The following is a 72,089-nucleotide window of genomic DNA, read 5'->3' as shown; positions in this document are numbered from 1 at the left end:
ATGGGAGGAAAATAGATATAGAAAGAATATAGAGAGAAAAGATTTCGAGGGAAAGAGAAAGAACAAGAATTAAGAAGATAAGGATAGAGAGAAATAACACGATGCTATTTTGGGAAAGAGCTTGAGAAAGCAAATAAAATAATAAATTGATTCTGAGGGCGCTGGACCTCTATCTCAGCATGCCTCCTTAATTATTTATAGAATAAAATGTTAACAAACTCCTATGCATAAGCATTATAAATAAATCAAACTTTATCAAATAACTAATTACTAATTTCAAATAAAATTTAATCCTATTGATAACCTAACTAACTATAAGTTTAAAATAAACTAATTCTAAAGATAAACATAAATATTTAACTTACATCAACTAAAAGATAAATACTAAAATAAAAATCCCTATCCATTAAATGTTTCAATCTCCTTTGCCTCTGAATGTAGTTCTGTAACCTTTTCCACGTGTCAATTTATACTGAAATTGGTTGCCATGTCATTAATAGAAAATTTACCAAAAAGGGTGTCAACAGTGCCCCCCAATTTTAAATGTCTTATTGACTGTCGGCCGCCCAAGCCGATAAGATATTTGAAATTTAAAGTACATTGGAAGGAAATTTTGAACAAAGGCTCCACTAGTCACTTGGAATCAGATTGCAAATCAACGAGCTCCAAGCTTATTTCTTCTGAATCACCTCTAAGATGATCTTTATTTCATATTAGCCAAATCTGCCGATTTAGGTTTCTTCCTAGATTTTCAAATAATTTGCCGATATTGCCGGCTCATAAACCCAAATAGGACTTGCCCCCCATGCATTTTCTAACTTCACTAGCAAATCATAATCATGATCGGCAGGAATTAAATTATTGTGAAACGTCATTCTAGCTGATCTGTCTATTATTTTTACTAGATAAATGACATTGTGCCAGCAAGGAGTTGTCTTAGCTGATTTCCTCCCAGCCGATTTCATTTCAGCCGATTGTCTTTCAACCGATTTTGCCTTAGCCGATTTTACCTTTAACTTAATCGGCAGGACTGCATTATGCCCAAAACTCCATTGATCGACAAACATGACCTTATTATAATCGGCAGGCTGAAGTAGAGAGTATGAATCAACTAAATTTTGTTGGGGGTTTACAATCACGTGCCCCCCAGCAGCCGTTGGTAGTGCTGGTGGACCTTGTTGAACTACCTCAGCTTGGATTAAGGCTAAAGCCTGAGCCATCATTGCTTTAATCTCCTGATTCTCCTATCGATAATCTGCAAATGCCTCATTAAATTCTCCCATTTAGAGATTTAGTTGGGATCTTATTTCTCCCATTTGTTGATTTACCACCTGCCGATAATCGACAAGTGCCTCTTTAAATTCTCCCATTTGGAGATTTAGTTGGGATCTTATTTCTCCCATTTGTTGATTTACCACCTGCCGATAATTAACTGCTAGAACATGTCTATAATCAGCGGCTGTTTCATGCCGATAATCGATTGTTGGAACATGCCAATAATCGGAGGCTGTTGGACCATGCCGATAATCAGTTGCTGGAACATGCCGATAATCTGCTGCTAGAAGATGCCTATAATCAGCAGTTGTTGGTGTAATACCCCTAATTTTAAAAGGATAGTCTCGGTATTTTAATTATTATTTTCTTGCAGTTTTGTGTGACTATTTGCTTATTTGTTTAAGTGTTTAGTTGTTTTCATTATTTATTTGATTTAATTGTGATTTAATTGCATTAATTGATTTCTTGTTTTCTGTAATTGAATTGTGTATTTAATTGTTATATTGATTTTCTTTATTTGGGTTAATTTAGTAATTTAGTATTATTCCTTTTAATGGGTAAATTGGTTTAATTAAATGTTTTAATGGGATTAAATTAGTGTAATAATTATAATGTTAAATTTGTGTTAAATTAAGTTATGGTTATAGCTTTACAGTAAAATTCACGTATATGTAGCTGACGTATATATAACATAGGTTGTTTTAGGGGCCGACTAAGATTTACATTAGGGCTCTGTCTCTAATTATACAAGGATTAGGGTTTTAGTGTTAAGCCTATAAATATAATATCACGTTGTTTAGGGTTTTGGAAAAATAGAGAGTTAGTTCATAACACAGAGGGTTGAGAATGGAGGCACCATAAGGGCTGTCAATAAGAAGAATAGAGAGGACCAAGGGAGTGTTGTGGTGGATTAAACCAGAACCATAGGAGGCTTGAATGGATTCAGTGGTTGCCGGAAATTTAGAAGCGACGCCGAGATTTCATAACTGAAATCACAGGCAAGTTTTTTTCTTCCTCTTTCCCGTTGGCTTGTGTTTTGTGCATACCTAGATGATCTCTAGGACTTTAATTGAGCATTAAATAAATCTTACATGTGTAATATATGATAGATTATTGGACTGTGTGTGTTTAATTTTAATCTGTTTAGTTCTTGCAAAGTTAGGTTGCAGTTTTTGATTTTAAAACATGTGGGATCGGTAATTATTTTTATAGTTCTTTCTTTTACAAACTATTTAAAAAAAAAAAAAAAAGACTGGATGATACTGGATGTAGTTAAAACTCTTAAGTTCAATATTAAGGAGGAACAGAAGGGTTAGAAGTGGCTGGAGACGAAGCAGACGGTCGGAAACGGATCAGAAACGAAGCAGGGCTCTCAGAAAAGGAGAGAGCTGGCTCCATGGAGGAGGGAACCGGCTCCCCGCAAGTGTAGAGCCGGCTTTAGGAGGTGTAGAGCCAGCTCTACCCATCTAGAGGTGGCTCCAATAAAGATTGGAGCCTGCTTTACAAGTTTAAGAGCAGGCTCCTTTATTTTCGTAAAATCTGGACTTTTGGGCACTGTTTGGGACTAGTTTGGTATTCTGAAATGATTTTGGAAGCGTAATGAGGGTTTTAAATATAATTTCATGAATTATTAAAACCTCTTATGGCATAAATTATACCCATAGGCTAATGGATGGAACAGTAGAAAAGTATACAACTTTTTATGCTATTAACGGATGGAAGACAAATTGATTGCTTAACTAAATTTTAGCAATTTAATGGGATATAGTATGATTATAAAACAAAATTTTAATGCATGATAGGGTCATCTATTTGTTGGTTTTGATCTATGCATGCTCTGGATGTTAATTGTTGAAATATTAAATTCTTTTCTACAATTACATGGATTGCCGTCTAGATTTTAATTGCTGAAATATTAAACATTCTTTTGCAAATATTTGGATAATGGTTTTGGATAGTAAATTGCTAAACTATTATTTATGTGTTATAATTTACATGGATATGGAGGATTGTATGCACCGGCATGGGACGGTGGCATAATAGGAATAGTTTAGCTCAAAACGCTAAGACCTAACCTATTGGATTAAAGGAAAGGATTGTAAAATATTGAATCCTAATTTTATGTAAGTCGGATCGACTAAGTAAGTTGAGTGACTATTTGGATTAATTGTGGTTTGTGGTTAAGTCAGATCGACTGAGTAAGTTGAATGACAACCTGGATTTATTGTTATTCGCGGTCAAGTCAGATCGAATAAGTAAGTTGAGTGGCTAACCGGATTAGGAGTCGTATGTCAGATCAACAAAGAATTGAATGACATACTTTAGTTTTGGACGGACTTTATATATATGATTATGGTACCATGATATGAGCTTGAGTCTCAGAGTCAATAGTTAGGGTGCGTATATGCAGTGGATGTGTAGCTGGCTATGATAGGCTGAGGTATACCCTGTTAGGCTTAAGTACTCATGCCCACTTAGGTGCATTTTGCATGTTGCCTCTATTCAGGTTGAAACCCTTCTATATAGTCCATTGAATGTCCTTTAGTATGGATATATATATGTATGGACTAGATAGCTATTGTTGAGATATATAGTGTGTATCTGCGTATTGGGTCACTGCATGGATTGTAATTATATTAGAACTTATTCGTGGGCCTGACCCACTCTCATATTTTTTAGGTAACGGACGGTACTAGTCTTAAGGCTTGTTCAACTGAGCAGAGGTGGTCATTCACTCTACTGACGACGTAAGATTTCATTCCATGTTTTAGACTTGGTTTTTATTTCTGGTTTTTCAGTTTCAGTTGGGATTTTATTTAGGGGTCCATTAGATGGATTCCTGAGTTGTACTCTTGGAGATTTTGGAAGGATTGGATTATTTAATCTTTATTATTTGAGAATTATATATTTTAGAATTCTTTCAGCTTTATTAATTATTTCTTAAATCTTTTTGTCATCTGTGTTCGTTTGAAAAATACTTTAATTGTTTGATATTCTGTAATACCCTTAATTTTAAAAAGGATAGTCCTGACATTTATTTTAATTATGTATGTGTGTTTTTACTAAATTTATTGTTTAAATTGTATTTTGTTTGTTTAAATAAATTGTTTACTGGATTAATTGCATTACTTGAATTAAATTGTTTTAAATATTTGGTTAATAAATTATTTGCTTGATTATTTATATTTCGTGAATTAATTGTTTAAATAAAACTGTTTTAGGTTAATTGGTTATTTAATTGTGTTTCTTAAGTTTTCTTAATTACGTGCTTATGTAAAATTAACTGTTTTATAATTTACGGTTTAGTTTATTTAGCTGACTATTTGGCCGACACAGGTTTTAATTATGTTTTATGGGCCGGTTAGGATTTAGTTAGGGCTTGAATTAATTTAGGGTTTGGTATAACTCTATAAATATATGGGTATACATCTGCCTAGGATTTTTGATAAACCCTACTCACCACCTTCAATAACAGAGTCGTACAGAGTTGTGAGGGCAGAGAAACAGAGAGGGAGCTTGTGTGGTTTACTGAGAGAAACTTTAGGAGATTAAGGGAGGGATTCAAGGAGGAATTCTGGTCCTAACTAGGAGTGGCAGAGGTTGATAACAACAAGTTGACGTTGCCGGAATTTATAGAGACGGTGAATTATAGTTTCAAATCTGAAACTGCAGGCAAGTCTTGTTCTTCTCTATCTCTTTAATCTGTGTTCTGTGCATGTTTAGGAAGACTCCAGGGATTAATCAAAGATTAAAATAGATGAAATGAATGTATGATTCATCTAATATGCAGGTTTAAATCAGTTTTTAGTTCCATTGAATTAAACTGTTTAGTATTGATTTAAAGTGCTAACTAAAATCTTGTTGCGGATTGTTTTTAAACCTGGTGTTAAATTCTTGTTGTGAATATATATTTATGTTTGAGGATTGGTCTGAGACATTAAACAAACCCTTGAATACGTAATTAACACAGTATTGAATTTTCACCAAATTAATCTGTTGTGGGTTGCTTAAAGTTTCAGACTAAGGTTCTATGATCGTTGCTTCAAAACTTATGTTCCATGCAGGTTATCATTGAATATCAGTGGTTTAATATGTACCTAGGACTGAGATTGAACCTAGAATAAGAATTAAAACATACTACAGAGGCTCTGGTAATCACCGGAATTGGAGAAGATAAAGCTGGAATGGACAACGGCTGCTAGGGGAAAAGAGAGCAGGCTCTCAAATACCTTAGAGCCGGCTCCAAACTTATTTGGAGGCGGCTCCAAGTGTCTTTGAGCCGGCTCTAAGTGGTTTAGAGCCGGCTCCAAAAGAAAAATAGAGCAGGCTCCAAATTTTAGAGCCTGCTCTATCTTAAAACACACAGAATTGAAGTTTTAGGGACTTTTGGCTGAAATTGAATTTTCTAAAATTATTTAAAGGCTACTGGATGTTGTAATTTAATGTTTAAGACTTGTAAGAATGTTGGGAAGCATGATTACAAGTAGGAATTGAGGACGGGGTTAATCTAAGATTACACAGTGAACCCGTGGGTGGATGATTTGAAAAATAATTTCTATTGTCTACTATTTTTGGAATTTTATTTCTCTGCATGACTTGGATTTATAAATCATGTTTTGCAGCTGTGTTATAAGCATACTGTTGTATAGTTATATGTATGCTTAGTTGGGATCAACTAGTGTTAAAATCTGTTTTACATTGCATCAGTTATGGTACTGTTTGGAGAGGTAGATTCTGTAATTCTACTTAATAAATTTAACGGACTGTAATTGGGATTCTAGATCTTATATTGAATGCATAAGTTGGTTATATACATGTTAAACTATATTTATGCTAATTTTGGAGTATGGTTGATGAATACTTATTCCTGTTTTTGTCAACTTCGTTAATTGGAGGATTATATGTACCGGTATGGGACGGTGACATACTAGGTATGGATTAGTTCAAAACACTAAGTTCTACCAAATTTGGATTAAGGTATGGATTAACTATAAATGTTAAGTCCATCACCTACTTGTTTCATGTCAATCAAATAAATTGAATGACCTATTGTGGTTTCAGGATGGATTTGTTATACATATATCAGACCACTATACAGATGGATGATATTTTGTATTAGGAGTACGGACTTTATATATTTATTTTATGTGCCATGGTATGAGCTTGAGTCTCAGGACCATGGTTAGGGCGCGTATATCGCCTAGGATGGATAACTGGACATAGGTGTTGTTCCCTGGTAGGTCTAGATACTCATGCCCACCTTCGGGTGCGTATTCGCATGTTGCCTTCTATTCAGGCTGAGACAAACCTACTGGACTAGCGAACGTCCTATAGTGTGTACTATATACATATATTGACTACTCTAGATATTGTTGAGTCTTCTTAGGATGTATCTGCGTATCGGATTACTGTTTGGATTGTAATAAATCAGGACTTGCATGTGGGCCTGACCCACTTCTTTATTTTTCAGGTGCTCGTCAGTTCCAGGGTTAGAGTTTGGACGTGCAGAGCAGATACAGCTATTCACTCTTCCGATTATGTAGGAATTTTCTCTATGTTAGCTTTGGATTTTGTTTTTATTATTTCAATATCGTTTAGAGAATTTACATAAGGGGTCCAATGGATGGATTCCCGAGTTGTAAACTGATGGAGTTTTGGAGTTTGGATTATCAGATTTGATTAATTATGATTCAAGGATTTCCTTTTAGTTTCTTTCAGTTCTTAAATTTTAATTCTTACTCAATTTGTATTCTGTGTTCATTTTAAAATATTAATTGTTTGATATCCCTCGGGTTTGGGCCTGGGCCTGATAAACCCGTGTCTCGGATCCGAGGGGTATCACATATTCCCTCGGGTTAGGCTTGGGCCTGATCAACCCGTGTTTCGGATCCGAGGGGTATCACAGTTGGCGTCTGCTGATAATCGGTTGCTGGAACATGCCGATAATCAGCTGCTATTGGCGCATGCCGATTATCGACTGCTGAAACATGCCGATAATCAGCGGCTGCTGGAACATGCCGATAATTGACTGTTGTTAGCATCTGCCGATAATTATCTAGCCAACCATACAGCTGATTAGAATTCTGGTACATCGGCTGAGAAGTCGACTGCATATTTTTTTACTATAAATTACTCACGTAATGAAGTCCCACTGGGCTTACCAAGAATGTTGATGCTAAAATCGGCTCCTTAGATTTGATTCGGAATTGATGTCCCACAGGGCGTGCCAAAAATGTTGACGCTATGGTTCAATTGTGGATAGTCAACTTGTAGTCGCTTTGAGAAATTGACTTTTAGGCGAATATAGGAGAAAGAGAACAAAAATACTCCTTGATGAGTTTTAATTGCCTTAGTTAAAAGGACTTTTCAAGGAATAAATTATAGTAACTATCAAGAGAATAGAAAGGGGAGGAAAATAGATATAGAAAGAATATAGAGAGAAAAGATTTGAAGGGAAAGAGAGAGAACGAGAATTAAGAAGATAGGGATAGAGAGAAATAACAAAGATGCTATTTTGGGAAAGAGCTTGAGAAAGCAAATAAAATAATAAATTGATTCTGAGGGTGCTGGACCTCTATCTCAGCACACCTCATTAATTATTTATAGAATAAAATGTTAATAAACTCCTATGCATAAGTATTCTAAATACATCAAACTTTATCAAATAACTAATTACTAATTTCAAATAAAATCTAATCATATTGATAACCCAACTAACTATAAGTTTAAAATAAACTAATCCTAAAGATAAATATAAATATTTAACTTACATCAACTAAAAGATAAATACTAAAATTATAATCCATATCCATTAAATAATTCAAATGCTTCAATCTCCTTTGCCTCTGAATGTAGTTCTGTAACCTTTTTCACGTGTCAATTTATACCCAAATTGGTTGCCATGTCATTAATACAAAATTTACCAAAAAGGGTGTCAACAGATCTATAAATGGTGTTCACACCCCATTCTTATGAGGTGATCTCTATTCTTTCCAAGTATAATATTCGATTGTCCCTTGCATAAATGTTGTACAAGAACTAGTTCAAAATGATAAAAATTATTCCCTCCGTTCCATTTTAAGTATCGCTTATGGGAAGTAATAATTTTTAAGGGGACATGTGGGACATGCGTTATCTCGTTGGACTAACTTGCCCTTTTAAGTTTTAAATATTAAAGTTTGAAATTTTAAACTTAAATGACATATATATGAAAAAATGTGAAATATATTGTTTCAAAAAAGAAAGTGAACTATTATTTTGGAATAGATAAAAAAGAAAAGAAAAAAGTATGACATTTATTTTAGGACAGAGAAGTATCATAAAGGGTTGAATATGTATGTCTGTTGTGTTCTTATTGAGGTTGGATGCGATCGAGATAAAAAGGTAAACATATTACCTAAATGTTAATATTAAAATGTTAATCAAGTTCAATTAATTTAAAATTTATCGAAAATAGGATGTGAAAATTGATAGGTTAATGATTACATGTGCTCTTTAGATATGATAATATGAGTTCTCTTCCTGCGAGGACAAAAATGCAAAAATGAGTGGATCTAAATGGTACAAGCTATCCTTCTCTCTCTTTTTTGGAAAAATTGAGTATTTAAGTATGTGTCTACTTGAATTAAAAATAATAATAATAATAATAATTATTATATTGTAGCTATTGATATGATGTTATGTAATAATTTGTAATTATACCTTAGCTATTAAGATATGGTAAGATCGTTACTTGTTTAACTTACACATGTATATTAGATACTACTTCATGTAATAATATTTAATTTTACCGTAGTTATTGAGGTATGGAAAGATTTTTACTTGTTATTTGTTAAACTTTTTTCTTATGAGTTCCACTATTCATATTTTTTTAAGTAAGAGCAGTGTTGAAAAATATTTTTTTAATGTAGCATTTAAGATTGAAAAAAAAAACATTTTGCTAATATGTTAATAAATAATTAATTAAATATTCAACACAAATACTTAATTAAATATGAAAATAAAAGTAATAAATTATCAATGAATTAAAATAAAATAAAGGACTGAAACTAGTATTTGATATTATGTTCTTAAGACAAAGGGTTAAATACACTGACCTCTCTTGAGGTTTAACCTAATTGCACTCGGATGAAACTTTTTCAAAAATTTACGCTGTGTTCCCTTGACATTTGCTCACTTGTTACTTGATCAGACCAATACCCCCTCCATCCAAAAAAATTACGTGATCTGACTAAAATGCCCCTATCTCCATCTAAAAAGACTTTATTACCCTTACAATGATATTTAATTAGATAAGAATTGAGTTAAAAATTATTAGACCAAAATCTGAAAATTAATAGTTTAATGATTATTCATGTTCATTAGATATGATGCTATGACATAACATAATACTTAAGGAACTATGATGTTAGTAAAGCTTGAGCTCACTCCTCCATATTTTTTAGGTACTCGTTAATTAGCACGTAACAGAGAACACATGTGACAAATTTAAGCTGCTTCTATTGATATTCTCTCTTTTTCATAAAAATTTTTTCCTATTTTTTTTTTGGGCAAGGATGATATTGTTATGTTAGTTAATTAGAATTTGTTTGAGTGGACTTTACAGTGAAGATAGTTTAATAAAATTTTAATTGGATGTAGTTGGTTAAAGTCAGTTTATGTTTAGACGTGATTTACTACAATGATGTTATTAATTTATGACATCATCATTTGGAGTTATTTTTAGGGAAATTTACATAAAAGTTGTAGTAGAAAAAGTATATTACCAACTCATGAACGTAGTTTGCATATTTACTACATCATGAACCATAAGTGAAGACTTTCTATTTGAACCCCTTTTACAAGATAAAATTATATTTTCACCCCTAAAGTTTATTTTTATGCACAATTTACCTAAAGAACAACTTTTAGAAATTCTACAATTCCTTCAAATAGCACTTAGAAACTGTTACACTTCACTAGAAACCGGTAATACAACACCTAGCCTTCAACTAAGAATAGAAAAACTTAGATCTAGAATTATTCTAATACAGAATATTCTGGAAGCTAGACAGCAAAGATTTTAGTTAGGTTTATGAGTAGAATAGAATTTAATAACTTAGATAACTCTATAAAATGACTAGGAGAAAATTTAGATTATATTAAAACTCAAATAGACCAGAATTCTAGTCCAAATAATCTAAACAACAAAATAATATTAGTCGTTATTAAAGACATAAATAGTGATATTAAAAATATTTTAGAAAATCAAAAAATAATTATAGACTATTTAAAATCTTTGAAAACAGATATCCAAAGATTATTAGAATAGTTTTATGAGCACTAGTAATCCTAATTATCTAGCAGCTTTAGCCGAACTTTATAAAATTGACAAAGACCCTGTAAGATTTACAAGTTTTAAGACCGACGTACAATCAACCAATATAAATATTAGACAAAACAACTTTTTAATCCAGTTATTACTCTAGTTTTCTGAAAAAGTTAACAAGCTTGAAGAAAAATTAGAAGTAATACAAGAAAGTATTCCTAGAGAATCCATAAGAGAATTATCCGAACTATTAGATAAAATAAAAGATTTAAAGTTATCAACCAATTCCTTCCCGACTAAAACCAAGCGTGTAAACCTTTTACAACCACATAGAAAATGGCCATTGTCCTTAGAAAAGCCAAAGAAATAATGAGGGTAGATGATTTATATGATAATAAGCACGATGCTAAAAAATATATTGAAAAATGAATGAAGAAAGTATCCAATAAAGTTAATCTTTATTCTAATAATTTATTAAATTTTCAGAGCAAGATATACAATCATCTTAGCCAGCGAAGGATAATTGTAATAAATAACCAGGTAATTTTAGATCTCATAACACCAGAGGCTTAACAAGAGCTAGAAAAAAGTAATTTAGAGCTTATGCATTTAGGTGTAATAATGATTGGAATAGTAAGATTAAATAGATCAGAAGTAGGAACCAGAGCACTCTTATATATCTATGATGATCGATGGAATAACCATCAACAAGCACAAATAGGTAGCGCTAAAATAGATCTAGCAGCTAACACAGCTATTGCAGGATGTATTCCTAATTTCACAATGACCACTAAAGAATTTAGTAAACATATAAAAATAGCTATATCCACAAAAGGATATAATAAGACCGGACAATATGAAAACTTATTAATTAATACTTTATTCATGGGAAAAACAGTTAATCAGTATAATTTAAAGTTCAAAGCTCAATTCAATTAAATAGTTAAACCTTTTAATAACAAATATGTCCAAATAATAGAGGCTAGAAAAGTAAGTAGTATAACCCATGAAGGAACAGAATGAGAATTGCCAAATTTTACTAAAATAACCAAAAAAGCTCCCGAAAATAATATGATATATGTAAAATATAGTGGAGAAGCTAATATAAGGTTTAGTAACTATAAACGACAAGATAATTTAATAGATGATATCGAAGAAGAATTCTTAACTACTTTAGTAGAAATAGAATCCCCCGAAGAAATAAATGTCCTTTATGATAAATTAGAGGATGAAATTATAGATAAAATAATGTACGATTTTGACAATTTAGAATTAGAAGACTCACAAGATAAGTATCCAGAACCTAAATACAAACTTATAAAAAGTATTTACCTAGGACAAGGAACTAACGATGATATTAAGAAAAATATTCTAAACGTAGGATTTAAATCCTTTTATACAGTATCTGAGTTAAACACATTAAAAAAAGAGTTAAATGTAGTAGAACATAAAGAAGGAAAAGAACCAAAAGGATTAACGTCTCAGTCAGTTGACCAAGAAATGACTGACCAACAAAATACTAATGCCACAGGTAGTACTAATACCATAAATGATGACTATACCACTGGACAAAGGTTAAATCCAACACAAGAAGCCTATGTAGAAAATATAAATATACCAGATATGTACACATGGATACAAAATCGTAGACGTTACGATAATATACTAGCGCAACAAGCAGGAACAATATTAGATGTAGCACGACATGATCCCCAAGATTGGGTGAAAGTAATCAAAAATTGGGAACAAACATGTATTAGGCAATCCATTCTAACCAATTTTGATAATAAAACTCAGGCCCTAACTTATTGTGAAACTTTATTAAGGGGAACCATCCATGACTTATCTCAATGATTATGCCCTCTTACGTGATAATTTTACAATTCAAGGTTTTATCAGCCTAATAAAAAAGGTGTTAGTTGGCGATGATAGATTATTAGATGAAACCTTTATAAAACAAAATGAAGCTTTACGTAATCTAAAATTACTACAGATCTGTGATTTTCGATATATAAGAGATTATACTAATAAAATTTTCAAGTATTTTGCAGACACTAGTAAAACAGGAGACAGAACATTACTCGATAGGTATCTTCAGAAATTACCAGGAAGTGTAGGAACTAGGATATGAGAAAAATAGTTAGAAAATCCAGAAGAGTTAGGTTAATCATAGGAGATAGAGTTAATCATGTTTATACTATTTTAAAAGCATAATATAGACAACGTAAAGAATATAAGCAAATCAAAAAATAATTTTATTATACTTGTAGGCAAATAGACTTTCTACCACGTATGGTTGTATGCCTCAAAAAAATTATAATTATAAACGTAATTGTTGAGGCTGAAATTCGCGCAGTTCGATACGATACCGGTTTCCTGTAAGGAAGAGAGGAGAAGATCGATGAACCTTGACGGCACCGGTGTGGTGCCTGCCAAGAGCTCTCCGACGATCAAATTAGTCACGGAGGTCTAAAAAGAAGGCAGGGATTAATAATAGTTTTCACGTCGTACCTTCTTTAATGGCTTGGTGCCCTATTTATGGCTGTCGATTGGAATCAAAATCGTTCCTCCGATGTCAATGGTTGATCTTATCTTCCACTTGTGTGAAATCATAGGAGATTTGTCGCCAGATTTGTCGGGGATATGATTTAATCCTTTTGACCTCCTCCAGTTATAATAGGATTATTCTTACCTGTTGAACCACGTCAGATTTGATTTCATTATCCTTGATAATGAAATCTAATCAATCTTATCGAGGGTATGGTAGGTTTATATTTTTCCCTATCAATTGCTCCCCATTCCCAAGCTTGTACGTCTAGCTTTGGGAATGTAATAAATAATAATAATTTTTTTTTTCAACCCTTGTGAACAGTACCTGCGGGTACTATTCATGTGAATAGTAACTCAGGGAAAATTTTTTTTTTTAATACCCCAGTGAATAGTACCCACGGGTACTATTCCCGCGGGCACTATTCACATGAATAGTAACTCAAGAAATTTTTATTTTTATTTTTATTTTTTTTTTTGCACCCGAGGGAACAGTACTCTTCCTTTAATAAGGGAATAAATTGTATGAGTTTCACTCCTTAATAAGGGAATTGAATTTTACGAGTTTTACTCAGCTTGTCCGTTTAGTAAGGGAATAAAATTTTACGAGTTTTACTTAGCTCACCTCTTTAATAAAAGATTTTTATTTACTATCCCTTATTGTAAGAGGATATTAATTACGGGATTCATCCAACCCGGGTCCTTGTAGTACAGGACATTCATTTATTATCTCTTATATTACGGGGATATGGATTATGGGATTCATTTAACCCGGGTCCTGATAATACAGGATACTTATCCCCTATAGTCCGGGGATATGGATGACGGGATTCATTCAGCCTAGGTCCTTGTAATACAGGATACTCATTTACTATTCCCTTATAGTACGGGGATACGGATTACGGGATTCACTCAGCCCGGGTCCTTGTAATATAGGACACTCATTTACTATCCCTTATAGTACGGGGATACGGATTACAGGATTCACTCAGCCCGGGTCCTTGTAATATAGGAACTATATCATGCTGGTGTGAGGTTCTTTTGATAAGGAGAACAAGAATCTGGAGGTTTGGAGTCCTCATATGAAAGCGGTCAAAGCTACCTTATCGTCCACCTCTTCTACCTACAACATCTCTGCGTTGAATCGGGTGATGTATTCTAGAATAGACTCTTCCTTTTGTTGCTCCACGGTAAACAGGTAGGTAGCCGGCCTCCTATGCCTCTGGCTTGCAATGAAGTGGGTCACAAACTGCTTACTCAATTCTTTGAAGGTGTTGATGGTTCCTGGCTTCAACTTGTTGAACCAAACTCTCGCTGATCCCTTAAGTGTAGTGGGAAAAGCTCGGCACATGATTTCATCTGGCACAGCGTGTAAATGCATAAGAGCTTGAAAAGTTTCCATGTGATCGAGGGGATCTTTAGTTCCATCGAAGCTTTCGAACGAAGGTATCCTGAACTTGATAGGTAGTGGACATTTCATAACAGCGGGGCTGAAAGGCAGGTTGGTCCTTTGTACCAGGTCATCTACGGCGGCAGGACCTTTCCTTTTCATAGCCTGCATTACATCTTCCATTTTCCCCTTGAGATCCTTGATCTGCAAGTCGAGATGGGTAACTTTCTTTATCTTTTCCTTAAGACAGAAGGCTATGCTTTCAGGAGGTCGAGAACTCCGTGGGAGAGATGGGTGAACCACCTCTCTATGTCGGGTTCCCACCTGGCTTTGTTCCACTTTAGTCTCATTTTGGGGGGGATGATTATCCTTCTCTTCAAGATTCCCATTACCTCTGTTTGGACTTGAAAGATCTTGTCTTGGAAAGTTTTGTTGAACCGGTGGAACAAGGTGTTGCAAGAGCGTTGCATTTTGCTGGATCAACTAGTTCATACCCTGACTCAGAGTTTGAACCTGCAGTTCCAACGCTACAAGCTGTGCCTGGTCGTTTGGGACGTCCAGGTTTTCACCTGACTCTACCCTTTGACCAGATCCCTGCGACGGTGTTCCTTCAGTAACCATACCGGACTGCAAATGTATATACCCAACGAGTAATTAATTGATTCAAGGGAATCGTCATTCCCACAGACGGCGCCAACTGTTGAGGCTGAAATTCGCGCAGTCCGATACGATACCATTTTCCTGTAAGGAAGAGAGGAGAAGATCGATGAACTTTGACGGCACCGGTGTGGTGCCTGCGAAGAGCTTTCCGACGATCAAATTAGTCACAGAGGTCTAAAAAGAAGGCAGGGATTAATAATATTTTTTACGTCGTACCTTCTTTAATGGCTTGGTGCCCTATTTATTGTTGTCGATTGGAATCAAAATCGTTCCTCCGATGTCGATGGTTGATCTTATCTTCCGCTTGTGTGAAATCATAGGAGATTTGTCGCCAGATTTGTCAGGGATATGATTTAATCCTTTTGACCTCCTCTAGTTATAATAGGATTATTCTTACCTGTTGAACCACGTTAGATTTGATTTCATTATCCTTGATAATGAAATCTAATCAATCTTATCGAGGGTAGGGTAGGTTTATATTTTTCCCTATCAGTAATAAACCTAAAAAATATAATCTACACAAAAGTAAGACTTATAAGAGTTATCGTAATAAAAAACCTTATTTTAAAAATAATCCCAGACAATTTAGAAAGCGGCCTTGGTATAAAAGGCAAAAAATAAATAAAGATAATAGTAAAAAAGATAGTAAAGATAACAAGGATAATAAAGTAAATACATTATCTACTAAAGAACGAAATTGCAAATGCTTTATTTATGGAGATTCAGGACACATAAGACCAAATTGTCCTTATAGATACAAACAAAATCCTATCAAAAGGATAAAAGAAAAGATCAATATACTTGAAAATATTGAAGAACAGATAGAAGAATTATATGAACTAGAAAATATTTATGATTCTGAAGATGACAATGAAAGTATATATAGTATCGAAAGCTTAGACAGCGATTTCGATAATGAGGAAGACTTTGAGCAAGGTCTTCATTTAATGGAAGATTTCGTCTATACTATAAGCAATCCATCATGTCAATATAATTTAGTTAATTTTCATTTTTCATCTTATAATTGTAAATAATGTAATACATCTATCAAAGAAGGTCATTACTGTGAAGACCATTGTAAAACTTTATTATACCATAACTGTTATACAAAATATGAAGATAAGTAAGAATATATTCTAGTCAAATCTATAAATTCAATATATAAACCATCTAGTTTAATTCAATTTCTGGTAACATTACAATTTAAAGAAAAACTAGTTCAACCTCAGCTATGTTAGATACTGGAGCATCTAAAAGTATAATTCAAAAGCATTTAGTGCTTGAAAAATCATTCATAAAGTTAAACTATAATGTTAATATGAGTTAATATAATAATAAAAAACTCCCAATAACTCATTGTGTTCAAAATATTCCTGTATTAATTAACAATGAAAAGTTTATTTTACTACAGACTTATGTAGTTAATAATATTCCTAATACTTATGATTTTATTTTAGGATTAAATTTTATAAATTCACTTATTGGAGGATTCATGTATACCCCTACGGGTTTACAGTTCTTTAAAAAAGGAACATTTATTTCATCCAACCCTCCTTATATTCCTTAGAAAGAAAAAAGATTTATTACTTATGTCAACTTTACCCATGACAGAGGAAACCACAAAAAACTTATTTGATGTAACCGAATTTTTAGAAGATGTTTCTGAAGCATTAATATTTCTTAGTCATCTAGATGAACCAAAGATTTTTCTTAATAATAAAGCTATATTAAAAAATCCTAAATTAAACATAGATAATTTTTTAAGATTGACTGAAACTACTGAGATTCTAGAAGAAGATCCCCAGAAACACTGGTATAAAAATAAAATCGAAACAAAATTTAATATAATAAATCATTTTATAGTAAAAAAAAATTCAAGATAATCCTCATACCATAGATGATCAAGAAGAATTTCAAAAACAAATCAAAGAGCTTCTATTACTAAAGGTAATAGGAAAAAGTAATAGTCGACATAGGAGTCCAACTTTTATGGTTAGAAATCATGTTGAACTAAAAATAAGAAAAACTCGTATGATTATAAATTATAAATGATTAAATGATAATACTTATGATGACAGCTATAAAATTTCTACTAAAAATGTTTTAATAAATCAAATACAAAATAGAAAATGGTTCTCTAAATTTAACTGCAAATCAGGATTTTGGCAAATCCGCATGGTTGATGAATTCATCGAATGGACTGCATTCACATATCCTGAAGGACATTATGAATGGTTTGTTATGCCTTTTGGATTAAAGAATGCGCCACAAGAGTTCCAACGAAAAATGGATACCATATTCAATAAGCATTCAAAATTCTTTTGTGTTTACATAGGTGATATTCTAGTCTTTAGTCAAACTAAGGAAGAACATAGAAAACATCTTGAAATTATACTAAATGAATTTATAACTCAAGGACTCATTATAAGTAGTAAAAAGATGATATTAGAAAAACAAGATATCGAATTCTTAGGTTTGAACATAAAAGAAGGAAAAGTAAAATTATAATCATATATTGTCCAAAAGATTTTAGATTTTCCTAATAAATTAGAAGAGACCAAGTTACTACAAGCATTCTTAGGATTATTAAGTTATGGTCGCAATTGAAAATTAAATCTTTAGTCACTCAGTTAGGACCTTACAACTCCCACTTGAAAATAGTTACAAAATAATTCAAACGGATGCATTAGCACAATGATAAGCATGTTTACTTCTTCAAAGACCTACAAAAGAATCATCTCGAAAAGAAGAACAAATTTATCGCCATACTAGTGGAACCTTTAATAAAGCACAATCTACTTTTGTGATACCCCTCAATTCTAGAGCCACGGGTGATCAAGTCCGAGCACAGATCCGAGGGATATCAAACAATCAATATGTAAACAAGCAGGAATAAAAACTGAATTAAGAATAAAAGAATAATGCACTGGAAGAAAACTAAACTAAAAATCCTCAAACCGTAAATAATAAATTAATATAATTTAAATCCGTATAACTCGGTAATCCACCTAGTGGACCCCTAATCCCAAATCTTTGAATAAATTTATAGAATTAAAATCCAAAATTAAAATAGAAATGAAATCCTATGTAACCGGAAGAGTGAGTGTCTGTATCTGCATCAACACGATCACCTGAAAAAAAATAAGAGAAAACCTACGGTCGAACACCTGAAAAAAATAAGAGAGTGAGTCAGGCCCACATGCAAGTCCTGTTCTACTACGTTCCATACATAAACCCGATACGCAGATACATCCTAGATGGACTCAACAATATCTTGAGTAGTTCATATATGTATAAGTACACACTATAGGACGCTCACTAGTCTAATAGGTCTGTCTCAACCTGAGTAGAGATATCAGGCAAATCGCACATAATGTGGTCATATATACCTAGACCTACCAGGGAACAACACCTCTGTCCAGCTATCCATCCTAGGCGATATACGCACCCTAACCATGGTCCTGAGACTCAAGCTCATACCATGGCATCATAACATAAATATATAAAGTTCGTGTCCTCCTAATACAAAATATCATGCATCTGATATAGTGGCTTGATATCTGTATAACAATTTATCCCATAAATCCAATTATGTCATTCAGTTATTTACTAACCTGACACTAACAGAAGTCAGACTTAACTTTTATTGTTAATCTGAACCTCAATCCAGATTAGGTAGACTTAGTGTCTGAACTAATTCATACCTACTATGCCACCGTCCCATACCTGTGCATACTATCATCCATTTACCATAGTTGACAAAAACAGTATAAATAGTTATCAACTACACTCCAAAACAAGCACCAATACAATTCCACATGTGTAAAACTAAATCATACATCCAACAATAGATTTAGAATCCAAATCCCAGTCCTTTAAATTGGTAAAATAAAATTACACAATTTACCCCTCCAAACAGTATACTACCGATGCAATGTATAACAGATTTAAATACCAGTTAATTCCATTTAAGCATACACATATCTAAATTATTATATGCTTAAATCATAACTGAAAACATGATTCTCAATTTAAGATTTTGTAAAGAAAACAAAATTTCAAAACAGTAAGCAACAGAAGTTAATTCTGCAATTATCCACCTAGAGATTCTTTGTTTAAGCTTAGGTTAACTCCATCCTAAATATTTGAATGTAAGCTTGCTTCCCAACATTTTTATAAGTTTTAAGCAGTGATTTACATCATTCGGTAGCACATAGACAGCCCTAGGAAAATCAAGTTTAACCAAACAGACCCCAATTATCAATTTTGCACATTAAAGGAGAAAGAAAAGGCTCTGAAACAAAGAGCCTTCTCCATTTCAAGATCAATTATTAGTTTTATGCTTCAAACAAGAGAAAGAGAAGGCTCTGAAAACAAAAGAGCCTTCTCCATTTCAAGGGAGCCTTCTCCATTTCAAGGAGAGCCTTCTCCACTTTAAGGAAAGTCTTCTCCACTTCAAGGAAAGCGTCTGTTCTTCTGTTGTCTTCCCTGACTTCGGTGGTTTCCAGTCTTTGAATTCAGTTTTATTACATGTTTTAAAGTCCCATACACTATTGAAAATAGTTTAAACCAATCGAGAAAAACCTATTCAGTCCAAACAGCCTCTAAGTGTCAAAGCTGGACCATTAAAAAAAATGGAGCAGTTGAATAACAAGATGAAAATTAATTTGATCCAATGTAGGCGTGGATAAATTTAGGTAATCTAGGTTATTTACAATCTTAGTTAAGTATGATTAATCAAAATTAAATCACATATAAGAAATCTTCTAAGTTCCAAAGTGCTAACTGACTAACATTCCAGATACAACCTGTAGGATTTTTTTCCTAACTGTGCACTATCCAATCCTTAATCCATTTATGAACTGTTATTTCTCTATGTTCTTACAGGTTTAAAACAATAATATACACCATTTAAAACAATTTAAACGAAGCATATTAACTCTGTACAGCCCAAACAATTCCTAAAACCCCTTCTGTAGCATCTTAAGAAGAGAGCAGGCTCTCCCAAAACTGGGAGCCTGCTCTAAATGACCTAGAGCTAGCTCCCCCTCTTTGGGAGCCAGCTCTAAGGTTTTAGGAAACTGCTCTCCTTCCCCTTAGCAGCCCTCGTCTGTTTCAGCTTCGTCTCCTTCAACTCCGGTGATGTTCCAGCCCTCTGCACTATATTAAATTCTTGTTTAAATATCCAATTAACATTCCAGACTAACTACAGGCCATCCATATGCATCATTAAATCTCAAACAGCAAAGCTTAAACGTATAAACAAAAAGAACCAAACAAACAGAGACTTTAAGAATTTTGTGAAATAGCTTCATTCAACGAGTCTAATTATCAGTCAAGCATACATAAACGTTTTTTTAGGCATTTATTTAAACTCCTGAAATCCATTTAATCATGCACAGATCACAAGTTTAAGGGAAAGAGAAGAACAGAGACTTGCCTTTGAGATTTTAGATTAAAATCTCTAACTGTCGCCTCTATCAACTCCGGCAATGTCGGTTGTGTTACACGACCTCTGCTGCTCCTAGTTCAACCCAGTAGCATACACCAAACTCCCCTTCTTGACTCTGCTTTATGAATCACCCAAGATCACTCTCTGTTTCTCTCTGTATCTCTCTGTTTTAGGTGAACAATCTATTTTTATGTGAACAGACTATGGTTGTATTTCTTTCAAAACCCTAAGACTAACGTAACAACATATTTATTGACTCAGTACATCTATAACCCTAATCCTAATACACTCCGGAAAAGAACCGACAAATGCTAAGTCGGCAATACGTAAAATCCACAACCCTAACTTAAGATCCAATAATTTAAATCAATTTAAATAATTATAAACAATCAACCAGTTACATATTACTAAAGCAATTAATTTAAATAAATTCAAATAATCTAATTAAGGCAATTAATTTAAATAAATTCAAATAATCTAATTAAGGTAATTAATTTAACAATTAACTAATCAAGTAAATCTACCATTATATAAACAAATATGCACTTAAATAAGTAAAAATGCTATCAAAATCCAAATTAAATTTCCATTTTATCCTTTTGAAAACTAGGGGTATTACATTCTCCCCCCCTAACAAAAGGAATTCCGTTCTCGGAATTCACGAAACTCTGAATTAATGACTTTGCAAAATTCATTTCCGTTTTGGTGTGGCAAAGCCTCTTTAGATAAGCTCCACCAAAGTTCCAACACATCCAACAATATCCAAGTTCCTATGTTTAAGAAAACCCTAAGTGTACAACTCCGAGATTGTATCTAGCAACTATCCAATGTTACCCAGAATTTTGTGAAGGGTAACGATCCCTATTCCGCCAAGTTCCATTGAACAAATGCATAAAATTCCTATGCATCTAGCATTTAGCCAGGTGGTAACGGTATAGTATAGGCAAATGCCTAACTGAATTTGCAAAATCCGTGGAAAGCCAGTGTAATATATAAAACCGACCGTCCTCCAAACCACGTCGTTTCCTATACGGAAGACCTCCCCAAATAACTATTTCCTGATACAACACTCCTATGTACGAGTTCAATTATCTACAAAAATTCGACTGCCGCCTCCAACCCGCCCGCAATCATTACTAAAAGAGAGTATTTTTCTCTTATATATCCTTAGAGAAAACCAAGGTCTTGTTATATAACCTCGCTTCCATACCGAACCAACCAGTGAGAGATTGGTATAACAAACTATCCAAAATCCCAAACATTGTCGCACTAACCTCCTTGTGCCAACAATAGCACAGATAATAACGAAAAAGCTAAATAACGTTTTCGATCATCCATGCCAACCCAGGAGATATATCCTAAGCATATTGGCCATGATCAAACGTAATATTTGAATCAAATTTCCCGTCTAGAGATGCGAAGCATAGTGGTTGCGCCAACACCTTCAAAACTTCGTTGACATAGCACTGGGTATCTCTTACAAGAGATGACCACATACTATAACTCCGTCATCAGTGCAAAGGTAGAATTAACATGAAATGCCAAAGGAAACACCACTAGAATTAGTAGCTACAAGCGAACGTGTTTTATCCACTACTCTCAATCCATATGGACTGAAAATTCTAACCAATGTTGGGACTTTCTACCAACCATCCACCCTTGAGTAGTCTTCCTCCCTATTACCTCCACTAGACGCAACTTAATGCAAAGTGTGAATCACCACAGCTATCCATCTAAGCCGCCTCGTGATCTATGCTATTCGTAGGAACTGATATTTTACCAGCTCCAAAATAGACAAAATGAAGCTGATTTAATTGTATCAGTCTACCAATATCCCCACTAGGATCCTGACCCTTGTGTAGAACCTGTAATCCTTCATCTAGATCCGTGGAAACTACTCCGTCAGTCCCGCTCTAGTATAAGAAGTGGCTACAAGGATCTAATGATCTATGAAGGTTCATCTAGATTATTTACTAGTTATCAGACGTTGAGACGAATCACTATGTCCCTCTTCTTACCTGCCTTCCAACCATCTGCTTCCTTTTGCGAAGCATCGTGTTTCCTCCAGGCGCAATAAAGAACTAAGAGTTGTGAACCTCCATCTTTATATCCTCCTTCTAGGTTGCCTAATGAAAGTATTATTAGTCTGGTAACACCAGCTTCCATATTTAGGTGATCTGTCTCACCTTCAAGTCCTTGACATCTTATTTCTTTAACTCAAGTAAGTGTCGATTAGACACCCTGTCTAACTGCAAACGCATATGGAATCTTTCCATCCTCCAAATAGTCAACAATTTTCGAGCAATAACTATTTGTTGCGAACTGTGACCTAAAAAAAAAAAAAAAAAAAATTCCACATTATTTATACCAACGAAGAGATTTTGCTTCATCCTTAATATGTAACTCCGGTAACTCCTCCTAACGACACACCCTCATGAACCAAATTCTTGATCAAGGATTTACTGATGACTAGTTAGTCCGTCTACTATTCTCAGTCGCTGCCATTCTAATAAGTACTTAAACTAGTACAAAATCCTCCTACTGACTTGGAAAAAACCTGTTTAAAATTTCTGAGAAAATATTCAGCCACGTCAGTTCCTCCGATAAACCATCGTGGCGTTACAGTTTAACAAATGAATCTATATCATTTGACTCGAACTGCTGGTTAACTTACCCCATCCTGAAAGCGTACTATAACCTCGCATGTCTAGGTTCATTAGATTGGCTAAAAGTTGGTATACCTACCAAATCCCATGACCACATACCCAAAATCCTAGCGTAATTAACGCTATTCGTCCAAAATGGTAGTTGACTGTTCACTCACTTGTGTCCCCAACTAAACCGTATTCCCCATCTTGAATAATTAACGAAAAGGAAACACATAAAGCACACACAATAAAACACAATAAAACACGATAGAACCCTATGGAAAACATCGTTCCTCCTAGTAAAGAAAATCTCTTTTAGAAATCAACTTTACCTGATTGGTTCACAATCTCCTTTCTACAGTTTTGGAAGTAATCATCCAACCTCGAAACATAGCTCAAAACAAAATCCATTTGCCTCAACAAATGCCAAAGGCTTAACCTTCATCCTCCTTATACACAGAATGCCAACCTGTCTAATGTAGCTATATCATGCAACTTAGATTGTCACAACCTAATCCCCATACTCCCCGAAACGTGCTATATAATCTTTGCTTCGTTCTGAGAAGAACTCCATCCGATTCCTGAACCCCTAAAGAGTTCTCTTTATCTACCTCGTTTAAAGATAATACATAAGGTTAACTATCCACCTCAACTCTACGAGTATCGTTCACTATACTATTAGCGAACAAGATTACTTTTGCGTGATCCTTGATTTTTCAACATTTAACACCCTCTTTCTTGAATATGTTGAAATCTCCTCCACTAGAATCCTCTTTGGACTCCTATTCCTCGGTTGTCTCCTTTACGAGAACAACTGGAATCGTGTTGGTCCCGTTATGCGGTGACCTAAAACGCATTCCTATATCCCTCCTCGGCTTATACTTGTAAAAGTAGCGCCAACCGAAACTAAACCTTCAATTCCAAGTTCTACTTCTGATATAGAACTCGATAACGTATTTCTCTACTCCTTCGGTCTGATTAGCTGCTGCCGCGGACCCCATCCTCCTTCTAGTGTCAACCATTCCATAATTATGGAATATAATTGACATCAGCTGCTCCTTCTAACGAACCGTAAAAAGAGTATAACGAATCCTAATATGGCTCTAAGTTTTTTTTTTAAGAGACGCAACGCGAAAAACTTCTAACGAAAGACACTCCTAAGGACACTAGAACCTAGAGTGCTCTGATACTAACTATGATACCCCTCGATTCTAGAGCCACGGCTGATCAAGTCCGAGCATAGATCCGAGGGATATCAAACAATCAATATGTAAACAAGTAGGAATAAAAACTGAATTAAGAATAAAAGAATAATGCGCTGGAAGAAAACTAAAATAAAAATCCTCAAACCTTAAATAATAAATTAATATAATTTAAATCCGTACAACTCGGGAATCCACCTAGTAGACCCCTAATCCCAAATCTTTGAATAAATTTATAGAATTAAAATTCAAAATTAAAATAGTAATGAAATCCTATGTAACCGGAAGAGTGAGTGTCTGTATCTGCATCAACATGATCAAGCTCTAAGCCTGGTACTGTCAAACACCTGAAAAAAATAAGAGAATGAGTTAGGCCCACATGCAAGTCCTGTTCTACTACGATCCATACATAAACCCCGATACGCAGATACATCCTAGATAGACTCAACAATATCTAGAGTAGTTCATATATGTATAAGTACACACTATAGGACGCTCACTAGTCCAATAGGTCTGTCTCAGCCTGAGTAGAGATACCATGCAAATCGCACATAATGTGGTCATGTATACCTAGACCTACCAGGGAATAACACCTCTGTCCAGCTATCCATCCTAGGCGATATACGCACCCTAACCATGGTCCTGAGACTCAAGCTCATACCATGGCATCATAACATATATATATAAAGTCCGTGTCCTCTTAATACAAAATATCATCCATCTGATATAGTGGCTTGATATCTGTATAACAATTTATCCCAGAAATCCAATTATGTCATTTAGTTATTTACTGACCTGACACTAACAAAAGTCAGACTTAACTTTTATTGTTAATTCAAACCTCAATCCAGATTAGGTAGACTTAGTGTCTAAACTAATTCATACCTAGTATGCCATCGTCTTATACCGGTGCATATTATCCTCCATTTACCATAGTTGACAAAAACAGTATAAATAGTTATCAACTACACTCCAAAACAAGCACCAATACAATTCCACATGTGTAAAACTAAATCATACATCCAACAACAGATTTAGAATCCAAATCCCAGTCCTTTAAATTGGTAAAATAAAATTACACAATTTACCTCTCCAAACAGTATCCTACCGATGCAATGTATAACAGATTTAAATACCAGTTAATTCCATTTAAGCATACACATATCTAAATTATTATATGCTTAAATCACAGCTGAAAATATGATTCTCAATTTAAGATTTTGTAGAGAAAACAAAATTTCAAAACAGTAAGCAACAGAAGTTAATTCTGCAATTATCCACCTACAAATTCTCTGTTTAAGCTTAGGTTAACTCCATCCTAAATATTTGAATGTAAGCTTGCTTCCCAACATTTTTATAAGTTTTAAGCAGTGATTTACATAATTCAGTAGCACATAGACAGCCCTAGGAAAATCCAATTTAACCAAACAGACCCCAATTATCAGTTTTGCACATTAAAGGAGAAAGAGAAGGCTCTGAAACAAAGAGCCTTCTCCATTTCAAGATCAATTATCAGTTTTACGCTTCAAACAAGAGAAAGAGAAGGCTCTAAAAACAAAAGAGCCTTCTCCATTTCAAGGGAGCCTTCTCCATTTCAAGGAGAGCCTTCTCCACTTCAGGAAAAACATCTGTTCTTTTGTAGTCTTCTCCGACTTCGGTGGTTTTCAGTCTTTGAATTCAGTTTTATTACATGTTTTAAAGTCCCATACACTATTTAAAATAGTTTAAACCAATTGAGAAAAACCTATTCAGTCCAAACAGCCCCTGATTGTCAAAACTGGACCATTTAAAAAAATAGAGCAGTTGAATAACAAGATGAAAATTAATTTGATCAAACACAGGCATGGATAAATTCAGGTAATCCAGGTTATTTACAATCTTAGTTAAGTATGATTAATCAAAATTAAATCACATATAAGAAATCCTCCAAGTTCCAAAGTGCTAACTGACTAACATTCCAGATACAACCTGTAGGATTTTTTTCCTAACTGTGCACTGTCCAATCTTTAATCCATTTATGAACTGTTGTTTCTCTATGTTCTTACAAGTTTAAAACAATAATATACACCATTTAAAACAATTTAAACGAAGCATACCAACTTTGTACAGCCCAAACAATTCCTAAAACCCTTTCTGTAGCATCTTAAGAAGAGAGCAGGCTCTCCTAAAACTGGGAGCCTGCTCTAAATGACCTAGAGCTGGCTCTGGGATCCTAGGAGCCGGCTCCAATGCTTCTAGAGCCGGCTCCTCCTCTTTGGGAGCCGGTTCTAAGGTTTTAGGAGACTGCTCTCCCTCCCCTTAGCAGCCCTCGTCTGTTTCAGCTTCGTCTCCTTCAACTCCGGTGATGTTCCAGCCCTCTACACTGTATTAAATTCTTATTCTAATATCCAATTAACATTCCAGACTAACTACAAGCCATCCATATGCATTATTAAATCTCAAATAGCAAAGCTTAAAAGCATAAACAAAAAGAATCAAACAAACAGAGACTTTAAGAATTTTGTGAAATAGCTTCATTCAACGAGTCTAATTATCAGTCAAGCATACATAAACATTTGTTTAGGCATTTATTTAAACTCCTGGAGTCCATCTAAGCATGCACAGATCACAAGTTTAAGGGAAAGAGAAGAACAGAGACTTGCCTTTGAGATTTTAGATTAAAATCTCTAACTGTCACCTCTATCAACTCCGGCAATGTCAGTTGTGTTACACGACCTCTGCTGCTCCTAGTTCAACCCAGTAGCATACACCAAACTCTCCTCCTTGACTTTGCTTTGTGAATCACCCAAGATCACTTTCCGTTTCCCTCTGTATCTCTCTGTTTTAGGTGAACAGTCTATTTTTATATGAACAGACTATGGTTGTATTTCTTTCAAACCCTAAGACTAATGTAACAACATATTTATAGACTCAGTGCATCTATAACCCTAATCCTAATACACTCCGAAAAAGAACCGACAAATGCTAAGTCGGCAATACGTAAAATCCACAACCCTAACTTAAGATCCAATAATTTAAATAAATTTAAATAATTATAAACAATCAACCAGTTACATATTAGTAAAGCAATTAATTTAAATAAATTCAAATAATCTAATTAAGGCAATTAATTTAAATAAATTCAAATAATCTAATTAAGGCAATTAATTTAACAATTAACTAATCAAGTAAATCTACCATTATATAAACATATATGCACTTAAATAAGTAAAAATGCTATCAAAATCCAAATTAAATTCCCATTTTATCCTTTTGAAAACTAGGGGTATTACAACTTTACCATCAACAGATTTAGAAATTTTAGGAGTTACAAACTCTATTGAAAAATTTCAGATATTCTTTATAAATAATTTCTTATAAGAACAGATTGTGATAACGTAGTTAAATTTGCAAACAAATCAATGCAACAGAGGATGTTTGTAAAGATAGATTTCCGTTATTGACTGTATCACAAGAAGAGGTTTTAAACCCATATTTGAGCATGTCAAAGGAAAAGATAATTACTTAGCAAATATTCTATCTCGGTTACTAATTGATTGTTAATGTATATGTAGGAATGGAAAAGAGTAGTAATAACAGATATAGCCTTATACCAGGCACTTTAAATCCTCTTTTAATTATCCAAAACCCAGTTCAACAGTTCCGCGCTAGACATAATCTTTTTCCTGACCAAAAACTTATTTTAGATAATATTTGGTTTTCTAGAAATAATCCTGATAGAACACTCGTTAAAAATTTAAATACTTTAAGTGAATATTTTGTAACATCTAACAAAATATATCATACTCTTCAGCAAGAACATGAGATGTTTATATCTCATTTCAAAAAGTTAAATTTAGCATATCAAAATAAGACAGCAAATCCCACAGCTGAACTAACCTTTTCTGAGCAACGGACTAATGAAGATGAAAATCTTCAGAAAGTTCAATTTCTGCAGGTACAAACCAAGTATGTTAATTTATTACCCATTTTCTCTCCAACTTACAGAGAAATCCTAAGACAACAAGTCGAGCTCTTCCCTGAAGACATCAAAGAACTTATCCTTGAAGAAGCTAAGTCTGATGGTTTATCGTGTTTAATTTTACCACTCGCAATAGGACGATTCCGTAGAATAGTGCTATAGAAAGAGATGTCGAACCCACAAGGAGATAAGATTTATTTTAGTCTTTAATTTTGTTTTATGGTTTACAGGTAACTTGGTTGGAAAGTTTGTTAGTTGTCACGATTGAAAACAAACTAAAATTAAACTGCAATATTAAACTAAGTAATCAGAGAGAGAAAATCTTAGGGCTTTGACTTCACCACAATCATCATACTATGGTCAATTGAATCAACTCTGGGAATTTAACCAATTATGTTTTCAAATGAATTGAACTTAATAACATTTATTCAATTCGGATTTTAAAGAAAGATGTTTTACAAAAATTCAGTCAACTATAACCTATTTGCGGTTAGCGTGGACTATCCACTTACCTACTCTAATTACTCTAACTACTTTATAAACAATCAACCTGTCTTAAGAATAGACTATGAAAACATTCTTTTGCAAAAAGTATTGGAACGCCATTATATAACCTCTATTCTTGTGTCCGGCAAATACCGCACAACAAGATAGGTTGAGAATAGACAATAAACCATTACATCTAAGATAAGGGAATAATAGTTTATAATCTACTAAAGTATGAAAACATTATATATTAAAATGACCCTAAAGTTAAAACAATCAAACCATAATATCAGATTGGGTTACATCAGTGCCCTAAGAGAGGAATTAGCTACTCATGACGATATCGGATGTCATCTGTGTTGGAGTTGTCTCCATCGTCACGGGCGACACTTCTCTTCTCAGGATCTTCACTTTTAAGGTTGTAGGAACCCTAAAAGTCACCACGTTACCAGCGTTCTAAATAACACCGTAGAAAGAACTTAAAATTTTGGACCTCTTCTATTAAGGCTTACGTCTTTTTTTATAGAAGAAAATAAGGATTTGGTAGTCTTTTAGGTCTTCTGGCCCATCTGGGATGAGATACGGCTGATAAAAAGAACAATCCCGTACTTTAAATCTGACATGTCATGGAAGGCTCGAGCTTTAGGGACAAAGGGTCGAGCTTTAGGAACAAGGCTCGAGCTTTTTTGGATTGATGCTCGAGCTTCAAGAATTGGTGCTTAATCTTCACTTCGACACTTAGCTAATTTTTTTCAACTATTTTTCGAAGCGTCTTTTTCTTCAACACTGAGAATATTTTTGGAATTGAAATCTGTTAACATTGCTCGATCCAAACTTCATGGGCTCGAGCATTTGGGACTCAAGGCTCGAACTTCAATGAATGGTGCCCGATCCTGAAGGTGAGGTACGAGACCTGGGAGCATAGCTTTTCAATTAAAATCAACTTTTCAACTTCCGAAGCCTCATGCTCGAGCTTGAGGGTCAAGGCTCGAGCACTCTAAGGTAAGGCTCGAGCACCCTAAGGTAAGGCTCGAGCTTCAATGCCTTGTTGACTTTTCTTCTTTTCTTTGTTGTGATGCTCGAGCCTCAACACTTGGGCTTGAGCTCTAGGGCTTGAATTTCTTCAAACTTCACCATTTAAGCCCTCGGCTTGCTCTGAATGACCGACAACGACTCTGTAAGTTTCGATATCATCATAAAGTCCCGGTTTTAACCATTTCTCTAGGAAAGTACCTTTAAACACACATTAAACATTCAGTCTAACTATAGATAGACGTATCACTTTAGGCCTTAACATACGTATATTTAGGGGCTCGAATATGCATATATTCAGCGCTCATCAATGGTTTTAAAGAATGGGTTGATATCTAAAACTACCTCAGAAACAACAGCCCACCCAAAGAAACCTGATACCATTATTATTTTCTATGATTTATACAAACATGCACCTACATACCTACCATAATCCTGTTAGAAATAGACCTCGTACATTATTCTCTTATTGATATTATCAGAAAAACCTGTTTCTCAATAAGAACCACCAGATGTTATGTAAGTAAACTCTTATAATTAGGAATGGTTAATAGCATTACTATACCAAAAGACATACCTTTAGAAGTTTTTAATTTTCTTGATCGATTAAACCAAGCCATTATTTTCGAACAAAAGCAAACCCAAAATTTTATGCCAGAAAGTCCAATTCTCCTTCAAATCCACAACACTCCTACAGAATGGGTAAAAAATGGAGCTGTAATTCTCGGACAATATCAAACTTATATTCATTCTGATCCAACAGAAGTTCAGGTTCTGACAAGACATATCGAATTTGTAAATAACTTTCGTAATAATATTGACCCAGCTACCTTTAACCATTTAATGTACTATAAAGCTTAACGACAGCTTAACCCAAGCTATAACCTATGTTTTAGACTTTTCGACCATAATGTAAATATGAAAATTTTCATCAAAGCCATAATTCCCCATGTCATCTGATCTCCTCCAGAGATTGAGATATCTCCAGAGATTAAAGAAATAATAAATGAAGAAAATATGTTGATTGAGCATTACGAATTAGCCTACAGAGATGAGGAAACCAGCTCACCAGACATCCCACTAGATAGTGATACTGACAGAAATTTGTCCAATATGGCGGAAGTCTAAAGAGTATCCAAAGGAAAAACAGATTCCCCATCAGTGTATAGACTCTCCAATAGTATCAAGATAAAAAACAGGTCCAAAAGCAGATTCACAATAGTATTAAAAGCAGGTCTAAAAGCAGATTCGCAATAATATCCAAAAGTAGCCAAGATCCACTGAAAACAGATTCTAAAGACAAAAATAAGATAAGGATGTCCCGCAATAATTCAATGAACCTTATCTCCAAGGCATCTTTCATCTCAGCCATCTATGCCACATCTGCAATCTCAAACGTAGATCCATCTTTCAGATTACTCTATAAAAGGAGGTCTTCAGCTCAAGAGAAGATCATCGAGTTTAGAGCAATGAAGTTTAGAGCCATCAAGCATTCCAGCCTTCAGCCATAGTTTCCTAGTGTGTTTTCTTTTGTGATTTCTTTCAGTACGTTTCTCTTTGTAAAATATTGTGTGAGAATGTATCCATGTATAAACAGTGTGTATCCATGTATATATTTTTCATGAAATAAATCATCCAGTTTGCTCTTATTCTACAAATTGCTTTTCCTTATTTAATATTTTCAAAACTTTCGGGCAAAAGACTTCGGTCGACAAAAGATTAAATATACAAATTTTATTTAGTCAGACAGTGTAGATCCTAGAATTTTCTTGCCCGTTCTTGCCGATGTTCAGGCGTTTTTACAGGGCGTTATCAGAGCGTTATCAGGTTCGACAGTCGTTTCTGTGATTTAATTGTTAATTTTATCTCCATGATATTTGCATGCTTCTATTCGGTTGGCTTAAATTTAATTTTGGTATCAGAGCCTATACTGTTTCGTTAAATTTAATTTATATAGGATCTTTTGTCTAAAGAAGCCTATAAGTCCATATCATTCTACTGTGAAACTTTTAATTTACCGTAAAAAAAAAAAAGAAGTTAGAAAAATATTAAATAGTTTGTTCAAGGATCTTTCTGTATATTTATTTCATATTTTAAGACTTTTATGTTATAATAGCATATTGTTTTGCGTTATTATAATAATATAAATTATTGTGTGGTCCAAAATAGTAATTAAGTCCTTCCATGTTTGTATAATAGTTTGTGTGGTCTCCCCATTTTATTATGGGAAAATTACATATACATGGAGTCAAAGTTCCATATTTACTTAGAGACTGAGTCAAAGTTCCATATTTCTCTAAAATGGATTGCTGAGGTGGCACATGGTTTTTTACTGTTTAGAAAATTGTGGTGCCTAAAATGCCATTCCCTAACAAAAAAGTAGTACATTCAGTGCAAAAAAGTAGTACCTTCAGTTCAAAAAAGTAGTACCTTCGGAGAAAAAGTAGTACCTTCGCGGGTGTTTAAAAAACATGGTACCTGGACGCCAAAAAGTAGTACCTTCAGTTCAAAAAAGTAGTACCTTCGAAGAAAAAGTAATACCTTCGTGGAAGGGTATTTTAGGCACCACAATTTCTAAACAGTAAAAAACCATGTGCCACCTCAGCAATCCATTTTAGAGAAATATGGAACTTTGACTCAGCCTCTAAGTAAATATGGAACTTTGACTCCATTTATATATAATTTTCCCTTTTATTATTATTTGAAGACTTTGACCTCATTATATTATAGTATTTGGGCCTTAAACCCATGTATCTGTAAAAATTCCTTATTTTTATGATTATTGTTGTTGGTATTGCCTTATGTGACATGTTTATGTATTTGTATTACTCCGGTGTTTTCAATATTTAAATTTGTGGACGTGACTTGATATATCTTTTTACCATAAAGAAATGAGAGTTATTATTTAATAAAAAAATCTTTTTGTGAGGCCTGATTTTAATACTGAAAATTATTTTAGAAAAGAAAAAGTTGGTTTAATAATTGTGACAGTCGTGGAGAGGTATTTGTCAATCGAAAAATGAAATTGTTGGACTTTACAGTGAAGATAGTTTAATAAAATTTTATGTAGTTGGTTAATGTCAGTTTATGTTCAGACGTAATTTACTGCAATGGTGTTATTAATTTATGACATCATCATTTGGAGTTATTTTTATGGTTATTGTTGTTGGTGACTTATGTAACAAGTTTATGTATTTGTATTAGATGTTTTCAATATTTAAATTTGTGGACGTTGGCCTGATTTTAATAACTGAAAATTATTATAGAAAAGAAAAAGTTGGTTTAATAATTGTGACAGTCGTGGAGAGGTATTTTTCAATCAAAAAATGAAATTGTTAGAAAAGAGATGATATATGTGCAAAAATTTATTTAATTAAAAAGTCAAAAGAATAAATACAACCCATTCAAATGAAATAATAATTAATAACAAGAACAATTCAGAAAAAAACTTGTAATGCTTGATGGTTTTTAGTAGAGGTCTGTGCCTCTATTTATATACAAATTGAGATAGATTTATAGTAGGATTCGTTATGCTTTTTCTTCCATATAAGATTTATTCCATATACAATTTATTGTATAAAAGGTTCTTTCCTTCTATAATTCTTCCCCTGCAAAACTTATCCCACGTAGAACTCCTTTCTATAAAGGACCCTTTGCGATGCAGGATTTGACTGATCCGGACTGTATTTAGATGTAATGTGAATGGATCGGATTGGTCTTATAGCAGGCCGAAAAACTTTTGGGCTGAGGATGACTTTATTTAAAGATTGAGCTTTGAAGGGAAAATAGATGGATAATAACTCACTAACGGAGTGGCTGATTTTTATTGGGGAAGATTTTTCCCTGCACATATGAATATTAGTATTAGCAAGTATCCTTGGAATTCGTGTCTTTTCTGGTATGTGGAGTTTGAAATTAACAAATAAGATCACTGAAATTGAAAGGATTTGATACATATGATTCCAGATTTATATTTTAATATTATAATTTATATTCGAGACTGAATTGGAGTTGAATTCTATAGACATGATTTATATCCAACTCATATAATTTGAATAAGATCATACCTAGTGTATAGTAGACTCGATACAAATCAGAAATTCAATTTGCTGAAAGTTTATTCAGACTCAATCCCATCTCGATTGCGTTAAAAATAAACTTTAATTAGATGAATTTTGGTCCAACTTAAAAAATTTATTTTAAAACTCTACTTGATTTGTCATTCATAAAATATATATATATATATATATATATATATATATATATATATAGAGAATTGAAAATAAAAAAATAATACAAAAACTCTATGTATAAAATATCTATATTCAGAAAACTAACATAAAACATTGCCCTTAAAATTTTTTGAAAACAATTTTCTGCTTTCTAAGCGACAACCAAACAAGCCCTTAAAAATACTACCATTTTCGATCACTAGCCGATCAGTGAAAGCAAAACAAGGAGAATGCAACTAGAATGATGACATTTTTGTGATTTTAATTTTTATCCATGAGTTTAAAATATTGGGTAATATAAACAAAGAGGAAAAAAAAGTAAACTTGCTTGCTGGAATCACACCAATGAGGAAAAGTAAACTTGCTTCCATTTCTTTTCAGTAATCAACTCAGGTATTTTTTTTTTTTGTTCAGTCAGGAATCAACTGAGTCTAATGTCAAATGTACATTTTTTTTTTCCCCAGTAATTGTCAAATGTACTTTACTACCAATAAAAATGAATTTTACTAGTTCATGACCACAACCTCAATCCACCGAGTCCACAGACTAAGCCCGAAGCACTTGCAGTTGAAGGAATTCCAAATCTTGCTTTCCCAAAAAGGGAACAACCCTCTCCAAATTGACTGCAACCCTAGCACTACTAGGCAAAAATTTTAATTGAGCCCGTTATAGTGATGACATGGTATCACCAACTTATTATATAGTTCATGTAGTGATAGAATCTACTATAATGAAACATTTTTACTAATGTGACATGATACAATTGATTAATACCACAAATAACTATAACCGAGAACATGGGGCTTATCAAAACATTGTTGTCGCTAATCGTTTCGACTTCCAACACTGTGTCCTGTAGTTGTGGGAGCTTGAGTATGATACTTCTGTGAGTAACAATGCAGCCACCGAGGTTAATCTCCATGTTTTCTGATTATTCTACCAGCACGGATTGATAGGACTGTTCAAAGGTACTCTGATAGGGTGTGTGAAACGTAGATGACCAAAAGGGCAAAATCGACAAATATGGCTGGCTCTTGGACCTGTATAGACAACATTTATGCTGTTTTTAGAATGTCAACAAATAATGTCATTGAGTGATAGAATTTTGGGCATCGGTCATCTACTATGATAAATATTGTTAAATTTGCAGTCATGTCTAGTACCTAGAAGTATGACACCCCCAAAATGCATCACTAGAAGTGTCTAAATAACAATAAAACAGGTAGATGAATGGATTTATTGTTTTTGTTTCTGAAAAAGTGAAAAGTTCAAGTAATTCACCAACAATAAAACATGTTATTATTATTTTTTTTTTGTTTTGACGTAAAATATTTTTTTGAAAAATGACTTCCCTTTTTCAGGTAAATTTTTTTATTTTTACTTTTTCTGTGTTCGGAAAATGTATAAATTGAGGGTGGGGTCGAGTTCATCGGGCGAAACGTATAAAATAAGTTTCCAAAAATTAATGAGTAAGTTATTTTTGTTAACTTTCAATATATATTTATTTTTTTTTTCGTAAATATTTTACTTCAACTAAATACCAAAAAATATAAAATATTTTACATCCAAACAAATGGAGCTTAAATCACACAAAGTATCCGGTAAGACTTGAGAGACCCCAATATTACTTTCAAGTGCCATATCAACTCACAAAAAGTAGCAGTAAAAGAAAATTCAATTCTGCATTTGGAATAAAGAACATGATAAACAACCATTACATATTGTCACGTTCTGCACCAGAAGGTTATGGCACGCCCGCATAAAACAACAACATGGATTTACGATCATTTGATATTCTAGAATTGTATGATAGCCTTGTAAAAATCTTAGGTAATTTTTTAGAATTTTTTAGAACCCTCATGTGGAATTCTAAACATCTATTCACCTTGTAAATATTTTAAATATTCTTTTGCAATTTTCTACCATCCCACTTTAGAACTCTCGATCTCTACCGTCGAATTGGTGATATGTGTATACATATTAAAGGGTTTAGTCTATAAATAAGGGTTGTAGCTCATTTTGTCCTCACACCAAACAATCTAACTATTACAAAAATTCTATACTGTTTTTCCATTCTCTCAAACTCTATTGTTTTACTCTCTATAATCCTTATCTTCTACTGTTCTCATCCCAAAAAAATACTTTCATGACAAATTTAAATTCCATTCATCAGCTTTTAATTTGTCCCAAAGGAATTATCTCCTTGACGAATGTAAACCATTGTATTCGTAAGCTTGTAATCTTACAAATTAGTAACTGTTGAGATATCATACAACTCATGCAAATTGTGCAACACCTTGTAATCTTAATAATTACTAAGTATTGAGATATCATGCAGGTTATGCAACCAATAATTAGAGTGTCAGAAGTCAGTCATTTAATTAGTTATTAGTATTTTGAACTTAATTAGTATTTTTCGCTTTTTGTAGTTTGTATACTTATGTTTTTTTTTTTTCATAATTGTTTTTATACTATATATATTTCTAAGTTGGTGATTCACTTAGCTAATCATGCAATGAGCTGGAATTTTTCGAATTGGAGCCTCAAACATTGGTTTTCTCAAGCGAGCTGCATGTTCCCATCACTCTGACCCCCACCCCCAATAAATGGTTGACAATAGCACGTATAATTATTTATTTATTCCAATTAGCTATAGACTTTTGTATGTTCGTACTTCTGATCACAAAATTTATAATAAGAATAAAACAAATTATTATATTTTCAATTAGTTAATACTATTATAGACCTTTTATACGTTGGGTTACTTTACTTTGATCACACAAATGATAATATAAATTAGAATTTATTTTTTTTCCCTTGGTCAAGTTTGTAATTCAGAAGTATGCACAGCAACTTTCAATAAATCCTTAAACTGAGCTAATCATACTATATGCTGGAATTTTTCGAATTCCAGACTCTACCATGGTTTTTCTCAAGGCAGCAGCACGCTCCCATCTCTCTGACCCAGCATAAATGGATGACAACAGGACATATCTGCCACAATGCTGTGGCTGCAATTCAAGCAGCCTTCTCCCCACTTCATTTGCCAACTCAATTGCTCCGTGAACCTTACAAGCACCCAAAAGAGCGCCAAGGACAGATGCATCGGGTTCAAACGGCATCCTTCTCATAAACTCAGTTGCTTCCCTCAAAAGCCCCGCTCTTCCCAGGAGATCAACCACACATCCATAATGCTCCATCTTCGGAACAACACCAAAATCACTTGACATCATTCGAAATAGTTCCAAACCCAACTCCACGAGTTTGGCACGAGCACAAGCAGTGAGAACAGCCACAAACGTGACCTCATTGGGGTGCAACCCTACCACCTTCATCTTCTCAAACATGTCCAAGGCTTGCTTCTCCATACCATTCAAAGCAAGCGAACAAATCATCGCATTCCAAGTGCATACTGCTTTGACTTCCATTTTCCTAAAAACTTTCATAGCATATCCTAAACAACCAGTTTTCCCATATAAAGCTATTAATGCTGTCCCCATAAAAATAGTCAATTCAATCTCGTTCTTGATAATGAACCCATGTATTTGCTTCCCTTGATACAATGCCTCTCCTCCATCCGAATTAGCACAAGAAGAAAGCACACTAACAAATGTAGCTTCATTGGGATCCTCGTGCGCCATCATTTTCTCAAAAAACTGAATTGCCTCCCGGAAGTACCCATTCCTCCCGTACCCATTAATTATACTCGTCCATGAAACAACGTCTCGGACAGGCATGTTCTTAAAGAGATAAAGAGCAGACCCCATGTCTCCATTTTTGCCAAAAGCGTCAAGCATTGCATTATACGATACGATACATGGCTCTGATATTTCTTCAAACACCTTATGTGCATCAGAGATACTGCCCAATTGAGCATACAAGTTAAGGAAGGATGTCTGTACAAAAGGGTCAGACGACACGCCGCGTTTGAGAGCTTGGGTGTGAAGGGGTATGCCTGTGATGGAAGCTAAAGAGGGTGAAGAAGAGGAGGCTTTGATGAGGGAAGGGAAGGTGTGATTGTTGGGCGGGGCTCGATGGGCAAGCATTTGAGTGAAGAGGAGGATGGTGTTGTGAGGTTTGCCAAGGTTGAGGTAGGCTCTGATTATAGTGTTGTAGAGGAGGGTGCTCATCCATTTCAAATTTGGTGGAGTTTTTGGAGTGTGGAGGAAGTGACCGTTGGTGATTATGAGGGAATGGATTTGTTTGACCTGGTTGGGGTGTCTGAAGAGGAATTTTTGAAGGAGTTGAAGTAGAAATTCAGGTGAGTAAGGCATACCAACTCATGACTTGCACGTGAACTTGGAAGAGTAGGAAATGGTTTTGATTTGGTTTGGTTTTTAGCCCGGAGCAGGATGGGCTTGAGGGTTTCGAACTTGGAAGGGTAGGAAATGGTTACAGAACTCTTAAAATAAAAAGAATAGGAAATTTTGATTTGGAAGCAATAATTTTACATGAAAAATATGCCCAATTTAGGATATCAATGATATTTTTCAATAATGATTATAGATTTTATATTATGAGAAGAAAAATGAATACATAATATATCCGAGTGTTAGTATCACATAATTCACTTACCATTGACATAACTCTCATTTAACTATTAAAATTTTTATTTAATGATCATTTATGGTCATACTACCATATGCATATCTTTCATTTCGAAATTGCTCTTTAGGGGATTAATATTTGTTATTATAATATCTAGAATACAAAATAAAGAGAAGGAAATATCATATTTGAAATAAAAGCTCCTTACATCCTTTTTATTTTTATTTTTATTTTTTTCCTTTTATGTACACCCATTATATCAGTTTTTGTTTTTTCGAGATAGAAAAATTACTTAACAGTTAAAAGTACTGTAATTATTAGGAACATTTCACATGGCTCCCGCGACAAGCCGGGAGAAAAGTACCAACTGCAGAAAGTCCAAACGACGGCGTTTAAGTCTACACAGAACGACTCATTGGTCACAAATTGGGCGCAAGCCACTCATGTCTGCAGATATAAAACCCTAGTGGTGGGGAAGTGTGTGGAAGTTATGGTCGCCTGTTGTTCCAGAATCTTCACAAACACACTCATCAAGTCCAGAGCTTTTGGCCTCGTACGGACGCTCTCTCCCTCCAATTCTCGCCTTCAGATTCGTTCGATGGCGGACTCTGCACTGTCCCAATTCAAGAAAGTCCAGATTCAGAGAGATGATACTGTGAGTTTTTCTCCGTCGATGTCACTGTGCTCTCAGTTCCTTTTCGTCCTATATGTTATATATAACTGTAGAAAGTATGTATGTATGTCTATTCTATTTCACTAGTTAGAAATTTCAAGTGAGGGTTATGTTTTTTTGCTGGAAGTTCTTATGTTGGGTGGATTGGCTCAGATGAGAGAGAAAATGCAAATTTTAGATAGAATTTTTATTTTATTTTTTGGTTTTGATCTATGGTAAGGTGTCTGGATCCCTGCTATAACGAATGACTGCTGTAAAAAATTTCAACGATAGACTCCATTTTCAATTCATTTGTGTAGATTTCATCACATTTGTTCCGTGGTGGCTAGTCGTCGCAACACTCCAAATTTGTGCAAAATAGTGTGGCCAAGTTTTAAATTTATAAAAAGCCACTACTAACTCTAACTACTAAATATAGCTAGGGTGAGTAGGGATCGTCCCAAGGGATTGTGGGCGTATTTGCAATGGAAACAATATATAGGGTTAGTAGTTCGAGTGATCAAAAGATTGTTTGGTTGATTAAACTACTAGCTAAAACTAAGCAAGTTCAATGTAAAACAAATAATAACAAATAAATGATAGAAGGAACAAGAGAGAGAGGTGTTGAGACTTAGAGGTCACCACTAAACATCACCTTTCTAGACACTTAATGTATAATTAATGAGGAAAAACATGTGTTACAATTCAAAAAAGTGTGATTAATTGAATCAACAAGCATGGATTGATTAATTAAGTATACTCAACAAGCATGGATTGACTAATTAAGTATACATTGTCTAGACAACCTAGTAAATAGCACAATATATCAAACTAAGTCGTTAATCCTTCTTTTAAGCTTACAATTAACACACTAACAAGTTAGAGAATAATACTACTTGCATTCATAAGTATGGAACATCAAACAACAAGCATGGATTGTCCTCCCATCTAAGAAACTAAGGCAACTACACTACAACTAAGCTAGGAATATGGAAATTAAACTAAGGGAGAGGCACAATCCATCAAGAAATGAGCATAAACCATCAAATAAACCACAAGAGTATTCTATTAAGCACCATGCCTTGACAAACTCTAGATCCATAGCATCAACACACATAGACATGCATCAACAACACAAAAACTAGAGATAAACACATGAACATTTATTCTAGCATACATAAACATATGAATTGAATAAAATGATCAATAGGAAGTATTAAACCACACAAATCATTGTATAAACAAGATTCATATATAAATCAAGTGTCAAGACAACATTACAACACAAATCCCCTCAAAATACAAAGCATTAAGGTCTAGAAGGCATGCTTAGGGCTAACTCTAGCCCCAAGAAGATGTTTAGCCACTCATTGATGTAGTCATCCAACCTTCAAGGGCCATCTCCATGATAGAAATGCTCTTCTCCTTGGTTGAAACCCTAGAAGAATGGAAGAACTCCCAAAATAGTGTGTCTCTAGTCTCTAGCCTTTTCTCCTCTCTTTTCTTAATCTCTAAGTATGTATGTGAATGAATGTTGCTCTTAAAATGGCTTCAAATCCTTATATAGGTAGCTTAAGTGTCACACCCAATGGTCTGGACTCGTGCCCTAGGGTCCCTTCAATGATTGCACCATGAGCCATCTTTTAATGAGCCGGACTTTGTTTTAATTCGGACTTGAGGAGGTTCGATCGATCGAGTTTAGATGAGATCGATCAAATTGTGGTCAGATCCATCGAAGTTAGGCCAGATCGATCAGTCTTTGGCAGCGCCTTTTTGGAATAAGACAAATCTGAGATATTTTTGGAATATTTTGGGAAAAAGACAAAAGTGGTAGGTGGGGATAAGATCAGGGAAGTTCGATCGATCTGAAGAAAGTTGGATCGATCGAAGATGGTGAATTCTTTTGGATAAGGACAAGGGGTCTGATTCATCTAGGTGACGTGAGATCGATCAATGTGAGATCGATCGAAAATATTCCTAATCGATAAAAGATTGCTGATTTCCACTACTTTGCTTCCACTTTGCTCTATTCTTCCATTCAGCTTGAGATTGCTTCTTTTATACTCTAATTTGGCTGAATTGACTTATTTTGGGGATAAGTACCTGAAAAGGGTAATAACATAAAATTAGTCTAAAACGGGAAAGTAAGATAGATAAAGGTCTTAGAATACTCGAGCTTAAGGGGTTTAAATGTGTACTTTTCAGCGTTCATCACAAGATTTCAATTATCTATAGAAATCTATAACAGATGTGTTGAAACTGGATTCAAGTACGTTGAAATCCCTTTTTAACATCATTATATTTTAGTTTCAAAGCACTTGAATCTTGATTCAACATATTTGTTCTATGTGTTGAAATCTAGAACAAATGTGTTAAACTGATTTTAAATGTGCAGATGACTCCTATGGTAACAGCCATGAACCACGAGACATGCCTTGCTTTATGGGTACACCATGAGTAGGCTCAATCATAAAATATGCATAGTCATATGAGCAAGAATGAGCTGAAATTTTTGACGTCGATGTGTTACATGCACATAGACACTTTTATATTATAGGCCAAGTAATGATCCGGAAAATTGAATTGGACTTACTAGATTGTGCCAAAGCCAATATAGTACATTGGTAAAAGAGAAATGATTATAGGACCGAAACATTAGGACAAAGTCTTTAACGGAGGGTGTTAGATCCGATGCACCTTGGTGGGATCCATCGATTAAACACTTCGTCTCATTGACTTCGGTCCATTTAACATTGCTCTTGGTAAAAAGTGATGGCATGACGTCTAAATGGTAGATGTGGAGTCGCAGACCACCCCCGCCCCCCGTCTCCTCCTCTCTTTTGCAGAAGCAAATAAGTACCTTTTATAATAACAATTAGAACCCAACCCCCACCCCCCCTCCTCTTTTGATGTGGCACTACTTTAGCTATGTAAAAAAAATCAAATGGTTGTATTAAAGTAACATTTTGATTATGGTTTATTGGAATCTCTTTTTATTTGCAGTTTTTGCACTTAGTTTATATCTACTAATGAATATTCATTATAATTTTAAGTTTTATTTGTTTTTGGGGAATGAACCAGACATTTGATGCATATGTGGTTGGCAAAGAAGATGCTCCCGGAATTGTTGTGCTTCAGGAGTGGTGGGGTGTTGATTTTGAGATCAAGAACCATGCTTTGAAGATTTCTGAATTTGATTCTGGCTTTAAAGCACTTATTCCCGAGTAAGATACATTTGTTTGGTGGAAAAATTCAGTTGTTATTTAGCTATATTTGAAGAAGGAAAATCAATTTTGGGCTGTTTTTGGATACTTAGTGATCTTTTTTTGTCACTTCAGTTTGTATCGGGGAAAAGTTGGTTTAGATGTTGCTGAAGCACAACATTTGATGGACGGTCTTGATTGGCAAGGTGCTGTAAAGGATATTCGTGCTTCCGCTAACTGGCTCAAGTCAAATGGTTCACAGAAGGTAGGTCAACTTTGATTTTATTCTTTTAATACAATTAAGTAATTCAATCCTCACTTTATTAAAATAATGATGTTGGTTACCAAAAAAAAAAAAAAAAATAGCACTTGTCATGGAATGTGGATCCTTTAAAGACGAAGCTTCAATTGACTTAGCTACACCCATTTAGATTTGTTGTTTGACAGCTCAACACTTAAAACCCTGAATAGCCAGAAATACGTAATCAATTATGGCAAAATACGTGATCAAATATTATTTGTTATAATGCTATTTTCAATTTGTTACAAGCTTGCATTTTTCAAAATGATCCGTTTAACATATGAATAGAAACTCGTGACCCCTATACCTTAACAACTAGTTTCTTATTATTTTGAACTTCTCCTTTTTGTCTCATATTTTAAAAATATTACAGTTGTCAAAGGATTTGGTTTTTTCCGAGAAGTAAATTCGTCAATTGATGGACTTCATGGGTTTGCTGCAATAGGTTGGTGTAACAGGATTTTGCATGGGTGGTGCTCTCTCTATTGCTAGTTCTGTTTTAGTCCCTGAGGTTGATGCTGTTGTAGCCTTCTATGGAGTTCCTTCATCTGAGCTTGCAGATCCTGCCCATGCTAAGGCTCCTGTCCAGGCTCATTTCGGGGAGCTCGATAATTTTGTTGGATTTTCAGATGTGACGGTATGGTTGATTGATTCTTATTGCTTTCGGGATCACTACTAGCATTTTTTATTATACCAAGTAATATCCTTATTAGTTTCTTAAGGCTATGTTCGGTTGCATGGAATTGAAGTCTTGGAATTGGAATTAGTGAAATTGGAGAAAAACAATTAAGAAAATTGAACCAAAATTTTCTCCATTTCTGCCAATTCCAATTTCAATTCCACGGCTCTAATTCCATGCAGCCTAACCAGTGTTGTTAAAGGCGCGCTCAGGCTTGCGCCTAAGCTTGAGGCTCAGGTTTAGCGCTTGTTGTCATCCGAGGCTAACTGATGTTTACTAGGCGTGTGCCTCGGTTGCATCTCATCTTGTTTGTGAGGTGCACCTAACTGATATTTGTTTAAAAAAATACGTTTGTTCTATTTCTTAAGCCAAAAAGGATACTTTTAGCAACTTAATAAACAAAAAAAAAAAAAGCCCAAGCATATTATAGAAGGAATTTTGTACAAAAGAATAAAAAAATAAGAAAGCCAAGTGTCAAAGTGTTAACCAAAGAGCGATAGAATGAGATTGTGAGACGAAGACGAAGACGAAGCCCTAGTTGCAGAGATGAACGACGAAGCCACGTCAGTTCTTTCTCTCTCTTTTTTCTCTCCTCTCCTCTAGATCTCCCCTCTTTTCTTATCTTTGTTTACATCTCTCCGTCTAGTTATCTTCTCTCTATGTCATTTTTTTTTTTTGGGCTCTGTTTTTTGTTTTCTTTTTTCTTGTTAATATATATATATATATATATATATATATATATATATATATATATGTTAACATATTTATTTCTTTTTGTGCTTTGTTTTGCCAATCAAAAAAACACATTTTGCTTTACCTTTCAACAAAACAAATTTGTGCTCTGTTTTATAGTTGTTGGATGCTTGTATAGTTGATGGATTTATTTTTTTATATTTGATATTAATTTTTAGAATATTGATATGACTTATGAGATATGAATGTTATTATGGTAGTTTAAATTTTCAATTGTGCGCCTCACTTCACTCAGTCGCGCACCTCGCGCCTAGGCTCCAAAGGACCTCTAGCGCCTTGGGCCTTTAATAACCACTGAGCCTAACACACCCTAAGTATATTTCTGTTGCCTTGTGATTGGATTTCATCATTCAAATATGGCTATAACTTAGTAAGTTCGTGATGTTCGATTGGTTCTCCGGTCATTCATTTAAACCGAGTACTGAATCCTAGATTGAACTGAGTTGGTCGGTTCTGTAATTTGTAGAACTGGGACCTATAGAACTTTTAACTGAAACCAAACCAACCCAACCCTCTGTTGCTTAGGTGCATGGATTCATTGGCACCTCTATTAAGAACCTGAAGGAACTACCTAACTATTTTGTAGATTCAATGCTCAAAGCTTAGCATCTGAAATCAAATCTTTGTCTAAAGGATCTCAAGCAGAATTTTAATATAACTAGTTTTTTCTGACTGTTAATGATTTCCGGACCATATGATGTGTATAAATTTCACAAGACGCAAAATCTCAAACTGAAGAGCCAAAATAAGAAGTTATATCGATAAAGACCTAGTTTGTAATGTTCTTGTGGGATTGCAGTTCGAGATTAGGATTTCAGATGAGAAACTTGTATATTTTACCAGAGTCACAGATTAAAGTATTTCAAATTCTTGCGAACAAAATCCCCAGCTTGTACCCCGGTAAGGCCCAGAAGATCAATTATCTAACCTTTTGGTGCTAAAATTAGCACAATTAGTGTTCCTATATGTGCCCTGCAAGCAACAACTCCTAGCCTGTGAAACTTCAGATGGTAGATTTGAAAGTTAGATAACTGCATCTGTTTCTAGTAAAATATGGCTGCACTCATAGGCGCAAGCTTCACGAAGGACCTAATATTTGTCTGAAAGCTCCATCATGATATTTGTGGGTTAGTCAATACTAAAACATAAAAATTCCCAACCACACTTCATCCTGAAAGGGCCTTGCTATTCTGACCAAGTATGGTAGCCTTCAAATTCCATGTCCAACTTGACATAAATTCCACAGTTCTATTGGACAAGATGATGTGAAGCACTTTTTCCTATTACTACAACAGTCAAATCAAAGTCTCAGCCCACAAGCCATATACATTTTTGTCATTCCGTACTTGCTAGCATGAAACGAGAATGCCTTTTCTTTTTCTTTTTTTTTTTCCTTTTCCATTTTCATTACTTTCGTGTACGTAGTATCTTACCTATGAAGCATCACAGATATAGTGATACAACAAATCTAAAAAAAAAATGGGGATAAGGTTATGGCAATAAAATAATATATTGTATTTTTATATATAAAAAAATTAATGTTCATAAATGGATTTGGCTTGACTTTCATAAGTGAAAATGAGGCCTCTCCATAAGCTACTACACAGTTAATATATCTCAACCATTGAATAATGTAATGTCGAAACTGGATGGCGATTGTCCCCCATGTTGAGGTCCCACCCAGCTGTCCCCTTAATTTGTCTTCACTAGGATAGTGTGCTGATTAAGCATCCGGCGGCAACATGGAATGCATGGTCAGCTAGCTCTTCAGGTAGGGCCGCTGATCCAAAATAATACATTTCTTCTTCTTCTTTTAGTATCGATTTGGATTTTAAGTTTAAACAATGAACTTTTTTAGTATTACAGTCAGATGCTTGTTTTTTATAAAGACATTTACAAATTTGCCGTGCCATTTCCCAGAAGTATCTTTCCATGTTCCATAAGTGTTCTACCATATCCCAGCCGTATCTGATTTGCAAAAACATATCTTAATATTCTGGATTCTTCCCAATTGTATAGGACATGTATCCGGGCTGTGTACAGTGCGTATCTGTGTCAGATGTATCGGATACTGTGACATTGATTGTGGAGAATTAGCCGTGCTTTCTAGTATTCTATTAGCTTCAGTTTAGAGTCTTCTTTATGTAGTGATAAAACGGGTTAATGAGTTTTACACCGTTGTTATGGGGGATATAAGCTATTTTAAGTTTTAAAAAGAACTGAAGCTGAAGTTAATAGTATATATGCATGATTAGATAAAATAATTCTGTTAACATTTACGGAAGAAAAAAAGCTTTGCATGTAAAGTGATTAAAAATTGGCCAAAGTGTGAGCATTTTATATACGTTGGAGAACTTGTGTTTAGGTTTGCAGGGAGAAATTTTGTAAAAATAAACATACATTAAGTTTGTAATGAACTAGACCAGTCCTGTTTAGGTGATGTTCTGATAAATTTATGAAGACTGAAAACTTTTAGTAAAATATTCCTTATCATTTAATTTTACACCAGTTATATTTATATTTACCTCAAGTAAGAGTGAGTAGACTTGCAAAAAAAAAAAAAAGAAAAAAAAGAAAAGAAAAGTAAGAGCGAGTAGACTAAAAATTTATTTTGTGCTTCATATAAAAGTAGTAGCTTATTATTATTAGCAAACTATTAGAGGTTAAACTTGAAGCACCTGGCTGAGATTGTGCTTATTGAATGTACTACAGGACATATAAATTTATTTATTTTTTATAAGTACTACAGAATGTATAAATCAAAAAACAAAAAGGAAGTGCAACCTTTTAATGGATGGATCTTCATGTGATTAACATACTAATAGAATGGTAGTGGTTCTATGGTTTTTAAGTGAACTTTGATGCACCTAAGACTGTTTCTATCAAATCTGGAATGTGAATGCGAGGAAGCTTAAAGGAATTGCGATCTTACTCAACCGTTATTTTGGGGCTTAAGTAGCTCCCAAGTCCCATCCATGGGCCTTGGGTTCTCTCTGACAACTTATTTTCTTGGTGCTTCAACACTCTTGTACATTTCCAGTTCTCTAGTGAAAGTGTATGGATGTTTATGTTGATTTTGCCAATTAATTTGGGTTTCAGGCTGCTAAAGCTTTGGAGGAAAAGCTGAAGGCCTCTGGAGTTCCATATGAGGTACACGTTTACCCAGGCAATGCTCACGCCTTTATGAATAGGTCTCCAGATGGTGTGAAAAGGAGGAAGGGTATGGGAATGGCTGATGACGATGAAGCTGCAGCTGAGCTGGCATGGTCTCGCTTCCGTTCATGGATGAATCGCTACTTGTCTCAGCAATATCTTTGATGCACCTGTTATATAACGCTTGCTATCTTAGTATAATAATCTGATATTTACTTATCCAAAAAAAAAAAACTGGTGTTTGATCTGGAGATATTGGAAGGACTGCCATATGGTGTAATTAAAGTGCGCGTGGATGCAACTCGGGGAATAAATTTTTAATGGTGATGAGATTTTTAGTATGAATTTTCATTGCCTTGTGAATGTAAATGTCCTTCAAGGATCTTCCATCTTTTGCACTATGTAGATGCAACCATTTATTCTCTTGTATATTAGGAGGTCCTGCTAATTTCCTGTGATGGACCATTAGGTGTTGATTGCTGAGATGTAGTTCTGCTCCAAAGCCATGGTTCGTTGTCTGGATTTGGCAGCGACAAGGTGTTCGAATGAGTTGAGAGAGTATAATGCATGGAAACTTATGGCCAACTTGTTTGAAATTCAGGTACCTGACAAATTTCTGGGAATTAGATTGCTTGTGAAGAAACCTTAAATTTCATTTTCCTTCAAGGGCCCCAAGCGAAGCACGTGGTCGGAGAAACGTGACTATCAAGAAATGGCGTATTGCTTGAGCTGCCTTCGTTTGATTGAATTAGAAGCTCAAGTCCCTCTTCATGGGTGAGCAGTCCTTATTTTATTGAATTGGTTGTTCTTTTCCATTTCCTTGTTTTCAACATGTCTATTATAATTAATTAATTATAGGTCTCTTGGTGGGGGCAAGCAAAGAATGGTGCAATGATCCAAACATTAAAATTGTGTAGTTATACTTATACATCACTGTTGTTGAAATTTTGTTTAAAGCTGGACTTTAGCGAATATTTTTATTCCCACTAATCTCCTCCAAGTCTTCGGTCATTTGAAGTCATCTTCGTTTAGTGGGAGTGTCTTCGATTCCTTGAAAATGAGAAGGAAGAAAAACTTTTTTTTGCTGAATAATTTTGATAGTTACTTCTGAGAAAAGTACTTTTATATCTACAAAGAAAGAAATTGGTAATTTCGTATTGTAATTACCAATTTCACAATTTTAATTAATGGCAGCTTGGTGAGAGTTGACTGTTATTACCAATGTTAGGTGATTGCTTGGAAAATAGAACTTGGGCTTAGCTATTTCGTTTTGCACGGTGAATCTGTCCTGCCCATTTTTGCCACTTAGGTCTATGGCTTCTATTTAGGGCTGCAAATGAATCTAGCCGCTTTAGAATTCTCATGAAATTGATTCAAATCAAACACTTCGTCCACTGGATCTGTTCCCGGGAGTACCCTCAAAAAAAGGAACCTTTCCTCTCCCCAGCCATTTCGGGTTAGGGAATTCAAAAAAGGACTTCAAGACGCAAGTACAATAAAAAAAAAGACGTTCAGTATGACTTTTGATTAAGACTGCAAATGAACCAAGCCCAGCTTGGGTCTATTCGGGCTCAGATTGGACTCTGTTGTATATCATGATGAGATCAAAAAGTTGAGCTTGAGTTTAACTCATCTGATAACAAAAGTTCTTTAGGCTCAATTTGGATTCGTGATCAAGATCATTTTGGTTTTTTTATGAACTTATATGAACCTACACAAGTCTATGTTTATGAGTTTATGTTCATGAAATTATACAAACTTATATTTATGAATGTATTTATAAGTCTTACAAGAGCCTATATTATTGAACATATAGGAGCCCAATCTAATATTATTTAAGATTGGTCCATTTACTAAACGACATAGAAATCAAATTTGAGTTTGGTTAATGAACAAGCATGTGTCGAGTCTTAAACTAAAGAAGTCTGAACCGTTCATGAATAACTCGTTTATTCTCTTAAGAGGCAGAACAATAGTTTTTTGAAGCAGCATCGGGAATGTTTTGGCATGACATATACCAAAGAAGAAAAAAAAAAACTTTAGGATTTGATTTTTATAGTTAAACCATAAAAAAAAAAAAGTTGAAGATGCATGTCGGATTAACAAGATCGATTGTGGAATTGAGCAGGATAAATCATATGATTCATACCATTAGCAGGATAAAAGGATTAAAAAACAAAAAAAGTACTACAAGTTGGTAAGGGTGACGAGAGATATATATATATATATATATATTATGGTTATAGGGATGGATTCTAATATTTTGGCTTGGTGAATCCAAATTTTGGTCTAATCCAATGTTTGTGTATCATGTGAATATATTTGTTTTCAATCATTTTCACTAATTTTGTCGTTGTTATATAAGGGTTCTCTTAGATTTCAACATTCGTCGTTGTCATATTGCCTTATCCAGCCTTATCCAGTTAACCTAGACTTAGAAGGCAACAATGAATGAAAAATGCTGACCGAAAGTTTATGCAGTTTTTGGTCTCATATACTCGCAAACCACGGTTGTGTGCTGGGTGAGAAGAGTGTGGATGCCGACCCTTTGGATGATGAAAAAAAGTCCTCCCAATCGTTGTTGCTTTCAACATTTTCGTTGGAGTGTAGTTTCTTAGAATTGGATGGCTCAGAATCGCGATAGGAAATTGATTATTACATTTTATGTTATTTAATTGCAATATAATGCTAAATTGTACTCTAATTCTATTGTGCTAACAATCTCGTGCAAATATATAACTTCGCTAAAGGATAAGACGATAGAAAAGAAAGTGACCTGTGTGTTGTTGAATTTTCAAAAATAGTTTATATTTTATCAAAGTTGTAAAAAAAATAGTATTTACCGACAAAAAGGAGTTGTAAAAAATAAAACATATTTTTTTTACTTTATTTTTATTATTATTATTTTTTCATGTTTTACTATTCTCAATATGCAAGAAAGATAAAGTGAAAAAATAAAAAAAATAAAAACTCCTATATAAAAAATGTATATTAAAAAAAAATGCATAAATTCCTTATATTTAAAAATATGTGCAAATTATCCTTTAGCGGTTACTTTTAACTTTTTTTTTTATTTTTTTATATTAAAACTTCAAAATACCTTTAATAATTAGTGTTCTTTGCTGGATTAATTACAAATACCACCCCCATGGCATATGTTTAGTGCGTACAATACCCTATTGGTTTAAAAATACCCCCTCCATTAATGATTTGGTTCAAATAGGTCCATTCCGGCCAACTACCGTTAACAGAACTAGTAAATGACTAAAATAACCTTGTTATGAAAAAAAAGGACACGGACCTTCCTCGACACACCCACTATACTCTTCTTCCTCCTCACGCCACCATTTGCGACCCACCCCACCATTTTATGTTTGTATCTATATAATGAGGACAAGGGCCCTTTGGGAGGAACTTTTTTGGAAACAAAAATCACGTGTTCAATAATTGCAACATGGGGATCGCAACATAAATTTTTTTCATGCCACTACCAAAAGCGAGCACGGAATTTTATCTCTGGTGTCTATGATTCACATAATCAGTGGGTGGTTGAGGCTCCATTGCTGCAAGAAGTGTTTTTGGCATATTTCCGAAATTTATATCAGTCTCAGGATTCCACTAATATCGAGCAGTTTTTACGTCATGTTCCATGTAGAATTTCAAACGTGATGAATTCTAGTCTTTTGGAGGTTTCGTCAGAATTGGAAGTGAAGCAGGCGGTGTTTTCGATGGCACCGATGAAAGCCCCAGGGCTTGATGGTATGACGCCATTTTTTTATCAAAAATATTGGGAGGTACTTAAATTTGATATTGTTAGTGCTATAATTGGTTTTTTTGAAACTGGGAATTTGTTATCTCAATTTAATCAAACTAATATTGTGTTGATTCCTAAAATTCCAACTCCCACGCTTGTTTCTCATTTTCGACCTATTTCCTTGTGTAATGTCTCTTATCGCATTATTGCGAAGGTTATGACAAATCGTTTGAAAGGGATTATTGGATCCCTTATCAGTGAATCCCAGAGTGCTTTTATTGCAGGTCATCATATCACAAATGATATTCTTATTACTCATGAGATATTGCATTATTTGAAGAATAAATGGAAGGGGCGCAATGCTTTTCTGGTACTGAAGTTGGATATATGTAAAGCTTATGATCGGGTTGAATGGGATTTTCTGTTTCACACGTTACATCGTTTGGGTATGAATTCCCGGTTGATTAAGATGATTTCTGCCAATGTTTCCACTGTGTCGTACTCTTTGAAATTTAATGAGGATTCTGTTGGGTTGTTTCATCTTTCTCGGGGATTGCATTAGGGGGATCAGCTTTCTCCGTATCTTTTTATTTTATGTGCTGAGGCTCTCTCTCTGTCTATTTTACGGGCTGAACAAGTGCTTTTGTTGTCTGGGGTGAAAATTTGCAGGGCTATTCCTTCAGTTTCTCATCTGTTCTTTGTCGATGATTCTATCATTTTCTGTGCAGCTATTGAATCTGAAGTCTGGTTCTTGCAACATCTTTTGGTTGATTATGAAAGGGCATCGGGACAACAAGTTAATTTTGCTAAATCATCGGTTTTTTTCTCCAAGAGCACTTCTCCTGCCAAGCGCCGTTTTTTCAATGAGTTATTGGGTTTGATGGTGGAAGGATTGCAGGCTCGTTATTTGGGTGTGCCAGCTATTATGGGCCGGTTTAAGCGGGATGTTTTTCAATTTTTGTTAGATCGGTTGCAAGACAGATTGTCTTCCTGGAAGACGAAAACATTATCTAGTGGTGGTAAGGAGGTGTTAATTAAGGCGGTGCTGAGTGCTTTGCCTACGTATGTTATGTCTTCTTTTCGGCTTCCTCGAAAGCTGTGTCTTGAATAATGAAACATGTTCGCTCCTTCTGGTGGTGCCCTAAAGGCAAGTCTCGTTCCATTCACTGGTTTCCTAGGAGTTGCTTTGTTGGAGTAAGAAATTGGGGGGGCTTGGCTTTAGGGATCTTGAGGCGTTTAATTTAGCCCTTTTGACCAAGCATGCTTGGAATTTTCAGGTACGGCAGTATGGTTTGGCTTTTGAACTTCTTAAGGCCAAGTATTTTCCTAATTCTTCATTTTTGGATGCTTGGCTGGGTTTTAATCCGTTTTGGGGTTGGCATAGTATTTGGTCCACTCAGCTTATTTTGCGTCATGGTTTGCGGTGGTTGGTTGGAAATGGCAAAACAATTCATATTTAGCAGGATCATTAGGTGTCTGATTTTCCGAATTTGCTTCCCCGACCCATGGGTGAGGTGCCTTTTCACTTGGTGGTGGATTTGTTTTGTCCTCAGTCGAGGGGATGGAAGGTGGATGTATTACGTCAGTTATTTTCTCCGTTGGTTGTTCAGAAAATTTTACGGTTGCATATTAGTCATTGGGATAAGTCGGATACTTTGATTTGGGCACCTGAGCAGAATGGGTCTTTTTCTGTTCGCTCTGCTTATGTTCTTGCACGGTCCTTTTACGATCAGTGCCCAGTTCCCTTGACCAATTTCTCTTGGCGTTCGGCTTGGCGGTGTAATACTCTTTCAAAGGTTCAACATTTTTTATGGCGGTGTTGTTATAATGCATTGCCTACTGGTGTGTCGTTGTTATTCCGGGGTTGTGTGGATTCCCCTCTGTGTCCTCGGTGTGGGGTGGAGGACGAATCGCTTGTTCATCTTTTTTTCTCGTGTTCTCATTTAGTGTAGGTCTGGAAGCTATCACCTTTTCATCTGGATTTTTCCACTTTGTCGTTTACTTCCTTTTTGGATGGCTGGCATTTTTTGTTGTTACGGGCGAATTCGTCACCAGATCCCTCCCTCCCTCTGGGTTTGATATTCTTCTGTGCTTGGTATATTTGGAAATCCCGCACTCATCAGGTGTTTGATGGTGTGTTATGGGATGCGGCGCAGGTGGTGGCTAAAGCGGTTGCTAGTTTTTGGGAGTTTCAGGAAGCTCGGTACCAATGTTCTCTCGTGGCCGCCCCTGTTCCTTCTCCTTCAGCCGGGTCTTGGATTCCACCTGTTGAAGGGCTGATTAAGTGTAACTTTGATGCTAGTTTTTCTCTAACGTCTTTCCGTGGCAGTGGTGGTGCTATGTTTCGTGATTGTCGAGGCCTTATTCTTCATGCGGTTGTCTTTCGGCCTTTCATTGCTTCTTCGGCTTCGATGGTTGAAGCGATTGCGTGTCATCGAGCTATTTTTTGGGATCTTCTTTTGGGTTGCGCTCTTTAAGTTTTGAATCCAACACCAAGGGTCTGGTTGAGTCGGTGCAGAATGTTTCGGTTTGCCCTTCTGAGATTGCTTCGGTTTGCTTTGATATCCGCATGGACCTTCAGTTTTTCGCCGTTGCTTCTTTGAAGCATGTTCGACGTTCAGCTAATAGGATGGCTCACGCTATTGCAATGTTGTCTAGACTTGCTTCTCCTATTGATTATGAGCTATTTCCAATCCCGCCTCAGATATCTGCTTTTGCTCGTTTGGATGCCTTGGGTCTGCCTTCGTAGTCTTTAGTTGTTTTTGGGTTTGGGTGGGCTGTGTGTTTTGTTGTTTGCTTTTCTCTTGGTTGTTCTGTTTGGTTTGTTTGGTGTAGTTCTTTGCCAGGCAAAAAAAAAAGAAAAAAAAAGAAAAAAGACCCTTTAGGAACAAGTAAAGGGCATTTTGGGCATTTAACGTTTCAGATTGCCACACGAGGAAGTGGTCAAGTTGTACTAAATTTTCAAATGTGGACTTATATATACCTTTACACGACTGGTAAATTATATGAGTCTTGTAGGCTTGTTTAGAAAAAAACTTTTTGTTGTAAAGAGTAACAAAAAAGGAAATCAAGTAAAAAATTTGGGTATCTAGCTGTCATTGAAAATTGTTATCAAGAAATTAAGAAAAAGGTTGAATTTCACCGTTAGAATTACGTTTTCTGATATTTGAATTTAATATTTTAATAAAAAAACATTTTAATGACTAAAATCATGGTGTCTCCACAATTTCTTTCTTTTCAGAGAATACATTGTAAAAAATAAATGTTACTGCACCAAAAAATCTAGATGTAATTCACTCCAATCTAATGACATATGTTCTAAGTTTTTCTTTCAGAGAATACAGATAGACACCTACAATATGGTTAGTGGGAGCAATTGCCTCGACTAATTTTTTTGTTTTTTAATATATTATTTATAATAGTGATTTTTTATTTTATTTTATTTTTTATATTTTTTTATTATATATCTATGAAATATTAACTTTGCTTCCTGAAATTATGCCCCCTCCTCCCCCAATTTCCTAGGTCCCTGAATGCAGTGGCAGAGACATGTAATGACGAAAATTATGACAAACATGTCCATTGTGTTTTGAAAATCTATATATTACCAAAACACATGTGATAGATACTAGTAATTTTTTAAAAATTGGAAGAAATTAGACCACTTATTTTCTAAAAATACAAGGGTGTAATAAAGGTTGTACTCAAGTGATATTTTTTAAACTTTTCAAAGTTAAAAGGTTAAATTTTTAAGTTTACGGAGGAGCACTGTATTATTATAACTCAAAAAAAGCAAAAGATAAAGAAAAAGATAAAAATAAATTACACTTACACCTCTTATAATTCGGTCTATTACACACAGCTATTGAAATAGGCTTTAATTATGTTAAATTTTTTTGGCGGTCCTACGGACTTGTTAATGGGAGGGTTCATTGAGCAAACACACCTAATCCGAGGGGTATATGGTGTCATTAGAGCCCAATGTAATTAAGCCTAACCTCACGTGTATGAGTGTACTTTACTAAAAATAAAAACACGAGGTCGGCAGCTCTATCGTACATGGCTCTAGTTATAGTGTTGTGAACACAACAGCCACGAAACCTATAGAAAACAAGATATGATGAATTTGAGAGGTTACAAGAGAGCTAGATGGTCCAACTCATTCTTTTGGACTGCTTACTAACTTTTGAGTTTGGTCCAAACCTCTCCTCAATTTGCTTTAAAATCAAATGGACCATGGTTGGCCACGAGGACAGAGACTGTGAGGGTCACATGTTTTTGTGAATTACTAACTTGGACTCAAAATTTCAAAAAGATGGTTGATTGGAGTGAAAAAGAGCCAAAAATTCAATAGAGTACGTAATGTTGGACTCAAAATGAAATACCATCTTTAACTTGCATTAATGAGAAGTTTGACTGAGAGAGAAAAAAAAACAAAAAGGTTTACATTGAACACAGACGCTGCATGAATTTGCATCCTTTAAGTAAAGTCATACATAAGCCTGTGCCTAGTCCCCCACTTGCTCTCAGCAACTTGAATTCATGACCAACACCATCTAATTAATTATGGAGTGTATGGCTTGACTAGTTTCCCGAATATAATAATGATCCAATTTTTTGTCTGTTGGATGATGTGAGTCTCACAATAAAGTCAATTTAAGATATCCCATCATGTACTTACCATTCCTAGTTGCAAGGGAGACAACCAATCAGCATTTGCGGCTTAACAGTCTCATTTGGGAAGATGGCAAGGAATTATTAATTGCTAGACCATATTGGAGAGTATAGACAATTTTAAGGGAGACAACCAATCCGCTATTCTAGGTTCAAACTCTCTACCCCCTTCTCCTTGGGAGGTTGAGCGTTCGAGTTCCTAGTTGGAGCAAAATATATAGCAAGTGTGTGTTTGCTGTATATAAAGGAAACCTTAAAAAATGCAAATACTTTGAACATTCAAAATGCAATTTGAAATGAGAAATGATCATACCATGACTAGAGACCTTTTAATTTCAGGTGTTTCTTTAGATTTATTGACTTTCTAATTTTTATTGCTGGTAAAAGTGCTCCATATTTATCAAGGTATTTTTTTATTTTATTTTTTGGCAAGGACCAAAGTACTATTCTTATATAAAGCCTCTACAAAATATAATTATGATTATAATGTTTGGTTTATAATATTTCTCTTTTCTTGGTGTGAAAGAAGAAAAATATTACGATCTAAACGAAAATAATGCTTGAATAAATTGAAATTCGAAAAGTTTTAAGAAAGGATAATATTGGTATTGAAAGCGTCAGGAGTAAGTATTTTATAATTTAGGACCAATATCAACTCCCATTTTGTTTTTGATAATGGGTAGTTGGTTGAGAATCAAATCTTCTTGAAAATCAGTAATTACACATGGGTGACGACTAAGCTTAACTTAGGATTTGATTGTTTTGATTATTTGTTGAAAATGTAAAGTGTCTTTAATAGTAAATTGGTCCCTATGATGCTACCAACATGAATGGATCACCACATAAATTTTTATAAGTGGACTAACAAATCATGTCATTGACCACCGATCCTCCACCATTTTACGCTACCATGTACTGATTTGTCAAATTATATTGAACTATATATGTAACTAATTATATGACAATAATTATTATTAAATGAACTCATCAAAGAATTTAGTCCAAAGCTTATAATCAACACAATTATTTTCAATTATGTTGAGTAAAAATTAAGTTTTCTTATATAGAGATGCGCATTGACACGTATCTTTTAAAAAATATACGTTGTAGTTATGTTTCGGAGCACGAAATTAATTGTTTAAATTTTAAATTAAAAAAAAATTAGTTAAAATTTTAAATTAGTTTTCTTTTAATCCCAAAACATATAAGGAAAATTTGTTGCAATGTTAACACAACTGTGATATACTCTGAGACGTTTCTTTTTAAGTTATAGTTCTCATGTTAGATTTTCAACCATAAAAACTGAATTTTTTGGTCTTTGGTCAAGTTACATTAAGAAATTCAAAAAAAATAATAATAAATCAGTTTTATGGTTGAAAATCTAACAATACCAAATCTTTACCCTTCAAAAAGAGATCACGAATTCAAATCTATTTAGAGATACGGGTGTGTGAATATCACCAATTAAGAATAAATAAATAAATAAATAAATTCACAAAACTATAGGACAAAATAAATGCATTTGTCAAAATCAAAATGTGAAATGACTAGAGTACCCCTGAACGGGACAAGTATACCACCACCACCCATTTAGTCCATAAGGAGTAACTTGCGCACTGAATGGACCAGAACCCCCATCACATGGTTGGAGATGACTCAAAAGCTTGTCCTTCAGAGGGAGAAGGAAAATATTCAGGAGTTAAATGAGGGACAAGTTTGCAGTTAGGTTGACACTGAATGATGGGTTTCACCTTTATTCATATAATAAATGTATATGTGTATATATATATATATTTTATTATGTAATTAAATATATATAACTATGACCAAAAGGATAGCAAAGATCTACACCAAAAGTATCTCTCTTTCTGATTGGTTAACCAATAGACTTCTACTACTTTTCTTTCTTTCACTGAAACGACTTTGAACGTTGAGAGAGAGAGATCCATTTGAACTTTGAGAAAAGCTATACATTATTGCATTGATAACGTATTTTTTTATATGAAACATATAGTTTAATAAATTTAGTAAATAAAAACAGGAAGTGTTGAAAACGATGCATTAAATTAGGGTTTTACTCATACACGTTGGTACCTCACTTGCAACATGAAAAATCAAATCTGTGTGAAAAGTATCTTTTCTTCTTCCATGCTGTCTCCTAACTGTATTATTTATTAAATTACAACTCCTCTAGTCCAAGGTCTACAGTCTTCTCTTGTTACAAAGTCTCTAGGTGTTTTGCTCTTTTTTTATTTTTTATTTTTCTCAAATGCGTCAGTTTATATATATATATATATATATATATATATTGAGATTTATTTTCAATGTATGATCAAGTGTTTTTTTTTTTTTTTTAATTAATCACAGTATCCCAGTCTTCTTTGCCACAATATTTTAAGTATTAGTCATTCCTTGACGCCATTTTACATATGGTGTAGTATTTTGACTAAATAATTCGAGACCGTCTAGTCCAACAACTTATTGTAATAATGCAACTAAAATAAATTAAATTTGTCCACGCTAGTGTTCTCTTTCATAATTATTGTCAAATTTATTTAATCGAATTAACTACTTACTTAGATGATTTATCATTTTCTGTAGATATATATATATATATATATATATATTGAGAGGAATAATTAGGCAAATGTTGACAATGGGCAGCAGAATTAATTTTCTCCTTGCTTAGTCTTTATAATTTGGTGAGGATTTGGTTTACTAAACTTCCACGCATCCAATGTGGCCGCAATTGGTAGTGTGTGTGTATGTGTGTGAAAAGATGTGAAAAGAAAATAGCCTTGTAGATCCATTGAATTTTTTTTAAAATTATTTTTAAGTTCATGCACAAAGAGAGATCGAGCTAGCACACAATTGTGAAATGAAAGATGAAAAGTGAGAGAAGTTGCATGGAGATTGGCTTTTTGAGAGAAAAGAGCATTTAATGAAAGTTTGTGTTGTGAGACCAAGTGCCCAACCATGGAAAACATGTGTTACTCATTTAATGTGAAAGCAACGAATTCAAACAATTGAGTCTTAGTATGTGCCATTGCCAAGTTCTATTTGGAATCCAGCCAGATCATTACACATAAATTCAAATGAGCAGCCATGAATAATATGCAAGAGGACCGAAGATTGATTCACGAAGATATTGCGTATTTTTATATAAATACGTGTGTGTGTGTGTATATATATATATATATCTCAGTGATCTCTTGCTCACAGTGAAACAAGTGAATTTATCGACACCGTTTATAATGATTATTCAATTTAATGTAATGGTCACAGTCTAAATCTACCCATCTCATATGGCATTTATTAGGAGTGAGCAAATAATCTGCGAATTCGATTCGATCCGTGCGAATTGAATTGGATTATTACACACACGGATTAGTGACGGATTTTTAAAAAAATCAAATTCGTAACTCACGGATTGGATTACGAATTGGACTGTTAAAAATTCGATCCGATCCGATCTATGAAATATATATATATTCAAATAATATATTAATTAATTTAATTAGTTAATGATAATTTTAAATATATGAATTAATATTAATAAATTAAATTTTTATGTATTGGGTTAGGATTAAATGAAAAATAAATAATATTACTTATTAAAATAAAAATAAAAATAATAATGAATAATTTAGATAAAACCCAATCCGAGGATCCAATCCGATCTAATCCGTTATTACACGGGTCAGATTCGATCCGAGGGATAATAGATGGATTAAACCTAATCTGTTGCGAGCGGATCGGATTAGAATTGATCCTAACTAATTCGATCCGTGGCCACCCCTAATAGTTATCTCTTGATCACTGTGTAACAAGTGAATTTATCCACACTTTTTATAATGATCATTAAATTTAATCTAATAGTTGCATTCCCAATACACCAATCTCATTTTCATTTATTCCAAAACCACACTCCCCCAATGTGTGTGTGTGTGTGTGTGTGTGTGTGTTGGGGGGGGGGGGGGGGGGGATATTGAATCATGTTACTGTTACAACATTTTACTACTAGTAGGAGGGTTTTTTATAAGGAGCCAAAAACACCTTGATTCTTCTCCCAATTCCTTAACGCTTGCTAAAAAGATGAAAAGCCATTCTTTACAAAGTACAATAGTACTTAGATAGTCGATGCAATAAATTATACCTAGACCTATTACCAAATCTAAAGTATAAAACTTTTAGCAATGTAGTTAGTTCTTTAAATTTTGTCGACGAAGATAAAATTTATAGTTATTATGCCATATTTGAATTCTCAATGTTTTTGTTCTAGAAAAGAATAATTATTAAATTTTTTTTCAAAGATTATTTCAATAAGATTCGAATTCTTAATTGTTGTGAAATTAAACAAATAAGATAGAACAGATCAAATACACAAATTTTTATTTGATTCACCAAAAATTAACAACCTAATAGGTGTTTAAATTACTAAAAGACCCTTAAAAAAATACAAATAGTAGTTGGGTTACAAAGAAAATAATGTGGTCCAAGTCGAGGAGGAAGCAGTCAACCTGTCACCGACGGAGGGAAAGGATTGGGAAGCATTACCAAAACTACGTGTCCGGGTCAAATGGGGGGAGTAGTTGGGCCCACAAGTCGTCATCGGCCCACCCGGTCCCAATAATTCGTTGACTTGGGGGACCTTTTCGTTTTGTTTTTTTATCGCGGGGAAGTGCCGGGCCAATTGGGGCGGTGATTTTTTTGGAACGCGTCAATTTTTGCTTTGACAATACACGGACCCAATCAATTCATTCAATGCCCAAGCCCAAACCCATATCTCTCTCTCTCTCTCTCCTCTCTCTCTCTCTCTCTCTCACTCACTCACATGGGCCTACCCTACGAGGTGGTCCTACAGCCAGCTGACACTCTGATAATGAGCCATCCCAATCTCACGGCCTTCACTTGTGCTCAGGATCTCACTCTGTGTGCCGATGCTCATTGTATTTCAAGCATGACTATGGCCCACCACTTTTCATATATATCTATATAGAGATATTTGGTTGTCGAAGGAGAAAAAATGGTGTGATTGCAAGAGTGTGACAAAAAATATATATATTTGTGGAAACTGGAATGTTTGCATAATTATAAACTTTAAACGAACCTCTTTTATTCCTAATGTGGACATTGTGGTGTTGTTTGTCTTGGATTAACATATTTTTTATTTTTAATTTCTAATAAATTATTTTACACGTTTCATTAGATGAATTCAATCTTAAATTCGATCTAAACATTTATCAAATACAAATATATATATATATATATATATATATATATATTACCTGAAAAAAAAATTTAAAAAAAAATATTTTACGTTCCAAACAAACAAAGTCAGTGTGTAAGTATATTTACTTATATACAAGAAAAAAATTGGCCTGCTAAAAAATGCTAGGGCTTCACTCCACACCAAGGAAAAAGCGAAGTCCACTATGTCAATTTTCATTTTCATTTTTATCTTTTTATGAGGGTTTGGGTGATATACTATATATACATTCGTTCTAATCAGAAATTATACATATAAAGCATACTTCTAATAATTAGTTAATTCCTAAATTTACAACTGCAGGTCTATAAAAGTAAATTGGTATTTAATTAAATCAACACCTAGAATAAGGCTCAATAGTCAATATTCTGTCATTTTAACAACTTGACATGGAAAAAGTTTTAAAGGATAAGATCGATATATATGTATATATATATGAGAAATAGATTGTTACAATTATATACGCAAAACATATTTGATACAATATTTAGGTGTATTGAGCTTCATGGTATATCTTTTATTTTTTTTTTTTGTTATAATATTTAGACTAAATATTTTATAAAAAATGATGATGATGATAATTGTTCACAAGTAAAAAAATTTAACATTAATATAAGATTGAGATATTTTTTCTTCAATCATAGTGTTTGGGGTTTTGTCTCCAATTAATCCTCTCATGTAAGGCGCTCTAACCTCATAAATTTTAGATGAGATTGAGACTTGTCCCTACTCTATCATTTGGATTGATTTCAATTACGTTTGTTTGCTCTTTCTTTTTTTTTTTTTTTCTTTTTTTTAACTATAATAATTAAAAGCTTTAATTTTTGCAATAATAATATTTTATGTTCTTTAAAAAAATGATTAATATGACATGTTGACAGGGCAAGGTCTAGTCAGTAACATAAACTAGACCACAAGAAGTTAATAAAAGGACTAGATCAGAGATGAGGCAGAGACTTATTAGTTTCTCCCAGATCAAATCCCATCATTTTCTCTTCAAACTAATCCCAGAAACTCCACACACTACTTGTATTTGGTCTTCTTCTCAAGTCTCATACCCTTTTTAATAGCCTAGTCTACTGCACCGTTAAGACTTCAAACCTCTTCCCTTCTCTCTCTCTCTCTCTCTCTCTCTCTCTCTCTACACACACTTTCTCTCTCTATATTTACTTGCTTGATCTATATGGCCAAAGGAAGTGGACTCTCCATTGATTCAGATCGGATCGGATTGTTTCTGCACAAACCACCAAGTGTGATCAATTCATTTTCTGACCACCACAACAACAACAATAACCACCACCACCACCACCCCAAGTGGAAGCTCGAACCCATGGAAACCACGGGCAACAGGTCATCTCCGGCTTCCTCTATCCAATTTCCGGTAAACCTCAACTGCACCCACCATCAGGACGTTCCGGAGCCGTCTGATGTAAAACGGACGGTGATGGATGAGATGGACTTCTTCGCTGATAAGAAACCTGATCGTGATGACTCCAAGGGAGCCACCACCACCACCGACGCCGATAAAAAAGAATTTAATGAACCGACAGAAATGGATTTCAACGTTAACGTAAGCTTTCTACCCACTTCATTTCATTTCATTTCATTTCATTTCTTTTCTTTTTAATTCATCACATATATACATATATATATATACAAATATGCATATACTTGTATAAATTATTGAATTTTGTTTGAATTCTTAAAATTTATGTAGACTGGATTGCACCTTCTCACTGCTAACACTAGTAGCGATCAATCAATGGTGGACGATGGCACATCGGTGAATTCTGAAGATAAAAGAGCTAAAAATGAGGTAAGAACATTAGTCCTTGTGTAGTTTTTATTCATATATTGAGTATCATATTGTGACGTCTGAGAGAAAAGTTGCTAACACTTGTACGCATACGAACATACACACACATAAGGCTTTCAGTACTAATTACATACATGGGTTAGTTTACAATTTTATTGAATTCCATCAATTACAGTAAGATTAGAGTTGAATTGAAACTAGATAGTTAATTATACATAATTTAATGGATAGATTTTACATGTTTTAGCTGGTGGTTCTTCAAGCCGAGCTGGGACGGGTGAAAACGGAGAATGATCGATTAAGGGACATGCTGAGTCAAGTCACCAGCAACTACAACACACTTCAGATGCATCTGATGACTATGATGCAACAGCAAGATCATGATAAGAAAGGTAGTGATGGTCATGCCACTAGAGAAGATGATGATCATCGAATGGAAGAAACTAAACAAAATGTTAATAAGGGAGGAGTAGTTGTGCCAAGAAAGTTCATGGATCTTGGGCTAGCTGCTGTAGCTGATACCGATGAGCCTTCGCTTTCTTCGTCGGAAGGACGGAGCGTTGAGCAGTCGCCGGTAATTCATGCAGAGGCGGCAGTGGTGTCTAAGGGTGGTTTGTATGATAATCAGAAGAAGGAATATGGTGGAAGAGAGGATAGTCCAGATAATGGGTCACAAGGTTGGGGTCCTAACAAGGTTCCTAGAATGAATGCTCCCAAAGATGGCGATCAAGCAAATGAGGCCACCATGAGGAAAGCCCGAGTCACGGTTAGAGCCCGGTCGGAGGCACCCATGGTACGTAGACAATTTGATTGAATTGAAATTCATTTTTGTGAATTTGATTTGTAAATTTTATTTAATTTTGGTTGAATTAATTGGAAAATTTGTTGGTGATAGATCAGTGATGGATGCCAATGGAGAAAGTACGGGCAAAAGATGGCGAAAGGGAACCCATGTCCTCGAGCCTATTATCGTTGCACCATGGCCGCTGGTTGTCCAGTTCGAAAACAAGTATGTATTTCACTTAATTTTTCACTATTTGATTTCAAGAAAAGCTTGTTTTTCTGCTGAATTTATTATTTTCAAGCCTTTTTCATTTACAACCTTCTTCATAAAAAAAATGTAAAAGTCACACGCTCATTTTTTTTTTTTTTTTTTTTTTTTTTTTTTTTAATTGTTGATATATATAACACAATTTTTTAACATATATTCACAATTTCCAAACATTAAGATCAATTACTTAAATGGGTATCAAAATAATTTTGAACAAACAGTTGTAAAATAAATTCGCCTATTCTACTTACCCAAAAATTAAAAATAAATAAATATATCCCATGTTCTAACCTGAATTATGTTCAACTAATAGGTGCAAAGATGTGCAGAAGATAGAACCATCCTGATTACCACATATGAAGGCAATCACAACCACCCACTGCCTCCAGCCGCCATGGCAATGGCATCAACAACATCTTCCGCGGCGCAAATGCTGCTCTCCGGTTCCATGCCAAGCGCAGACGGCTTAATGAACCCCAATTTCCTAGCAAGAACCCTCCTCCCAGCTTGTTCATCAAGCATGGCCACAATCTCAGCTTCAGCTCCATTTCCCACTGTTACATTAGACCTCACCCAAACTCCCAACCCATTACAGTTCCAAAGGCCACCAAACCAATTCAATGTCCCCTTCCCAAACCCATCTCAGAACTTCTCCGCCGCGACACCATCAGCTCTACTACCTCAGATTTTTGGTCAGGCTCTATATAACCAATCGAAATTCTCTCCCCTTCACATGCCAGGCCAGGATAAGGAGGCTGCAGCCCAATTAGGCCAACAATTGACAACGTCGTCGTCGCTGCCACCATTGCACCAAACGACGCAGCAGAACTCGTTGGCTGACACCGTCACTGCCATCACCGCCGATCCAAGTTTTACTGCCGCTTTAGCTGCAGCCATCACCTCTATCATCGGCGGAGGTGGTAATCCGAATAATAGCACCAATATGAACACCACCACCAGCAACAACAATAGCAATGGCAACAATAAAGTCATGAGCAATACAAATTTTCCTGGAAAATGAATTTGGGTTTTTTTTTTTTTCTTTCATAATTTGGGTTTTTTTGTTCCTTTAACTTCTATTATGGGTTGGAAAGTGAGATTATTGTATACAAATATTCTTTCATGTTTGAATAATGTGATGATCCAAATTGTCAGTCAACATACGAGAAATGGGTTTGGTACGGACATGGAGAATTGGAGTGATGGTGTAATTATAGTAATGTTTGGTTTTTTTGTCAATGTTCTTTGTATTTGTCTGCATGAAGCCAAAAAACGAGGAAGAAAGTAACAAAGAAAGAGATAAAGTAACGGATGGAAATATTCTTTTCTTGGAGTTTTATTTTTATTTTTGGGTGAATAAATATATTCTTTTCTTTGGAGTTACATCGAGAGTGGTCAACAAAACCGTCTCAAAGGAGCTATAAATTGAGGGAATTGTTTGACAGGCGGGAGAGAGGGAGAGATTTGTTTGCTTCCTTGGTTTGTCTTATTTGATTATGTCTTTTACCTTTTGGCCCATACGCTTGACCTAGATCGTTGGAGATATTCACACGACTACGTCCCATTTGTGGTCCATTATTTATGCCCAAGTTAGTTGGTATGAATATTAATTATTTAATTGTTTCATAAAAAGTGTTATATTTAAAAAATTATAAGTCATAATTTATATATATATATATATTTTATTTTAATAATTAATCCTAATATAAATTTATTTATGTAAATTCAATAGTATAGCAGCATCATATTATACTGCATTGAACCATCATTATGACCATTCCATGTAAATAATCGTGGTCATTACGCTACTTAAACAACACGCGTGGTATATTACAGAAAATCTGGACCTTGTTATTTATTTGTAATTTTTAATAAAGCCTTGTATATTTATTCTCTCTCATGCCTGTGAAGATCAATAATTCTACCAAAAACCTTATTTTCTGTGTCCTACATAATTTTCGCACGTGTTCTCTCTCTCATATTCAAGGCGGCCATGCATTGATCAAGTTCCTGTCACTTTTCCTGTAAAATCACGTTTGTCTCTAATCTTCTCTTTTTAGTACTCACCGGGACACACACACACACACACATATATATATATCTTGAAATGTCCTGGAAGATTGTTGGTCCCTGGATATGAGTGTACATAAATGCTGTTTGGATATCTCATTCTCATCTCTCTCTTATGGAGAGTTGAGAAGGTTGTGGAGATACGATCATACGGACACTTTTATCATAGTGTTATTTTGGTTTTTTACACAAATTAATTGTAAGACTGGTGTTATTGCAAATAATCTCATGTGTTCAAGAATTGTATTTGAAGATCATTAAAATAGAAAATATTAACTAGATCTTCAATTGTGCATGCCTGTCAACTAACAAAAGTTAGCCACGTTAGAACTTAGAATTTGAGTTAACCAGGTGGTGCAATGAAGGTTGATTTTGATGAAGTTTGAACACATCAACTCAGCTAAACTTGAATTAAAATAAATTCTTTTCTTTTGGGGGGTCAATAATAGTAGTATCAGTTTTTTAGTACTCTAAAATCTATCACCAGCACATACAGTCCCGCTCCAAAAAAATCCTAAGGACCTTAACCTGCTGAAATATGTTATAAGAAAAATGTTTTATTCCAAAACAAACAGCCTAAAAATAAATTGAAAATTTGTCAATTTAGACTTTATTCAAGTTGTAAAGAAACAGAGAGTGTTGGGCTTAAATCCGACCCAAAATATAGCACTAGGCCCATAAAATCACTGTTCTTAATGGGTCTATAATTGGTGGAATATTGACCCATTTACCACTAAGAGTTTATTCACGAGTTCATCAATGCAACCTTTAAATATTGGAGCCAAGTACACCCACCAACTTCATTCAAAGGCCCAGTTGTCTCTCACAGTTGGAATGAGTTTGCATATTCAAAGCTTCGCTTCAATATCTACAGCTAGCTACCTAAGTGCTCTTTCACATCTAATGAAACAACTTGTTGTAGCATTAAATTTTACCATAATGAAGAGGACTAAGTAAGTGTTTGGATCTTTTAGCAATTAAGGCTACATTTCTAGTTGAGGATGATTCCGAATATCGAGTGATCCAAACGGTGAAGTTAAATAAGGTTGGCCTACACAGAAACTCATGGAAATAATGTGAATTTATGTGGTGTTAGCTATCTTTTAATTTGACAACAATGCCTTCAAGGAGTACAACTTTTGTTGAAAATTTAGCTGAGGATTATTTGGTACGGTTTTTGGACGGCCCCAATACGATCTGGACCGGTCAGAATAGTATAGGAATCACTATTGTACAGCAAAGGATTCACCTATTATATAATGCACGTATTCATCATTTGTTGTTCTAATAGATCTTGAAATGTCGATCTCTGTATTCTTAATTTCTCATATCGTTACGACAACTTGACACGATATGTTACAATTCCATTTACAATGAGTTCATTAGACTGTTTTAAATTTGACAATTTATTGGGATAAATTTGTGCCTAATAGATGATGATTTGATTGGGAGGACAAGAACACCGTCAATAGATAGGAGTCACGGCAAGTGTGACAGTTGATAATTCTTGTGACCAATGTTCTAATAGTTGTGTCCGATAAGCAACATTTGAGCGCATAGATGATAGTTTGATTAGGAAACAAAAAAAATCGATTCAATGAATGAGGTTTCGTAGTCACAATAGTCATACCACAAACTTTTTGGTATAGACCTTTCTATAATCTTTTTATATTCAACTATACAAGGTAGGTCATATCATGATTCACAGTATTGGTTGCAATTGCGGTGTAATAAATTCGGACAAAATTAATGTAAACTGGTCGAATCGGCCGGTATGGAACCCTTAAAAAAGAATCGTATATCGACCAATGCAGTGAACCATGGATCATATACGGTAGATATTTTGATATTAATCTTTATATATACAGGTTGGAGAATTGTCAAGTGTTAATATAACATTCAATACAAATTTTCGTTGAGTGGTGTTACTTAAATTGAAAAATTAGGCAGAAATTCTTAACCTAATGAGTCATCGTTACTACTCTTCGGACTTCAAAAGCATTTTCCATTTTGGTTTGATTGGGACAGACTTGAAATTACATCAAGTTTCAAATCAGTCCGTTAATTGAGATGATGAGCAAACTCACCCCGGTGTAAAACTTCACCAGCAATCTGTTCACCCATCTATTTCTTTGGTGCAAAGTGCAACTTATAACACACTAATACAATTATTAATTCACATGTCAACATCAACATTGGCAATGGCGCACAAAAAATTTACTCAAAAAAAAGAAATAATAATAATAATAATTCATTTTTCATATCCAATCATTAATAAACAGAGCAGATGTAGAATGGGGCTTAAAAAAAAAAAAAAAACCTTTTGATTAGAACTCAAATTTCATAACGGAAAGTCGAAGCAAAGACAAATATGCAGACTTTTGTGACCGTCGTCGGCTTATAAACCACCGTCTCATCATGGCAATTGGCAAAGCAAAACCCTCATTTTCGTAGCTGAAAAGACAAAACTGTTTACAGTTACGCCATATGTGTCACGTGGTCCTCATGCCACCGACGTTTCGTGCGTGGCCTCTACCACTTTTCCAATCCTTTTGAGAAATTAATCCATCTTACAAACTACTACTTGATTAAAGGCTTATACATACATAATTACATTTATGTATATGTGTATATATATATATATATATATGTATGTATATACATGTAATACTGATACACATTAGGTAGAAAGGGTTGACCAAGTTGTCAATTAAGAATTTAAGGCTTATAACAGTCATAAATGATTTTTTCCGTGCAAGCGTACACACGTAAGTCATTAATTAGATTATTAAATGGTTTAGACTATAGTAATGTACTGTGCATTAAGAGTTGGTGGAACAGATGAGTTTTGCAAGAAAATTTCAATTTCAATTTCAATTTTATTGAGTCAGAATTTCCAAAAAATTAAGAGAAGACTCGATTTGGAATAGGAGGAATTTTAATTTATTTTTTTCCTAAATAATACTCACACTCTTTTCTAAGAATTGTTTACAATTTTAATTTAAACTCTCAAACATAGCATCGAATAAAAGTCATTAATTTTTCATATTTAACTTTTAACATATATAAAAATTAAAAAATTATCATGATTACATTTGGAACAAATCATTCTTATTATTAGAGAACCCTATGATAACATTGGGTAGAAATCAATTAGGTTGCAGTTAGAAAGCTATGTTTACAATTAATTTACTAAGGTTATGTATATGTTCGGTTGTATGTAATTGGAGTTTTGAAATTAGATTTGAAAAAAAAAATAACTTAGAAAATTAAATCAAATTTTCTTTAATTCTACCGATTTAAATTCTAAGACTCTAATTCCATACAATCAAACACACTCTAAATGCATTTATATAAACCGCAAGAAGTTGGCGAAGCCCTAACACCAACACCAACAACAAGTAATTCACCAACTTGGGTAGTGGAGGATAATCGAATCCACACTCGGTACATTGGATACTGTCCATCTAGTCACTGAAGACTGTCTTACTATCCAATTACGCTACACCCATGAGAGCTAGGGTTTAGGATAGGCTTCAAGTATTTTCACAAGTCTAACTTGAATTGAGGTAAAGTTAAACATTTGTTAACCCAAATTCAACTTGGATTATAAAAGAAAATGTCTAATTACATCATTAGAAACGAATGCTACTTGTCTTACCCATTAAGTTGAAAAATTAAGTCCTTCAAATTACACTCTATATATTCGACCACATAAAAATTAAAGTTTTGAAATTGCAATCAGTAAAAATTGAAATTAAATTCTGTAATTCTAAACTAAATTTTTTTCCAAATTCTAATTCTAGCAACCGAACATAGACTTCATGTAATCTCATCTAATGAAATATCTATTAATTTGTTTTGTTTGGAATTGTTTATCTTAAAGTGCGTCAAAAGTAGGAAATTTTGTTGCCCTTTCAATTTGCAACATAGACGCAAGGCAACGCATAACCGCACAAAAGACTCGACACGTCCTCTATTTTGCTCTTTGATGCCAAATGATTTTCAAACAAGTAAAACGTTGCCAACCCCAAATTTCATACAACACCAGTGGAACGTGTTCCACTCAGATTATCAACATGTGTCACTCGTGGGATGGTTGAATTGGGACACCACATTCTTTTCCCCATAGACGTAAAGGCTTTATAAATAGTAACAAAAAGAGAGACACAGATTAATTTATAACACCACGTGACTTGCGTGTGATCAAAGCCTCTTCATTATTGGCTATCTTACAAGCCACGCATCATATCATGCATACAAATATTATATACAGAGATAGACTAGAGGATGGATTGATGGGTGCTTTAAGTCCGTCCAACTAACAGAACTAATTTAACGGGAAAGCAGATGGGATGGTTAGTGTGTGAAAAAAACTGTAGAGCAAAGTGTGACACTGTTATGTGGCCCCCATCTTTGGCTTTTACTTCACAACTAAACTGCCACCTATTGTTGTTGGTGTAATTAGATTATATTGGTGTGTGTGTGCGCAATGTCTTCACCTTTTGGTAGTATTAGTTACAACGTCTCTCACTCCTCTTCTGCCCTTAGATTCCCTCTTTTAACGTCTCTCCCTAAAACCAACTTATCTCTCTCAATTAGCATTTAAAAAATTGACGCCACATGAGGTGGATTTACAACAATTATAGTTAAGTAATGTTTTAGAGTCTATTACTCGGATAAATCTGAAAGGATCACATTAAACAGGAAAGTAGACAGAATTCTTTTGAATTTGTCTGACTGTCAGAGTTCAAATCATTTTTCATTATTTGTTATATTTCAATCTCATTAACTCAAATAAAATATCAAATATTAGGGGTATGTTTGTCATTTAATTGCAGAAAAAAAATAGAGTACATTTATCATTTTCCTATGGGACTTTTCTCGGACTAATCCTCAAGACACTATGTAAAGTGTCCCCTTCACATGAATCGGGAAAAGCTCAAACTTTCACTCGCGGGCGTCATCTCAAGAAATTGTTTACACTCAAGGGGTGGTCAAACCTTAAACTTGATACTTCGTAAAGCACTAAGTTGAAAGTGACTTATTAGTATAGCCAACCCATCGAGGCTTGTTGTAAACCATAAAACGAAAGCGAAGAGATAAATAAAACAAGTAAAACACAAAGATATTACGTGGTTCAGCCACTAGGGCCTACATCCACGGCACAAAAAGTCCAACGGGTTAAATCACTTTTATAATACTCTCTCAATTCATACATAATATAATTGTGGTGGCTCCTTTATATAGGAGGAGAAATTATGAGAATTGACAGAATTAGAAAATAAAAATAAGGAGGATTTTTCTCCACTGATTCCTTTAGTAACATCAAATATTCAATGATAAGAAACAATATCAATTACTCAAATATTTTCTTCCACTAATTCTTCCATTAAATCTTCAATACTCCCCCTCAAGTTGGAACATGAATGCACAACTTGTCATTGAGATGACGAGTAATAATAAGTGTGAATGATGAAGAGATAAGACGAAGAACAATGCAACCAAACATACCGATAACCCAAACAAGTCAACAAAAAACTGTCGGAGATAAGACAAAGATAAGGACAATGCTACCAAACACACCGACAATCCAAACAAGTGATGTAGTCTTTTGGACTTTTTGTGCCTTGAATGTAGGCCATAGTGACTAAATCACATAATATATGTGGGTTCTACCTGTTTTATTTATTTTTTCACTTCTGTTTTATACTTTACAACAAGGTTAATTCACAACAACTTTTCTATGTTATTTATTGGTGTTTATTTATCTTTAAGTCATGGTTCGCCGTATCGGTCAGTTCGTAACATTTTTTCAAGGATCTGATACCATTACACATTTCTATGAATTAATCAGTTTTGTTGGTTTATAGCGACATTCGCTTAAGTCTATTATATCATAAATATCATGACTACGAACCATGTTTTAAATCGATCTCTCGTAATAAAATGAATTGAACATTAAAAAGATAAA

General features: G+C 34.3%; 4 protein-coding genes across 4 annotated transcripts; 3 read left to right on the top strand and 1 right to left on the bottom strand.

The window, feature by feature from the left end:
- Window positions 1–36,928: 36,928 nt before the first annotated feature.
- Window positions 36,929–38,668, bottom strand: LOC132307380 (putative pentatricopeptide repeat-containing protein At1g10330). The gene has a single exon (XM_059805110.1). It carries the CDS (start codon window positions 38,464–38,466, stop codon window positions 37,060–37,062), a length of 1,407 nt encoding a protein of 468 aa, XP_059661093.1. The 5' UTR covers window positions 38,467–38,668; the 3' UTR covers window positions 36,929–37,059.
- Window positions 38,669–39,176: 508 nt separating this feature from the next.
- Window positions 39,177–47,826, top strand: LOC132307379 (uncharacterized). Its single transcript, XM_059805109.1, has 5 exons — window positions 39,177–39,395; window positions 42,474–42,616; window positions 42,731–42,860; window positions 43,342–43,533; window positions 47,428–47,826. Exons 1-5 carry the CDS (start codon window positions 39,231–39,233, stop codon window positions 47,644–47,646), a joined length of 849 nt encoding a protein of 282 aa, XP_059661092.1. The 5' UTR covers window positions 39,177–39,230; the 3' UTR covers window positions 47,647–47,826.
- Window positions 47,827–52,740: 4,914 nt separating this feature from the next.
- LOC132309621 (uncharacterized) lies at window positions 52,741–53,984 on the top strand. The gene is made up of 3 exons (XM_059807913.1): window positions 52,741–53,031; window positions 53,188–53,649; window positions 53,733–53,984. Exons 1-3 carry the CDS (start codon window positions 52,741–52,743, stop codon window positions 53,982–53,984), a joined length of 1,005 nt encoding a protein of 334 aa, XP_059663896.1.
- Window positions 53,985–62,109: 8,125 nt separating this feature from the next.
- On the top strand, window positions 62,110–65,284 carry LOC132307378 (probable WRKY transcription factor 31). The gene is made up of 5 exons (XM_059805108.1): window positions 62,110–62,748; window positions 62,896–62,994; window positions 63,242–63,787; window positions 63,890–64,003; window positions 64,359–65,284. Exons 1-5 carry the CDS (start codon window positions 62,362–62,364, stop codon window positions 65,064–65,066), a joined length of 1,854 nt encoding a protein of 617 aa, XP_059661091.1. The 5' UTR covers window positions 62,110–62,361; the 3' UTR covers window positions 65,067–65,284.
- The last annotated feature ends 6,805 nt before the right edge of the window (window positions 65,285–72,089 follow it).

This window comes from Cornus florida, unplaced genomic scaffold, assembly GCF_030987335.1.
Source record: "Cornus florida cultivar Cherokee Brave unplaced genomic scaffold, ASM3098733v1 CherokeeBrave_3.0.0_Hap2_Chr05, whole genome shotgun sequence".
NCBI classification, from domain to species: domain Eukaryota; kingdom Viridiplantae; phylum Streptophyta; class Magnoliopsida; order Cornales; family Cornaceae; genus Cornus; species Cornus florida.
The sequence above is the reverse complement of the archived record's forward strand: the minus strand, read 5'-3'. Positions and strand labels throughout refer to the sequence as shown.

Excerpts from the sequence above, each read along its gene's own strand:
- LOC132307378 (XM_059805108.1), top strand. The coding sequence starts at position 62,362 with ATGGCCAAAGGAAGTGGACTCTCCATTGATTCAGATCGGATCGGATTG. Across the intron at positions 62,749-62,895 it reads AAATGGATTTCAACGTTAAC|ACTGGATTGCACCTTCTCAC; the intron begins GTAAGCTTTCTA and ends AAATTTATGTAG. Across the intron at positions 64,004-64,358 it reads GTTGTCCAGTTCGAAAACAA|GTGCAAAGATGTGCAGAAGA; the intron begins GTATGTATTTCA and ends TTCAACTAATAG.
- LOC132309621 (XM_059807913.1), top strand. The coding sequence starts at position 52,741 with ATGGGTGAGGTGCCTTTTCACTTGGTGGTGGATTTGTTTTGTCCTCAG. Across the intron at positions 53,032-53,187 it reads GGTGTAATACTCTTTCAAAG|GTCTGGAAGCTATCACCTTT; the intron begins GTTCAACATTTT and ends CATTTAGTGTAG. Across the intron at positions 53,650-53,732 it reads TTGCTTCTTCGGCTTCGATG|GGTCTGGTTGAGTCGGTGCA; the intron begins GTTGAAGCGATT and ends TCCAACACCAAG.
- LOC132307380 (XM_059805110.1), bottom strand. The coding sequence starts at position 38,466 with ATGCCTTACTCACCTGAATTTCTACTTCAACTCCTTCAAAAATTCCTC.
- LOC132307379 (XM_059805109.1), top strand. The coding sequence starts at position 39,231 with ATGGTCGCCTGTTGTTCCAGAATCTTCACAAACACACTCATCAAGTCC. Across the intron at positions 39,396-42,473 it reads AGATTCAGAGAGATGATACT|ACATTTGATGCATATGTGGT; the intron begins GTGAGTTTTTCT and ends GGAATGAACCAG. Across the intron at positions 43,534-47,427 it reads TTGGATTTTCAGATGTGACG|GCTGCTAAAGCTTTGGAGGA; the intron begins GTATGGTTGATT and ends TTTGGGTTTCAG.